The sequence below is a fragment of the Fukomys damarensis genome, unplaced genomic scaffold, assembly GCF_012274545.1.
Source record: "Fukomys damarensis isolate Sample0158 unplaced genomic scaffold, DMR_v1.0_HiC HiC_scaffold_14, whole genome shotgun sequence".
Lineage (NCBI taxonomy): Eukaryota > Metazoa > Chordata > Mammalia > Rodentia > Bathyergidae > Fukomys > Fukomys damarensis.
The window spans coordinates 32,873,920-32,936,584 of NW_022900926.1; the positions used below are offsets into that span (position 1 = coordinate 32,873,920).

The 62,665-nt window shown below is 40.5% G+C and overlaps 1 protein-coding gene and 2 pseudogenes across 2 annotated transcripts; all 3 read right to left on the reverse strand.

Moving 5' to 3' along the window:
* Positions 1-4,497: 4,497 nt before the first annotated feature.
* On the reverse strand, positions 4,498-14,271 carry LOC104854682 (annotated as a pseudogene).
* Positions 14,272-29,268: 14,997 nt separating this feature from the next.
* Positions 29,269-50,146, reverse strand: Iyd (iodotyrosine deiodinase). 2 transcript variants are annotated; one of them, XM_010613271.3, is made up of 5 exons: positions 49,876-50,146; positions 38,819-39,010; positions 36,959-37,118; positions 32,530-32,686; positions 29,269-29,704 (listed from the first exon to the last, which is right to left on the reverse strand). In XM_010613271.3, the coding sequence occupies exons 1-5, from the start codon at positions 50,039-50,041 to the stop codon at positions 29,522-29,524; spliced, it is 858 nt and encodes a 285-aa protein (XP_010611573.1). In that variant the 5' UTR covers positions 50,042-50,146; the 3' UTR covers positions 29,269-29,521. The 2 variants fall into 2 exon arrangements, with proteins under 2 accessions (XP_010611573.1, XP_019061441.1); XM_019205896.2 differs by lacking the exon at positions 49,876-50,146 and having other exon boundaries at positions 38,887-39,010.
* Positions 50,147-61,561: 11,415 nt separating this feature from the next.
* Positions 61,562-61,692, reverse strand: LOC117286101 (annotated as a pseudogene).
* Positions 61,693-62,665: the final 973 nt, after the last annotated feature.

Genomic DNA, 62,665 nt, shown 5'->3' on the forward strand with positions numbered 1-62,665 from the left:
ATTGGAAGACACAAAAATGAATCCAGATGTACTCAGCTATCATATTTTTGACAAAGGAGCTGACCATCCTCAGTGGGGGAAAGATAGCCTCTTTAATAAGTGGTGTTGGAAAAACTGGATTTCAACCTGCCACAGATTAAAACTAGACCCTTATCTTTCTGCACTAAATTAAAATCAATGGCTTACTAAACAGAAACATTAAACTTGCTGGAAGGTAAGTTAGGCAGAACTCTGGAAGACATTGGCATAGGTAAAGACTTTATGAACAAACTCTCAGTGGCACGGGAATTAGCAGATAGAATCAATAACTGGGATCTCATCTTATTAAAAAGCTTCTGTACTTCAAAAGAAACCATCAGCAGAACTAAGAGAAAATCTACAATGTGGGAAAAAATTTTTACCAGCTGTTCCTCAGACAAGGGACTGTTATCAAGAATATATAAAGAACTCAAAACAATCAGTCCCCCCCAAATATAAAGACCCGGAAAGGGGTTTTAAATGAGGGAGTCCATGGCATCCTCCTGCAGTCATTTCCACCATGGGAGAGTCATAGAGTGAGCATCACACAAGTGCCTCATTTCAGACCATCAGGGCCCTCCTCTATAGCATCCACATGGCTGTGTAACAAGTTCTGTGGTCTCAGCCACTGCCCTCCCTAAGCCTATCTGCAAGTAGGGTTATTGCAGATCTCTGTTTATGAGGTAATAGAAGATAAAGCATCAGTAATAAATGAGGATACAGAAGTGGGATGCCAGATCAAATAGCCATCATTCCAATAAGCACAGGCTGTTGTTTTCTACATGGCAATAATACTGACCTCCTCAAATTTCGTGCCTGAAATTTTGATGATCTTTAATAATTTGAGCTCTCATGTTGGACCACAGCCCCACTAAGCCCCTGGCTCGCCCTGACTTTGGCTGGCATCATCTGACCTCTCAACTATGCCCTCATCAGTACTCATACAAATTTGACCCCAGCTCTCTAACATCCTCAGTTCTGTGCAGTTCTCTGCTCAGATACCTGCATTTTCAACTAGGGGAGGGAGGGCGTTCAATGCCAACCATGTTCAAAGAGTCAGAAAAAATTCAGGGAAGAAAAATTCTCCAGGAAAGAAAGAGTTATAGTTCATCTTACAAGTTGCTTTGAAACAGTTCCCATTTCCTGTAGATCTGTACCAATGGTGGTGAACCTATGGCATTCATGTTATTTGTTTTCCTTTTAAGACAAAAGATGTTAATGTATGTGAGGGTTTTTTTTTTCTAATCTATAACCTCAGTGTTCAGGTTTAATTGCAGTGTTGGCACTTTGCCATAAATAAGTGGGTTTTAGGTTACTTGTCTCTAAAAGGTTCACCATCACTGGTGATGGTAGTACAGGAACCTTCTCTCAGTTTACTCAATAGTTAATCATTTCATTCAATTCATCCATAGATGGGTAACACTTTTATCCACAAGACTTAACCATTTTGTTTATAATTTCTAGAAAACCCCTTTGTACATTTAAATTGTGTCACTTTATAACTTTCTGAAAAGTTTGAGACCACCTGGAAAATTTGAAAATTATGCTAAGCTGCTATGGTCCCTCTCCTCTGTGCTTCTCCATATTAAGCTATCTTCAGACTTTTCCCTTTGTTATAAATTCGTAGTGCACCATCTCTGATGGGTTCCTCTAGATATTAAAGTTTCTCAATATCTTTCTACACAGGTCCCAGCAAAATGTGCTCTGCTAATGGGGAATAAAATGAGAGCAGTATCTGTGTGTAACACTGTGTTTCTTCTAATAAAATAGCCTAAGACTGCATGACTTTGGCAACTATGTAATTCATCAGAGCAAAACTGGTTGCACCAATCAGTTAAAATCACCCAAACTTTTTCCAGTGACCTGTGGTTACCTCCTGGTCTGGGAAGTATATTTTTGGACCTAATGGGACTTTTTAGTCTATGATTCCATTTTGTTAGAACCTTTTGGGCTCAACCCACCATCTGTCTCAGCCATATGGCAAGCACAAAATAGCAGTCTTTTTTATTGATCTTTGCACAGTTCTTTATTAGGAACTATATAAAAATCCTCCTATCCAGGACAGCATTTCTTCTCATATGCTGTGAGGACAGCTAAATCTGTTCACTGTCTGTCTCTCTCTTACGTGAAATCTCACCATCCTTGGTAAATACTAGCTGCTCAGTGAATGTTGAATTCAACTATCTCCCTTTCAAATGCCAGCAGAGAGCTTTGGAGCTTTGTTGCTAGGACTGCTCCTGTAACACAGGAGATGTGTCCTACTAGTTTCTTCATGATAATCCCACTGTTTGGCTATGTTAAGTAAGTCACTGATGATTCCTCCTTCATCTTCCAAGTTCTTGTGAGGCTGAGGCAGAAGGATCAAAAACAAAACATAATCACTAAAAAAAAGTTTGTATTTTTCAGATTTTTCTACACGTCAGGGTGTTTGCTAAGCATTTTACATGAATTATCCCATCTTGAAAGCAAATTTACAAAGTACAACTTATATTTCCATTATAGAGATGAGGAAATTAAGGCGCAGGGAATTTAAGTCTACCTAGTCAGAATCAGAACCTAAGGCAGTTCTGGTCTGGAGCAGGAAACCCTTTTTAAGAAATCATGACCGACTGGCACATACAGAAAGATAGGAAATACTATTTGCAACAGTGTCCGGAGGGAACATTTCCTTAGCCACATCCAAAATATGACTGATACCTTTCATTCAAACAGCGACTGGCAGAGGAGCAGTTGCCTCAGAGAAGGAGAGAATTAATTGAGACCAAGAAAGAACTAACATGGGCTGGCTGTGTTTTTTTTTTTTTTTTTTTTTTTTTTTTTTTTTTTTTTTTTTTTTTTTTTTTAGTGTAAAAAGCAAAAAGGGGAGATGCAAAATTAGAAAATGTAAATACTAATTAATTCTAGGAGCTGAATTCTCTGTGTGTTGTTACACTCCCTGCACTCGCCTGCATTTTTCCAGTTACTTAAACATTTCTGAAAGCCATCTGCAGCGGTGTGGGCTTGTTGACACGGGTGGGACCATCCTTTCTGAAAGAGAGAGCTCAGCAGGTGTTTACTTTATCATAACAAATTAACGTAGGCCAATAAAGATGCAATAAAAAAATTGCTTTTCTTCATAGTTTTTTCTAGAAGCCGATTCATTTCACAACACTCGGCGGAAGAAATATCAAGAGCCTCTTTGTGTTTGTGATTCCTCTCATTAGTGCCAGTTTCTTTTTATAAGGCCAGGCCAGGCCAGTAGGAAATGAACTGGTGATAATAAGATTTTAGTTATGCAAATTGAACACAGGTCCTGGCAACTAGCAGGAAATCAAACACAGTTGATGACTATTATTTCTAAGTTATGGGATCAAGAGGAATTTCTTTTTTTTTTTTTAATGTTTCATGCTTGTTCCACCTCCCCTTTTCTTTTACTATAACATCCTTTGTCTCCCTGTGTTTTAGTAGTCAACTAGGAATGTATGATCTTAAACACAAGTATCTGTATTCTGAAAAATCGCCTCTTCCTGGGTCCCTGTTAGTGCATCTCAGTTTCGGCCTCTCTGGTTTCCACCCAGAAAGCTGCCGCATTCACACCTCTGTTCACACCATTCCTTACATTGGCTTTTGCTTTTATTTTAATTCTAAGCATTTGTATTAATTACTTTGGAGATTCAGAGTATGGGCTTATAAAAATAAAACTCCATTACTCTTATATATTTTAAGTTTTTTCTCAATAGATCAAAAAGGTTTTCAGACAATCTCACCTTCAAAATACTCCTCCCCTTCCGTCTCACAAATCCCCTTCTATTAGGTCTTGCACATGAAGCTAAGATGTCAGGATAGTTAAGAGCTTTAGGAATATTTTAATAGAAGGGACATACTAAGTGCCCTTGCTAAGAAAAAGGATTTTATTCTGATGTCTTTCAGAGATTTTAAGTGCTCGGTTTTATCACTGAATGAGAATTATACTCAAAGCAAATATCCTCTAAGATACCAAAGCACTCACTTTATTACACTAGTATACTTTAGCATATTAAAACTAATGAAGCCTAAGACAAGCAAGCAACAAATTAAGAAAAAAAATCACAACTCAGAATTCCAATATTTCCACATGGCATCCCTTACTGTGAAATATAGAAAGACTACTAATGTTTAAGTGGAATGATCTCTTACCTGTAAATTATACTCATGTGACCAAACAAATCACACTCTTAGGAGCTTATGGAGCATGATACGTATAGAAAACTGCTCTCTGGGACCACTTCTTTAAAGCTTAAACAATTAACTGACCATCATTTGGTGGGTGGAAGATGAATATGGACTAGGAGGCCCTACTTGTAGAAAAAAATTCTAATTAAAATATTTTAAACAGACTGTGTTAGATGTTTATTTGATAGTGAAAGCTCACAAAGTGTTTCTCTTCATCACCAAAATTCCATACATTAGGTATTTACACAATCCAGGAAAAAGATCTAGACACACTATTTTGCTTGAGAACTATAAAGGCTCTCCAAAATCTTGAGTAGAAGTATCACACTCTGCAATGAAATGCTTGAGTTCTTCAACACATTGCCTGTCTATTTCACAACAATCCTGCCTCGGTACAGACTGTATAGACTTTTCTAGGGAAGGATCTTCTTTGGTCAACATTTTCACCCCCATCCCTAAAGTTTCACAGTCTTGTTGGTAAACCTGTTCAATCTCTTTGGTTTTCCATGCTCTTGCTTTAGCTCGAGAGACTGCTGAGCTAACTGTCTTCAAAGAATTCTGTGCTATCTGCTATACTGGTCTCCGGATCCTCTGGCTGCTCAATGAATAACGGTGCTGCAGGTCCCACCTAGAACTCAGAAATACCAGGCAAGTTGCTCTCGTCTGACTTCAGCTTTCAGCAGTCCACTTGCTCAAAGCCTCAGCAAATTCCTTTTCACTTAACCTTCTGGGTTTATCTAACACCACTGATTAAGGACCTGCTGAAGAACTTGAGGGTGGAGTGTCTCTTGACGTTTTCAGAGACTGGACTTGTCTCTCTTTACTTCTATGTTGAGACTGATGGAAAGAGTAGTTTTGCTTCGGTCTGGATAGTAGCGTCTACTATTGACACTGGATCCAGATCTTCTGTGTGGAGAATCCTTCCTCCTACAGATGATTCTAGGAACAAATAAGAGACCAGTGTCCTCCTAAAAGGGATTCTCCTTTGTTCCAAGGCAGGTGGCGGCACCACTGAGCTAAATCCCAGGCCTCTGGCTTTGTTTTTGACACCTTACCTTTCCTCTTTCAATTTACTGCATGCTGGGAAAATGAGTAATTATGCTTTTTAGAATTGTTTCTAAGCTAGAGTAGACAGCTTTGGGAAGGGTTTTGTGATACCTATTTGGGGCATCTCAGGTTAAAAGAAATTCACATTGGATTGGAAAGTGTGAGCGAGACTTTCACAAATCCAAACATCCATCAGATGAGTCATTTTTGCGTTTGATTAAAAACTCTGTACACATCTTATTTTCATCTTAGTGCCCATGAATAAACTGCTGCCACTGTCTTGGAAATAAAAGCCAAGACATGTGAGCCATTGTGAGGACATTCATTTTTTTCTATTTCCACTCTTTATTGAATGATTAAATTCAGCCTTCTAATAGGTTGTGTTTTCTTTGTAGTACTAGAAATGGAACCTAAGTCCAAGTAAGACTGCTACCAGGTAAGCTATATACTGATAGCCCCTGCTTTTTTTCTTTTAAAATCCAGCCATTTTTATTTGGAGCAATTCGCTCAACAGTTTGCATCCAGCAGTTAAGTCATTGGACTAGACCACATAGACCAATTTTGAAAACCACTCTGTTTTATAGATTATAGTTAATATCTTATAATTGTACTTGTTGAGTGTTTAAGATATATTTTATGTAATTGCTTATATTTTCTCCCAAGATCAAATCTATTGTGGGTTGAGGCTGCAGCTCGTTGGAAAAAGCTGTGCTTGGTTTTCGGCGATGATTGAATTATTTTGATTCCATTTCAGATCAGCTATTTACTCCACTTTTCCTTCATGACATTGTGTGATGATGCTCATTCTGTTTTATAGGAAAATATTTGTGAAATTTTTTTTCTTGGAGTAAGAATAGTTTGTATTCAGTTGCCAATATTTTGGTTCCCATTGTGATAATCACATATAACATATAAATGGTGGTTTACAGGATAACAATATAGACATTCTCATTTGATTCTTAAATGAACAGGCATGGCTGATGATATGTAAGAGGGAAAATTACAAAGATTTTCTTCTGACTTCTGGAACAAGAGGCTTTTGACTATCAGAGTGGCTGTCAACATCTGTCTCGAGATAGCTGACTTTTCTGTAATCAAAAGATTCTGGGGTGTACTGGCCTAATAGTTTGTATTTGCTTCCTAATTGTCAGGTGTAACAAAGAACCTTCACTACAAGTCTTCATTTTATTAATTAATAATTCCAAATGAGAGACAGTAAACACCACATGTCAGTTACTATAGAAAAAAGTCTGGGAGTAGGTTACATCGGTATTGACAAAAAATAGATCTTCCTTACCTGGCTGTCACGTGTTCCAGTTTACTTTATATGATCGAGCATAGAAATGTGTCATATAGAAGGGAAGGTGAGATTTTTCAATCATAGCTGTTTGTATGTAAGACTTGCAGTTGTTTTAATAACTCAATATAATTTATCGTTTTGAAGTGAGACATCTATCTCAATGGCTGTGATCTATAGCTTCTGCTAAGACCGAAATGCCACACGCTGTGTTAAAAATGTCTGGGACTGTGGTTTTATGTGATGAAGAGCTAAGGCTGAAGTACTCTTTATAAAAACCTTTCCACACTCAGCCCATTTTCAAGAGATTTTCTGTTTAGACAACTTAATGTAATGTAATGTGATTGTCTTGAATTAAGTTTGATACATTTGCACCCAGGAGCTGGAAGAAGGAGAATACCCGTGCATATCATCTTCCTGATTGCCTTTAACTCTCCTGTTTATTATGAATTTGTTCTTCAAGTATGTTTCAATTGTGTCATCTGCCTTAAATCTTTATTGAAAGTAGACATATGAGAAATAAATGAGAAGGATTCGTGCATTTAATACATACTCAAATTGAATCAAGTATGGGCTTGACCATTAAAACAAATCATTGGATATGAAGAAGTCTTAAAGAAGTAAAGGTACTATCTGTGAGCTTTATTGCTATGTTCTGTATTAGTTTTAATTAGTGGACACCCTGCCTCTTTTAAATTGTATTTTCTCTTTAGCTTTCCCCCGCCATTTTCACTTTATAGGTCATTGCCAGAGTTCATGCTGGCTCTGGTTTAGTTTCTGCCTCTAAGATAGGAAACTCTGAGATCTGATTTCAACATGGAAAAAAAAATCACACATGGATGAAAACTGGCACAAGTTAAATCATTTGTCTTCTTAGTCCTTAATTAAGAGAACTGCAGAAGTGTTAATTTACTTATATTTAAATGCCTAATTGAAAAGCAGAAGTCCACTACCTTCAGGTATACAAAAGAATTATAATAAGAGTTTCAAAGGCACCATTTAAATTTTATGAGCAGAATCCTTGATATCTTGGAGGGGGATCTTGTGTATCTGATATAGTCCTGTTTTGTTTAGCTCTTGATATATTGAGTCTAAGGACATATGCCCTGTGGAATCACTAGTCCAGTTTTTATTCATTCAGAAATTAATGCTACACTAATTTATAGTGCTAAAATAAAACATATATTATATACACACATAATCTATATAAATATATATATATTAAAATATATAATATAACCTTGAAAGGAAACAGGAAAGACTACTGAGGGAGCAGAGGAGAGCTCACTGAGAAACCAGTTTGCAGAGGCATGAGGTTTGGAGAAACTGGCTCCTCTTGCCAACCAAATGGCAAGCCACAGGCATCTGCCCCTGGGCAGGTGTACTCTGATTCACCTGGGCTCTGACCTGGTGCTGGGTGGCCATATCATGAGTGGATGGCTGGGCCCTAACTTTGCAGTTGCAACACAGGAACCCTGTTTGGTGCTGGGTGGCAGCTAAGCTTGGCGGGTGTTGAAATGTCATTTTGAAACAAAGGAGGGCCTTATTTTACCTTTCCTGTATCTTGCGTCTAGTCTAATTGAGTTCTAGCCAGATGACATTTGGCAGGATGCCGTGATGACACTTGACTCCCACTGGTGGAAACAGCGTGTTTGGTTAAAGGCTAAGAGTCGATGATATTTGATCTCTAAGTCCAAATATTGCCACAGGAGCAGGATTGCTGAAGCAGGTTTCCCATCAGGCAGAGATTTGTCTGAAAGCTGGTGAGTGCCCCAGCACCTTGTCAGCATCTCTTCTCAGGATTGGATCTCACATTGTTTGCATATGCTGTTCTCAGGCCCTCAAATATATTAACCTTGCCATAATCCTATAAGGTAGGACCCACTAATGTCTTTTCCACTTTTCTACAAAGGAAAGGAGCTGTTGAAACACTCATCCAAGCGCACATGATGAGGATAAAGCCAGATTGCCCAGATCCCAAGTCTGCTCCTGCCACCTAGCCGATGTGGGGATGGGATGAGAAGGTGACAGGTTCTACCTGTACGGAAACCAAGGACTTTATATTTACTTTTGCATGTACCTTTTTTTTAAAAAAAGTATTATTAGTAAGTTAAAGAAGAAGAAAGGAAGAAGGAGGAAAAGTGGCTCAGCCAATGAAACGCATTTGTGGGAGAAAGGGACAGAGTATTTCTCCTCCTCTCTCTGCCTCAGGGGTCTCCCTGGCTGTGGCTGGATTGCCCTGGCACCTGTCCCTACTGCAGGCCATCTAAGGTTTCAGCTTACTCCAGATGGTCCCCGATTCCTCCTACCTGTCCCTGTAGCACTGGAGGAAGAAAGGGAAGAGCTCATCACCTACAGCTTCACTGTCCCCTTTGGTTTTCCAGTATTCTCATCCCCTGTGCCACCAATTCCTGCTTTAAATTCCTCTTCTAGAAATACTTAGCATGATTTCTATCTACGTGGCTGGGTCCTATCTGATCTGTCCTATAATCTTTCTCTTTGTAACAACATGGAAGTTTTGCAAGAGTAGATTATGGGTTTAGTGATAGCCTTTCACTTCCTTTTGCAGTCTGACAATTTATAGAGATATAATGTTTAGTCAGTCCAACGTTCCAGTTTGTGACCAGAAATTAAATTATAAACGCAGAGTGCCAAAGAGTGGAGAGGTTACACTTAATTCAATCCCTTCCCATCACCCACCTCTACATACATACTCCCATCTCCCCACAATTATGTGGGCTGTGCTGCAGCTGGTTTATCTAGTTACTAAACCAGAGACTTGTGCACCCCTTTTTCAAGAGTTTTCCATCAAAAGTGCAGAAAAGCATTCAGTGAAGTCTTTGAGCCATCCAGTGATACTCTTCAAACTGCAGGGAGTCTGAAATGTTCATCCTACAAGCCCATTCGGACTGAGGACCCTACTGTGTGCCAGGCCCTATGCTAGAGGCCCAGGAGATGCAGCTGAGTGGACTTGGCCTTGCTCTCTAAGATCTGAAAGTCTAGTAAAAGGCTTTGGCCCAGGGCTCTAGGAAGCGTCACCAGGATGCCCAAAGGAGAGGGATGAACACAGCCTTGGTCTTTCCCCGCTGAAGTCTGACAGAGACTTGCTCAGCAATGAGGCAAAAGTTGGGCCTACAGGATGGGACCACAAAGTTGGGAGAAGGACATGGAAGGGTGTTCTGGGTCTGAGCAGGGAGGCAAGCAGGGGATTGATGCATAACAAATGGTGAAATTTGACTAACAGGGACCTCGAGGCAAGCAGAGTCCTGGGGTTTAATGGTCAAACTCCCTGACGCTAGTGTCCTAGGTTTGTTTTCTTTCGTACTCTCCATGGAAGTGCTGTCTCTTCTCTGTCTCTGTCTCTGTCTGTCTCTCCCTCTCCCTCTCCCTCTGCCCCTCCCGCCCTCTCTCTGTCTCTGTCTCTGTCTCTCTCTCTCTCTCCCTCTCCCCATCCCCCATCTCCATGTGTCCCACCTGGTGGAGCTCATCCTCACGGGATGAGGAGGTGTATCACAGGCCCTGTGAGCACATGTCCCCAGCTTCTCTCCGCCCAGCCCCACCCATTCTTTCCTGCTCCCCTTGCTCCAATTGCCCCTCCTTGGCCTCACTTTGGGGGTTTTATTTTTCATCCTTTGGTGGCCCTGCTGTTTGCTTGCTAAGTGATTTATACATTCCAGGCTGGATCCAAGATAATGTGGGATGAAAAGCAAATGCAAATTACTAGAAAAAGAAGCCAGGATAAACACACACAGACAGACCCCAGGCGGACAGTGTCCAAGCCTGGGCATTTATCCTGAGTTGTCCCTCTAGGGCTTATTGTCCTGGCTCAAAGCAGCTTGCAGGCTGCCATCATGAGGATGAGTGAGGAGCTGATGAGGAGACCTCTTCGTGCTTCCTTCTTTGCCTTTTAAATTAAAACTTGATGTGATCTCAAGCTTTTCTGGGGAGCCATTACTGGGCTAGAGGTGTGGTCTGTGTCCCCTGCTCTTCCTCCCTGACAGGATCCTCCTGTCACTGCAGCCCAATGCCCCAGCAGCTCTGTTCCTGTACTCTGGGTTCAGGTCGCCTCTTGCTGAAGAATCTTCCAGAACTGCAATTGTAGTCATCTCTGGGAGTGAGTGTCTGGCACACCAGCTCAGACACACTGTGGGAAGGGTGTGAACTTGTGTTTGACTTTTTTCCTGGGGACAGGACCTTTGGAACTATAACTTAGTGAATTGTTCTGACAATAACTCCTTCCTCTTAGGCAAGTTTTATGGGATCAGCAGCCTGGAATCAAATCCCACTGAGTCTCTGAGATAGTTGTGTGACCCACATCATGGCACCCTTCAGCCTCCTTTTGTTCAGCCATTCAACAGATGTTCATGTAGCTGCCACTGTTTTAGGTGGCAGGGAGATAGAAATAAACATGATTGATAAGATGTCTTAGAGTTTATATTAGTCCATTTTTCATTGCTATAATGAAATAAGTATATGTGATGGGCTACTTACAAAGAAAATAAATTTATTTAGTTCACAGTTATGAAGAGTCAAAGTTTAAGATCAGTTGGCCCCATTGGTTTGGTCTCTGGTGGGGGTAATGAATGGTGTTGCATCATGGCGGGATGTAGGAGCAAGCTGTCACACACTGAACCCGGAAGTGGAGAGACACTGAGGGACTAAGCTTCTCCCTTAACAACAGCCCTCTCTAGGTAACTTCCGAGGTGGGGCAGTGCATGGGAGTTACCTTAATAACTTCCAAGGGTACACCCTCCCTGATCTAAGGACATCCCCCTAGGCTGCCCCTCCAAAAGGTTCTACTACCTCCCAGCCACTCTGGGGCCCAAGCTCCCAACACATGGACTTTTGGGGGGACACTCAAACAACATCTAAGCCATAGCAGACTTAACAATCTGGCTATGAGAGATGCACAAGAAACAAGTCTTAAAAAATCGGAGAGAATTTTTAAAAAAAGCAAAACACCTTTGTAGAACAATTAGGCACTTATCTGGAAAAGTTGAAATATGAATGTCCTTTGACCCAGCAATGCTACTCATTGGTATGTACCCTAGAGAAATTTGTAAACATTTACACAGGATAAAGAATGAATGGAAAAGAGTTTAAATGCCAGAAGAGACTGAATCGTGCATAGCCTGTCCTACAATGGTGGGGAGCAGCACGGAGGAATGAAGTAGAGTTGCCTGTATTTATGAGGAGTGCCTCACAAACAGGACTTAAGGGAGTATCTTGCAGAAAAATATGCAAAGTTGTGATGCTATCTATGTAAAATTAAAACGTGCCAGCCAATAGTAGGTATTTAGTGGCAAAGTGTTTTTTAATGCATGGGAATGAATAACCCCAAACGAGAGTTAACATCTTTCTCTGTAGGGGGAGGGAAGAAGATAAAATTGGGGATCAGTACAAGTGGACATCAACTGCATTGAAGATGTTATGATCTTACCTTTAAGTTGTGGTTACCCAGTTATTTGTCATCACATGCTATAGACTGTGTATGTGCATTTTAAATGTTGCTTTATAAGAAAATTTTAAACTTACTAATAATACATGCTCTGAAGGGCATAAAAATCTGAAATGATAGAATGATTGGGGTTTTGGTGTGGAAGGTGCAATAGTTTGGATCTAATGTGCCCCCAAAGACCCATGTGTTGTTGAAGGCTTGGCTCTCAACAATGGCACTATGGGAAGGGGTGAAAACTTGAGGAGATGGAGCATAAATAAAGATCTGGTTGAGGACATGCCTTTAAAGGGGGCTGAGGGATCCCAACTACTTCCTCATTTCTTCCTTTCCTCCTTTGCTTCCTGGCCACAAGGTAAGTGCCTTTGCTATGCCACCCCCTGCTGCCATAGTATACTTCACCCCCACCAGAAGCCCAGAAGCAATGGCTCTGCCTAAACCTTTTCTCTCATGAAGTTGATTACCTAAGGTATTTGTTACAAGGCTGGAAAGCTGATTGGTATAGAAGGGCACTATAGATTGAGTGGTTAAAGATAGCTTCTTGGCAGAGGCAACAGTGGGGTAAAAAATGTGACTGACACAAAGGAACCAGCCATGATAATGTATAGGGAAGGAGAATTTCCAGTAGAAAGAACACCCAGTGCTACATGCATGAACTCTGAGATATTACCTGCCTTGCAGGTTAACAAGGTAGCCTGCCTGGGTATTGTGAAGGCTGGCAGAGGATGTGAGATTCCTGGGCCAAGGAAAATATTTTATTGTCCACAGCGGCAGGACTAAAGTTCCCATGCACACTGTTTTTTCATGTTCTTTCTCCAATGTACAGTGTTTGGAGATAGTAACACTTGCTTATGGGTTTGGATGTGGAGCATGAAAGAATTGTAGAAATTTAACATTTAAGATTATTTCTATACTGGGCCTTCTCCCAAAGGACTGAATTGAAGACCTAAGAAAAATGCACTACTTTGAGCATGGAAAGTTGAGATGCCAGAAAGATATCTACAGAGAGAGGCATTGAAAGCAGTCAGGTTAAGGGCAACTCAGGGCTGGAAGTAGAGCTCTGTACATAACATAACTTCCTGGCAGATGGAAGTACTACCAGTTGCGATACTGATGTATGTGCCTGCTAGAGAACGCTTACCAGGCCAACCATACTAACCTGGTCAACAAAATCATTTGGAGAACCTGTGAAAATAGATTTCCAAACCCCTTTTAGGTCTTGCATTCTAAAATTTTCACCATGTAGATAGATAATTTCTGCGTACATTCAACATTTACCCAATACTTTTGACTCCCTGTTACATTTCCAGCATTATCCTAGCTGTGATGGGTGAGGCCATAGCAGCGTCTCATGGTTATGAAAAAGGCCAAGAGAACCATTGAGGTTTTGGCTCTGATTTCACTTGGGTCTAAATATCTACCTCCAACTCATCATGAGGGAAAAATAATCCCATATTGGTTTAAGACACTACAGTTGGGTTTTTTGTTGTTGTTTTTTATTACTTTCTGCCAAAAGTATTCTTGTCTTCCTATGGTTTGAATATATACCCTTAAAAACATGTGTTGGAAACTGGATTCCCAATGCAACAGTGTTGGGAGATGGGTGCCAATGGGAAGTGTTTAGATAACGAAGTCCCCACCGTCGTGGCATTGATGCCAACTACAAAAGGGTTTGAGGCCAGGAGTTCCCTCTTTTGCTCTCTTGCCTTTGTGATGGCATCAGCTATGTGATGACACAGCAAAGAGACCTTCACCAGAGGTAGCCCCTGGGTCTCTGGGACTTTGAGCCAAGTATACTTTTGTTTATAAATTCTGTAGTTTGTGCTATTCTGCTATAGCAGTACAAAACGTATTCAAACAGACTCGATGCATGTATTTATTACTCTTTTCACTAATCTGGTACATTTAAATAAAATAAAACTAATCTAATTTAGAGAGAGAGGATTTGATCAATTATTGGTTAATTCAAGTTGAATAAGCTAAAGTCCTATACATTTCTAGTCAAATTTTCTTCTATCCTCCAATCAAAATTACAAATGTAAAATCAATTTCACATCTTAAATTGGAATCGTAACCTATTTAAATGACTCGTAAAGAATACCCACATGATTATTCCTAAATTTAACGTGAAAGTATTAATATTACAGATTTGATTTATTCCTTCATCTCCATATTTAATTCTAAATATTCCCACACTTGGAAAGTCACTTACTCAACAAGGGAACAAACTTACTCCCTACCTCAAGGGACCCAATGCTACCATGTTGGTAAGCCGCGAGCACCACACGGCAGACATCTCTGATGAGCTGAGGTTGCTTGGAAACCCAGGTCAGAAGACAAGCTCGTACTCCAGGGCTGGGGACACAGGCCCCGAGGCTCAGCTGGGGTTGCTATGGCAAGAGGAGGCTCCAGTCTGCGCCCTTCAGAGGGCTGCAAGTTTAGAAGCATCATTGCAATTCCATATCGGAGTATGAGGAAGTGGCCACTCTACCTGAGTTAGCTAACTTCCTTTCTTACTTCCCCAGATTCTGGATTCATTTGGAACTTTGCAAACATTGCTAACATAAATTTGCTAAAGATACCTTAATGGTGATGAATTTAAACCTGAACATTTGGCCCTGAGCTATGACTTTCTTGTCATGATAATAACCCATACCATTTCTCTTCCTTGTGACTTTTTAGAAAAATTCTCCCACATGGGATTATGGCGCCTCACATTCTATCAGAAACGCTGTATTTGACTTGGCAGGATCTCTGTTTCAGGCACTGCTCTCCTTCATTCCTTCCTCAGATGTTCTCTATGTTAACTGAGGACACCCAGATGGAACACTGATCTGATCTCAGCCTTGGATGCGTTGCTCATTTACTCCACTGTTTTGTTTGGTTTTGGTTTTTGGTAAGGGGAGATGGGGTATCACAGCAGCAGGCTGGAACATCCTTTGCTCTAGATCTCTCATCCTTTGTACTTAGGTGTGGACCAAAGATGTTACGTTATTACTGTTCCCATTTCACACATATTATAAGGGATCATTCTATTGATACCTGGCAAAATATGATTATATTTTCTGTGTCTCTTGAGAAAAAATATCCACTGATAACTATGTGTTTTTCATTCAGGAAGTCACTTAGGCATATGAATATTTCTAAAAGATGTTTATCAAATATTTTTTTAAAATAGCATATAAGTTTAAATACTCTTAAGCCAGGTGTGGTGGTGAACATCTGCAATTCTAGTACTTGGGAGGCTGAAGCAGGAGGGTCTGTGTGAGTTCAAGGCCAGCCTGGGCTACATAGCAAGTTAAAGACAGCCTGAACTGCCTAATGAGACCCTGTCTCAAATAAATAAATACTTTTCAGAAACCCCAATCTTTAGAGAAATCAGTTGGTGGGCCATCTTTCTCAGATGACTAATCACCCCGACTTTGTACATTTGAGGTATTCTTTTTTGGAGTTTGAACATGTGCAATAACCATTTTCCCCCTAATTTCACTCATCAAAGTCATTCTTCCTTTCGCAAGAAAGAGAAAATAAGAAGCAGGAATCAGGACTGTCCCCCAGGACTTCTCAGATGGGAAATTCAATTAAAATAATGAAAACAATATGTGTTCTGCCTTTTACAATACTGGTCCCTCTCCTGCCATGCATCTGAATATAGGCACAACCCTGCACAAGCCTTCTTCTTTGAAGTAAGTTGTAGAGATGATGCTTCATCCCTAAATACTTCAGCAGGCATCCCTCCCATCCTAAGAGACCACCCAACACCAAATCCACACTGGATCCACAAATCCAGTTGTCTTGTTCACCTATTTTCCCCGCTAAACTAAAGTGCAATCAGAGTTTCCACTTTGTTGTTGATGGTTATGTTTCTGGTTATCAGGAACAGAGCTTCTCAGTCTTTCTCATGCACGTGGAACACTTCTGGATCTTGTCAAAATGCAGGTTCTGATTGTAGAGATCAGAGGAAGGCTGAAAGCCTGACTCTTCCAAGCTCCTGGTGGTGCTGAGGAAGATGCTGGTGCAGGACCACACTCAGAAGAGCAAGGATGGAATAGCTCCCTCTGATTTTTCCCTCTTATGATGACAACTTGAAGAGTTCAGGCCTATTTCTTATAGATTGACCTATATTTTGATTACTCTCACTTTGTCAATTAACTTGTTTCTCTATCCTCTGGAAGTTAGGTGTAGAGTCTTGGTTAGTTTCTGTTTAGACCTTTTTGGCTGGAATACTGCCTAAGTTATACTGCATACTTTACTCTCTAATGTACCAAATAGAAGATGCTAGGAGAGCTATGCTAAGACTTAACACTTGGTAAAGGTGATGGCTGGATCTTTCTGTGGTAACTTTTTTAAGTGAACATTTTCAAAACCTCTAAATTAATCTTTAAGAGATGAATGCAAAGACAAATTGCATAACTGCTTATCAAATTGATAATGCTAACTGCACAGAGAAAAGGAATCATTGCAAGTTCCCAGTCTTCTAGGAGCTCACTGGCATGACAAGGTCAACTTCCTCTTGCCCTGCAGATACCACCTGGGCCATGACCAAGCTTCTCTGAAGAGGAGAGAGCCCCCTGCCCATCCTTGTTACTTCTGCTCACCTGGGTGCCAGAACAGGGCTGCCTTACAATGATGGTAGTGTCAACACCACAACCACAGTAGGCTATCTATTGTTTGTGACTGTTAACTGTTCCAAGCAGAGTTCTAAACCCTGTAAGCTAAGTGCAATGGACCAAATATCTGTGTCCTTCCCAAATGCACATATTCAAATCCTAACTCCCCAGGTGATGGTATTAGGAGGTCAGCCTTATGGGGGTGGGGGTGACTAGGAAACAGGGATGAAGCCTTCCTGAATGGGATCAGTGCCATTATAAAAGAAACCCCAGAGAGCTCACTCGCCTTCTTTCTGCCAAGTGAAGACACAATGAGAAGTCAGCAATCTGCAGCTCAGATGAGGCCCCTCCCTAGAATCTGACTCTGCTGCATGCAAATCTCAGCCTTCTAGTCTCCATAATTGTAAGTAATACATTTCTGTTATATATGAGCCTTTCAGGCTATATACTTTGTTATAACAGCCAGAGCAGAGTAAGGGCAGTAAGTACAATTATTCCCAGTTTATGCTTCAGGAGACAGCATAGTTAGGAAATGGGATCAAGGCACCACTGAAATAAGAAGTCCTTCCTTTAGAAGCACAGCAGAACAAGAACCTCAACCCAGGCTGTGGGACCCTAAAGCCCAGTGCCATCTTTGTCTTGTGGATGTGACAGGTAATGGTAATAAACACTGAGAAATTTTTACCAACTTTGCACTAGGAACTGTGAATGAGACATGAAATTCAAATGCCACAACAACCTAGGGTCCAGACCATTTGTGTCCTCAGTTGAAGATACAGAAAATGAGGCATAGAGAGGTCAGATTTTCCAAGGGGACCAGTGGGCGGTACCAGGAGAGAAACTTGAACCCAGCTCTGTCTCCTTTGCTGCCTCCATTCAGAATCACTATGTATTCCAGCTCCAAGGGAAGGCTGACCATCACCCTTTTCAAATCTGCGCCTCTGTGCTTTTGTTCAGTATCTAGGAAAAACCAGGGCCATATTTTGGGTGCAGTGATCTAAAGGTGACCACACTTCTGCAAGGGTTTGTTCAAACCCTCAACTCACACAGCAGCCTTGACTTTCTCCTTCTCTAGTGACCCTGCACTTGCTCCCCCATGTGGGAGCGAGGTTCCCTTTCTACCCCAATGTCCTACTTTCCCCATTGAGGCTGGGCAGGGCTCTACAAAGGAAGAATCTCAGCCCTCCTTACTAGGGCAGACTAAAGCATTGCCAAAGGACTTCCTGAGCTCAAATTGTTTCTAGACATAAGAAATAGAAAAAAAAAAATGTGTAAGTCCAACTTCAGTTTCCTTATGTGATGGGTGATGCCAAAGTATGTTTGTCATTTTGATTATTTAGAACTCAGACCATTTTTTAACATAAAAAGTGATATTCAATAGTTCAATTGCCATTCCAGCCCACATAAGCCTACAAAGCTACAGTATAGTTAAAACAATGCCATTTCAATAAAGTACATGGAACAAATACTTACAACAATACTCACATTTGTTTTTTTTCTTAAAGAACAGAAATAAAATGTAAGAAAGTCTGTATTTATTAAAGTGTATAACTTGGGGCCCTGACTTGGAGGGTAGCCAACTGCCATAGTGTAAACACTCCCACCAAAGGGAAGTTCAAGCTAAATAATTTAATAACTGGCTGGCCAACTCCTGATATTTAACAATTAGCTTCCAGGATCTGCTACAAGCCAGCTCCAATTCACCACTGGACAGTGCAACTTATTATAAATTTGTTCAGATGGTTGTCTATCAAACCCATACCATATAGCATGCTCTGTGGGTGGGACATTTCGCTATTTTAATGGTTACTTATTCAATCCTGGCTTCATATACATGAAGTTCAGTAAAAGAGTTTATGCATCTCAAGCCACCAGAAAACAGAAGCCAGAGAGCCATTCAACAAGCTAAAATTTAAATTCAAGAATTGTCATAAAAGCATCACTTCTTCAACTTTTGGCTATGGGCAAGCAAAGAATTGTCATAGAACTGACTTCTTGGGACTCAATTACATTTTTTTGATGGCTTAAAAAAGTTTTTGAGAGTCCAGGTAGCCACCCCTCCCCCACCAGTGCCACAGCCATCGCTCCAGCACCAGGAAGGTAACCCCATGGGTGCCCCTGAGCTCCCTCAACCTCTCCACCCTCACCCTTCCTGCTATCAGACCTCCTGATTGTGCCAGTCTTTGGATGCACTCTGCAGAGGCAGAGGTGGTCATAAAGGGTATTTTTCTGAGTTCCCAACTTTGAACATCTTTAAAGAAAGGGTGGGGAAAACCTCTAGTAGAACTGTATGGAGTTCAACCCTGCAGGAGATCGGGGAACTCAATCTGGGCCTTGCAGCCCAAGGTCAGTCGGCGTTGTGGGGTTCTGCCATCAGCTAGCTGAGATCAGGGGACTTGGTTTTGCACATGACTGTGCACGTTGCATATTATGACAGCAGAGATATAGTCTGAAAGAGGCCCTTCAAATTCATTTTTTTTTCTTTCTTTTCCTCATTCCACTCTGCAAATTCTTTCTTTTTTCTGTCCTCTATCTCCAACTCAGTCTCTTGCTCCACCATATTATCCCTCATGTCCCTTTCTGTTCCTGCTCCTGCCCTAACTCAGATTTCTTCTTTTATCATTTTTATTTTTTCTTTATGTTCTTTTCTTCTGTCATTTTACCTCATTCATGGGTCAATAGTTTCAAGGGAAAGTGAGCCCCTATTACTGTTAAGGGGATATATTCTTGTCCTTATTCTTGAACTCTGTCTATCCCTTTTAAATTTAATAGTTTCCTAAAGATTGTATGGTCATTCTATGTCCTCTGTTTTCACTTGAAACCTTCTCCAATTCTTTCACTTATCTACTCCTCTCGTCCTAACTCTTTCTAAGCCCCCATCCTAAATGGTAAAGATGCCATATTGAAAAGTGTATTCACTGCAAACATATTTTGGGCTGCTTCTTGATTTTAATTTAATTCACATGGTTTAAAGGTGATAGATTGATGACTACCACAAGTGGTCAATTTGCAAGTTGTGCTAGATCATACTGTGCTGCTGATCATATCAATTTGGATAAAGGATTGTGATTGATTTAATGAGCTGTTGTCTCTGATATTATGAAAATGAGAATGTCTATGAGTCATTAGAGACCCAAAAGGTAAAGCCCAACTATATCAGGAAGATTTAAGTAATAACCCAAAAATTAAACCAAGGACAACCCAACAACTAAAATAAAAATGAGAAAACACTTAAGCAAGACACGAAGACAGACTTCCAGTTCACCAATGGCAAAGAGTAGGGCAAATGAGGATGAAAAGTCTGATAGTGAACCACCAGAACACCCTGAATTCAAAGCACAGGAAGTAACAAAACAAAACAGATCAATCAGGCTCTAGAAAAATTCAAAACAGAAATAATTTCCCAGATAACCAATGGTGAGCACAATGAAAGCCATGTTTTCGAGACTCTAGAGCAGAAACTGACAAAAAAAAAGATGAGATCAGGACCATGATAGAAGCCATGAAGGCCCAGCATAAGAAAGAAATGGAAACAATGAATCCCCAACATAGGAAAGAAATGGAATCCATAAAACAAATTCAAACTGATATCCAGGAGATTAAACACTCCATTGAAAGTGCTCACAACAGAATAAAGGAATGCGAAGATAGAATCTCAGATATAGAAAATAGGATTGCAGTCAGTCACTGTGAAAAGAGAGGTCTTTTAAAAACAGTAGGGGATCATGAGAAATTGATCCAACAACTCCTAGATGATGCAAAGAAGAATAACATAAGACTGATAGGAATCCATGAAGTATCAGGAGAAAAAAAAAGAATCATTGAGATAATGGGATAATTAGCAACGTGAAATAGGAAGAAAAGGACCAAAGGTGTAGGGACAGTGGGAAGGATAGGGAAAGGGGAATAAGGGAAAAGGAAAAAAATATGAGAAAATGTAAAAATGAAATTAAAGTGTTTGTAGGTGGAGAGGGGAGGAGGGGGTGAAGGGAGTGTGGGAACAAGGGGAAAAAATGAGAACGAAGACCTGGCATGTAAAGGTACAAGATCCCAGTAATGAATGTAACTGTACTGTCTACCTAGAATGTACCAATAAATTCAATTTTTAAAAAAAGTAGCAGGAGAAAATACAAATTATAATGATCAAGATCCCAGAAACTCAACAGAAGAACAAAACACTACAAGCAGTAACAGAAAAGAAACAAATCACATGCAAAGGAAAGCCCATCAAAATCACAGCAGACTTTTCAACACAAACCCTTAGGTCAAGGAGAACCTGGAGTGAGATATTTCAAGTAGTAAAAGAAAACAACCTCCAACCTAGACTGACGTATCCTGCAAAATTCTCTTTCAAAATGGATGGGGAAATAAGATACTTCCATGACAAAGAACAACTGAGAAACTTCATGAATACCAAACCAGCACTACAAGGAATTCTAAACAATATCCTAGAAAAAGACAATGAAAGTAACAACACCATGAAGCCCAACAGAGCAAGTCAAATAGGCAAAGAAAGAAAATAAAAGGGGAAGGCGAAAAAAATAAAGAGTCAACAAAAGGCCAATAACATGACAATAATAAGTCAGTACGTATCAGCTATAACCATCAATGTCAATGGCCTCAATTTACCAATCAAGAGAAATAGACTGGCGGAATGGATTAAGAAGAAAAATCCAACAATATGTTGTATGCAAGAAACACACCTAGTGCAAAAAGAAGCCCATAAACTGAAAGTGAAAGGATGGAAAACAATTCTCCATGTGATGGGAGCCCAGAAAACAGCAGGGGTAGCAATCTTATTTGCAGACAAAGTAAATTTCAAACCAAAAACTGATTAAAAGAGACAAAGAAGGCCACTACATCCTTGTAAGGGGAACAATTCAAGAGGAAAAGATGACAATCATAAATATATATTCATCAAATATTAATGCCCCCAACTATATAAAAGAAATATTAAGAAACATGAAGAACAAAATAAGCACTAATACAATTGTAGTGAGGTATCTAAATACCCAACTCTCACAAATAGACAGATCATCTAGGCAAAAAATGAAGTGGGTCCTGTTTGCAGCCCCAGGTACTCTGCAATGCACACAACAAGCCGTGACAGCAAAAAAACTAACTATCTGTCCAAAATGGCAGGTTAACAAACCTCTGGGCAAGGGCTAAAAGTGTAGGGAAAGTGGGAAGGGTAGGGGAAAGGTAACAAGGGAAAAGAAAAAAAATATGAGAAAATGAAAAATGGAAATAAAGTGTTTGTAAATGGGGAGGGGAGAAGGGGGGTGAAGGGAGAGCAGGGACAAGGGGAAAAATGAGAACCAAGACCTGTCATGTAAAGGTACAAGATCCCAATAATGAATGTAACTGTACTGTATACCTAAAATATACCAATAAACTCAATTTTAAAAAGTTTTTGAAAAGTAAAAGGAAAAAAATCACCAGTGATTTTCTGGAATAGTTTAAAACCTTAAGACTGGGGCATATTCTTAGTAAATCATGAATGCATTGCCAATGGGGATAAGAAATTGAAGTGTGATGATAATGGAGTGGTGAGCAACAGAGAAAAACCCTCTTTGAAATTTGGTGTCCAGATGCTGGGATATAGGAATGTGAGGAAGAGAAGGGCTCCCTGGAAACTAGCAAGTATTTGAAATGAGAATTGAAGCCCACAGGGAGAGCAAAGAGAGAAATCTCAATGAAAAAGAAGGAGGTGACTGAGCCCTGACTGGCTGCATCTGAGGGACGGCTCAAACCTGCAGACCTATGGTGACTACTGGCAACCCCAGAGGCCTCCACAGAGAAATACACCAGTGGATGCAGTGGATGCAGTGGAGCAGTGGATACAACAGGCTGAAGTGGCTGGTGAGTTATTCGGGTTCAGATTTCCCCTAGGAGAGGGTAATTGACCTGTCACTGTTTTGGAGAGGGGCCAAGTGAGCTAAGGATTGAGAGCAGCTGTGGGTTGGCACCATCTAGTGACTCCAGTGTCAGGGTGAGGTGAAAACAAATTCAAGTCAGTAGGAGTCACACACAGTGTTGCAGGCTGAGAAAATTGGATTCCAGCCTCACAGCCAGAAACCAGATTGATCTTAAGTGGAAAAGGGGCAGATTTGCTGTGACTATCCATTATCCTACTGTAAATCTATGGCTGGCTTGCTGGGATTAGTCAACACGAATTTGGGTTCTGTCTGCTCACTCTGTCTACCGGTGACAGCAGAGATATACCCTGAAGTGGTCATTTTCTTTTTGTTTCTGGATGGTTGTTCTTATTTTTATATAAGCATGAACATTGTTTCTAGTTTGTTGTTGTTGTTTCCTATACTTATTTTTATTTCTTCCCTCTCCCTCCTGTCTTCCTCACCAGTTTTCCAAAGTTTGCATGATCTTCCTTTGTCCTCCAGCTTTGCTTCTAATCTCTTTCTCTTCTTCTATTTCTCTATTCCCCCCACCCAACTCCTTTTAAGTTTCCTCCAAAGGTAAAATTACCAGATTGAGGGTATATTTACTGTATATATTTTATAGTTTTGGATTTTGTTATGTAACCACAAATTTAGTTCACACAGTTAAAGGTGGCAAATTAATAGCTATCACAGTTTGTCATTTTCCAGGCTGTGTTTGATGCTATTGTTGTTACTGATTGTATTACTTTAGCCAAGGTGATGTAACTGCACTAATCAGTTGTTCTCCCTGTTATGACAAGACTGAAATAGCCTGAGGGTCATAAACAATACTATAGACTAGTGCCAAAGAACCAGGTGCTAGGTCAAATAGGCAACAACTTCTCATTCTCAACAAACTGAAGAGGCAGAATCTTGCAAGACTAAAAACCCAAAAGGCATCAACACCTAGAATACATCTCTGAAAAGTAGTCATTTCGTAAGTGTTCTCACTACTAGCATTAAAGCAAGCTGCCATAAGCAATTTACAAGGACTTAAACTAAAAAACAAAATAAATAAATAAAAGAAAGAAAATGAGAAGGCACAGATGCAAGCTACAATCCTCACCTTCTAGCTCACCAAAGGGAGCAAAGGCAAACCCAGAGGGCAAAGAAGTGGAACAATTAGAAAACCACCCACTTGGACTCACTGAAGTGGTAACCCCAAGAGTAACAAAGCAGATGAATGAGATTCAAGGAAAAAATAAAATCAGAAGTAATTTTTCAGATAACTACAGAGATGGTGACCACAATGAAGCATATGGTAAGTGACTCCAGAACAGATAAAGATTTTTTAAAAAGAGGAGCTTAGGAAAATTATGAAAACCATGAATGCTCAACATAGGACATTTAACAGATTCAAATATCCAGAAGATTAAAAATTCCATTGAAAGTATATGCAGCAGAATGAGTCAATGTGGGGATAGAGTATCAGATATAGAAGACAAAATTGTGGTTAGCAATCATGAAAAGATAGATTTCTTAAAAACAGCAAAGGACCACAAAAAAATCATCAAAGAAGAATAACTAAGATTGATTGTAGTCAATGAAAAAGCAGAAGATAGCATAAATGACATAAAAACCTTGTCATAGAAATAATGCAGAAAACTTTCCAGTCATGGAAAAAGAATTTGACGTATAAGTGAGGCATATAGAACTCCAATTAGCCCTAATAAAAAATATCTATGTCAAGGCATATAATAGTCAAGAGTCCAGAAATTCAAATCAAGAACAGAATATTAAAAGGTGTTAGAAAAAAGAAATATCACCTATAAATAAAGGAAACCTCATCAGAATCACAGCGGATTTCTCAACACAAACCTGGAGTGAAGTATGTTAAACCCTAAAAGAAAACAACCTCCAGTCCAGATTGATGTATCCCACAAAACTATCTTTCAAAATAAGATAACTTCCATGACAAACAACACCTGAAGAAATTCATGACCACCAAACTGGCACTCCAAAATGTTCTGAAGGATATTCTAGAAAGAGATAACAAGGACTACAACTCCATAAACCTAAACAGAATGAATCCACAAGCAAGGCAAGTAATTAAACAGAAGGGAAAAAAGGGAACCAAAGCCAAGAAAATAATATGACAAGGATAAATCAATGCATATCAGTTATAACATCAATGAAAATTATTTAATTCATCAATCAAAATAAACAGACTGGCAGAATGGATGAAGAAGCAAGATCCAAAAATATGCTGCATACAAGAAACACACTTAATTTAAAAAGAAATTCATAGGCTGAAAGTCACAGGATGGAAAACAATACTTCTTGCAACAGGAACCCAGAAAAAAGCAGGGGTAGCTATTCTATTTGCAGACAAAGTGGATTTCAAACCAAGATTGATTATGAGAGACAAAGAAGGTCACTACATCCTTGTAAAGGGAACAATCCAAGAGGAAGAGATAATAATCTTAAATATATATGCACCAAATACCAGCATACCCACATATATAAAACAAAAATATTAATGAATATGAAAAATCAAATAAACAGGGCTGGGGATTTAGTTCAGCTGTTTGGTGGCCTGCCTTGCAAGCACAAGGACCCGAGTTCGATCCCTGGTACCAAAAAAGAAAAATCAGATAAACATAAATACAATTGTCATGGGGGGCCTCAATACCCTACTGTCACAAATAAATCAATGAGGCAAAAACAAATCAATAAAGAAGTATTAGAACTGAACCAAACTTTTGAAGAAATGTTTACTTAGTAGTTGTCTACAGAGTGTCCCACCCCCACAATATCAGAATATACATTCTTATCAGCTGCAGACAGGATGCTTTCCAAAATAGACTGCATACTAACTCAGAACATGCTTAAGTAAATGCAAAGGAAGTGAAATTATCCCTTGCATATTATAAAGTATAGTGTAAAGAAAGTGGAAATCAACGGCAAAAGAAACCATAAAAACTTTATAAACACATGGCAATTAAATAATACCCTTCTGAACAACCAATGGGTCACAAATGAAATTAAGAAATTAGACAGCTTCAATAATTAAGTGATAATGCAAATACAACATACTGGAACTTATGGGGCACATTGAAAGTTGTCCTATGAGAGAAATTTATAGTGGTGAATTCCCATATTAGAAAAATAGCAAGGGGCCAGGGGATTTAGCTCAGTGGTTCGGTGGCCTGCCTTGCAAGTGTAAGGACCTAAGTTCAATCCCTGGTACCAAAAAAAAAAAAAAAAAAAAAAAAAAGAAAAAAAAAAAAAAAAAAAAAAAAAGAAAGAAAGAAAGAAAAGAAAAGAACAGCAAGCTCAAATAAACAACCTAATGTTGAACCTCAAGCTTCCCGAAAATGAAGAGCAAGCTTATTTGAGGGAGGAAATTAATGAAAATATGAGCAGAAATTAATACAATTGAGGCAAAAATAATACAAAGAATAAATAAATCAGAGTCATTTCTCTGAAAGATTAAATAAAATTGACAAACTTTTAGCCAAGATTATAAAAAAAAGAAAAAAAGAGACTCAAATCCCTGCAGTTAGGAATGAAAATGGTGAAATCACAGCAGATCTTGCAGAAATCCAGAAGATCATCAATACCTACTTCAAGAACCTGTATTCCAATAAGATGGAAAACAGAAAAAATGGACAGATTCCTAGATACATATGAATTACCAAAGCTGAACCAAAAAAAATATAAAAATTCTAAGTAAGCTAATATCAGGCAATGAAATTGAAGATATAATTAAAAACCTACTAACAAAGAAAAGCCCAGGCCCTGACAGATTCACAGCTGAATTCTATAAGAGATTTGGGGAATATTTAATGACACTAATCTTCAAACTCTAATGAAATGGAAAGGGAAGCAATGCTCCCAAATTCATTCCTGGAAGCAAATATTGCCCTGATACTGTTATGCCCAAGTCGCGAAGTCCCCAAAGACCACCAAGGAGTCAGGTCCTACGCAACTGCAAGAGGAGTTTATTGCAAGCTCAAGCTTGGACTCTCAGGTGTCACCGTCATAGCGGCTTCTGACTGAGAGCCCAGATCCATTTTTGAAGTGGGTTTATATAGGATTTTTCTGCTTATAATTGCTATTTTTAGTTCTCTCTTATCATGGGACAATCAAGGGCACCAGGAGGGCACATTGGAGCATTACGTAATGCTTACATTTGCAAAATCATCAAGGGGTACTGGGAGGGTACGTATTGGAAAGTTACCTAATGCCTACATTTGCAGAATTAATTCCTCTTTTTCATCTGATTTTGCTAGCTAAGGTATATAACTATCTATGTCAGCTATAATTAATTCCTATGTCAGCTATAACTAATTCCTATATTAATTAAATCACACAAAAATAACCTTAACATTTTAAAAAGAGGAACAGAAGCAGAGTGAAGATGCCCTAAAAGAGGAACCAAAGTGCAGAGAAACTGTCACATAGAATGGAATTTTTCAGAAAGGAACTTTTGCATTTTACTCTATTTTGGGTAAGGGGCATGGAGCCCACCTTGACCTGAAAACTTGGTCCTCACAATACCAGAACCAGAGAAAGATCCAACCAAAAAATAGAACTACAGGCCAATCTCCCTAATGAACATAGATGCAAAACCCTCAATAAGATACTGGCAAATAGAATGCAACAAATTATAAAGCAGAATATACTAGTATGATGCATCCAATGAAGCAGGTATGGATCAACATATAAAAATCAATAAATGTAGTAAACCATATTAACAGAGGCAGGGACAAAAAAACCACAGGATCAGATGCAGAATCAAATACAAAATCAACACTCAAATATCAATAACATTCCTGTACACAAATAACAAACTCACTGTGTGAGAAATTAAGGAAACAGCACCTTTCACAATAGCATCCAAAAAAATGAAATACCTATAAATCAATCTAATGAAGTAAAAACTTTACATTGAAAACTACAGTACTTTGAAAAAGGAATTCAAAGAAGCTATCAGAAAATGGAAAGATATCCTTTGTTCTTGGGTAGGAAGAACCAACATAGTGAAAAAGGCTATACTTCCAAATTGTTATACAGATTTAATGCAATCAAAATACCAATAGCATATCTCACAGAATTAGAGAAAATAATCCTAAAATTCATTAGAAATCAGAAGAGATATGAATAGCAAAAGCAACTCTGAGCAACAAAGGCAAGGCAGGGGGCATCACAATCCCTGGCTTGAAACTATACTACAAAGCTACTGTGATTAAAACAGCATAGTACTGGGTGGAGGGAAGACCCAAGGATCAATAGAACAGATTAGAAAATGCAAGGAGAACTCCAAACACATTCAGTGGAGTGTGAATGTCCACCTTATCTTTGACAAAGTAGCCAAACACCTTAGCTGGAAGGAAGACAGCCTTTTAATAAATGATACTGGAAAACCTGGCTTTGCGCATGCTGAAGATTAAAACTAGACCCATATCTTTCACTATGCACTAAGCTAAAATAGAAATAGATCAAAGATCTAAATATTAAATCATAAACACTAAGTCTGCTGTCAGATATAATAGGTGGAACTCTTGAAGACTTATAACCAAAACTCTAATTACACAGGAAATATCACAAGGAATCAACAATTGAGACCTCATTTTATTAAAAGGCTTTGTACAACAGAGGGAACCACCAACAGCATGAAGAGACAGCCCACAGTGTGAGAAAAAATTTTTGCCAGCTGTTCCTCAAACAAAGAACTAATATCTAGAATAAAGAACTAAAAAAAAAAAAAAAAAACCAACAACAAACAAAAACCAGACCCTCCCCCCAAATTTAAACACCCAATCCAAAACTGGACATTTGAAATGAATAGACACTTCTCAGATGAAGAAATAAATATATGCAAAAGTGTTCAACATCTTATTTTTTTGAGAGATGCAAGTTAAAATTACCCCGAGAATCCATCTCACTCCAGGAAGAATGGCTATTATCAAGAAGTCAACTAATAACAAATGCTGGAGGGGGTGTGGGGAAAAAAGGTACCCTTTTCCAGGTTTGGTGGGAGTACACACTGGTGCAGCCACTGTGGAAACAAGTATGGAAATTCCTCAAAAAGCTGAAACCAGAGTTTCCATTCAACCCAGCTATTCCCCTTCTTGATATCTTCCTGGAAGAATTAAAAGCATATCAGCACCTGCCTGGCAAGGGCAAGGTTCTGAGTTCAGTCCCTGGTACCAAAAACAAAAAACAAAACAAAAAAGGGGGCATCATATCACAGCAATATATGCACACGAACGATGTTTATAGTGGCACAGTCTATGATGGCTACATCTTGGAAACAGCCCAAATGCCCATCAACAGATGAATGAATAAAGAAGATGTATTTTTTATACAATGGAATACTACTCTGCTATAAAAAGAATAAGCTTGATGCACCTTGAGACTATACTCTTAAGTGAAATAAGCCAGACACACATGTTTAAATATTACACTGTTTCTCTGGTGTGAGAAACTGATAGTGTAAATAAGGACCAAAATGTACAATAGATGTTGGGAAACGGGAAGCAAACATTCAAATGGGAAGGGAAACAAGGGAGAGGGGCAGGGCAAAAGAAGAAAAAGAGCGAATATAAAGAAAAAATGGAAGCAAAGTTCTTGTAACCAAAGAGAGGAAGAGGAATTGAAAAGAGGGAAAGAGAAAGGGGAAAAAAAGGAAGAGGTATCGTGTACGGGTACAAATTCCCTAGGATGAATGTCACCATTGTGCATATCTAAAATGTACTAATAAAATAAAATTTTAAAAAAGGATCCGAACAAACTACCTAAAAAGAAAAGAAAAAGAAATTGAAGCACACGGGCTTGCCGATCCCTTGCTCCCCGCGTGCCTGAGGAGGACTCACTGCACACAAAGCTCTGGAAGGGAAGGGAAGAGAAGGCGCGCTGGTCCTCAGGTAGCCTCCGCTGTGAGTCACAGTGCAGAACAGGCTTGCACTGAGAGAGGGAAACAGCGGCCAGGACAAGCGTCTCCGGGGCAGGCTTCTGCCTACACCGTCACCATGATCTGATCCAGCGTCTTCCGTCTGAGGTCGGGCACCGTGGCCTCTTTGCTGGGGTAGCCCACCGGGAGCAGCATCAGCAGCTTTTCGCGTAGAGGGCGGCCCAGGAGCATCCGCAGCCGGGGGCCACAGTTGAGGGGAGTGGTAGTGACCGTCACCAGCCCTGCATTCTGAAATGGGAGAGGGAAGGGGTGCATTTTAAAGTTAGAGGCAAATCTCAGCTCTTCGGCCAGTGCGGGGACATGACATTCTCATCCTCAGGCACCTGCCTGCTTTTCCCACTTCCTTGAAGTGGTGCTGGTGGCTCCGGTGATGGTGTTCTAAAGCTCACCTGCACTCCTAGACCTTCCTACCCCCTGCCTTCTTTTAACAGAGAAGTTGGAAGCTTCTGGAAAAAGAAAAATGCTAGTCTTATTTTTCAATATGCTTCAGAAATAGGAATAGTTACTTTAGGAAGAGAAATTTGAGGAATCCAACTACAGCAAGGAAATAAAACAGTCGGGAGTTCCTTTTACCCAAGCAATCAGGCTCTCTCTGTGATATGATCTAAGTGATAACAGCAGGCTGCCAAAGGGTCCTAGCCCTAATCTGCTGCAGTTTTCCTACCAAATATCCTTTCCTGGACTCCAGTTATCTGACTGCAGTTTATTATCAATCTGTCATACTAGCATTTGACCCATCAATGTCTAAGGGGCTGAAGTGGCTTAATATGGCCTCTTCTAAAGTGCTCTCCTGTACATCACTACAAACTCAGGTTCATCAGTTTGTGTTGCTGGAGGGACTGTTTTCAAGGATACACACATTGGAGTAATCTCTCGATTTCCTCTTCATGAGCTTGAATGGTCTCTACTTCATTATAGGACTTCTCTTCCTTTATAAGATCTTAACATAGTACTTGAATTTAGAAGGGCTAAATCTTAAACTTTTCAATGAGAAAGTACTTAATTTGGTGTCATTTCATGTATTGGTCATCTTTTGAAACATAGCTTTTACTCCACACTGAAGTTTGTATATCTTTACAGGAGAAATTTGTGACTATATAGAACATATTAAACAAGTCAATTTGCTACTCTAGAGCTGGTTTCTTTTCTTTTCTTTTTTTTTCTTTTGGTACTGGGTATCATCAAACTTGGGTCCTTGCACTTGTGAGGCAGGCGGTGGAACTACTGAGCTAAATCCCTGGCCCTTAAAACTGGTTTCTGTTAGTATTTTATCTTTCATTTTTTCTTGATGTGAGTACTTTGGTCTTAACATAGGTCAAGTTTTATTTTTTTAAACCTCAAGTCCTCAGATCCCCCAAAGGACAAAAGATTGAACTCAGCAAGTCTGTGAAATTGAAAACATAAATACAGCGACACACACACACACACACTCACACACACATCATTCTCAATATAGACAACAAATCACAGTAGTAACAGTGTCTATGATCTGTCACTAATAAAGCTCACAGATATTTTCATATATCACTCTACAATTGCCATAGACATTAAAATATCATTATATTCCTTTACTTTAAAATTGTAGACTGACTAGTAAGTAGGTCTTGATATTTAATGTATTAAGAAAGATTTCTATATTTTATTCCAAATGACAAGAAGCACAGGGAATGTCTGTGGCTACAGAACCAATGGTGGAAGGTGTGACTCGCTCCTGGTGAGGACCCTAGTTCCAGTGATAGGGCAACAGGGGCAGAAGGGCACACTGAGTGTAGAGGAAAATACCTCACTGATCTCCAAGTGATAAATATCTAAATGGAAACAACGTGTAGCTTTCAAGCACTTCTCCAGTTGCCCCCTGCACTACCCATGCTTTCCCATTCAGATGCCACCCCCAGATGGGTGAGGAGCTGCTCCCTACATCCTGCTTGGCAGAGTTCTGGGTGTGTGTGTGGTGGGGTGTTCCTGATCTCTCTCCTCACTAACGAAGACCCATCCTCAGAATTATGCCAAAGGAACGCTAGAGGGCAGCACACTCCACAGTGCTGTATAGTGGCCGTGCCCTTGAGCTTCTGAGGCCCCCAATACCTTGAACTGAGCTACTTCCTGTGTGGTCTGAAGGCTGCATGGGGACTTCTTCATTTGTCTGCTTACAGATTCAGGAATGAAGACAAATGCTAGCTTCTTCGAGACAATTTTTGAAGTAATCTAAAAGCATTTTTCTCTTTTATGCAACAGTGACCAGATTTTTCATTGAGATAACCTAGAAGTGTGCGTGTGTGCGTGTGTGTGCACGCGCTTGTGAAATAAATTGTTCCCTGAATGTAAGATCATCCACTCTTACAATCTTGTTTGCTTTTTTATTGAGTGCATTCACCATTTCTCTGTATCTCCTACCTGGACCCCTGGCCCCACCAGAATGTACAGTTCATGAGACAACCATTGTCAGTGCCTTCCAGAAATGTCGCCTGTAAGGAGCTCAGGGAGTATTTGTGGAGTGAATGAACTGAAGGGTTTGAAAGGCAGAGCACAGTCCTGTTCCACTTGCTGTTGACATTGCCCTGGCTGCTATGTATTTGGGAAGTTTGGGAAGCCCATGGCAGTCTCTCAAATGCCGGGCAAACCCAGCTTCTCAGGAAATGTGCTCTGAGACAGAGCCCTCCTTACAGCTCTTTGGTCCTTTCATCCGCAAAAGTACAAACACCTAGGGAGTTAGTCTCTGTGACTTTCTGGTGCTGAAGTTCTGCTCACACCATCTGCCAGGCCGCGTAAACTACATGTGGTGAGACAGGTAGCTAATGCAGCAACATTTTTTCTGATCCTGAAATGAGTGACAAGTGAGTTTCTAAGAAGGTTTCCAGCTGGCTGGACCAACACTCTCACCACTCCAGGTTTCCAGGGTGGGTCTCCACATCAGAATTACCTTACTTAGGAATCCAACTTTAGACAAACATTTCCAGATGACCTGCGTGGTAAACTCGGCGAAGTTTCCTAATAGCCCACTTGAGACCCCCACATCTCCCCAGTGTCCCTCGGGCTGAGGGAAGGCAGCGTACCTGCAGGGCAGCGAGCAGGATGCCACAGGCGATGGAGACGCTGATCTCGTTGTAGTAGTGAATCTTTTTCTTGCCATTAGCAGCAAAACCATGCACTTGCTTGAAAATGAGAATCAAAACGGGGGCACTGTCCAAGTACTCTTTGATCCAATTGGTTCTGGGGACGGGTGAGATTCAGGAGGATATTTGCTCAATGTTTTTGTTTTCTTTTACTATCTTAGCTTATTTATGATAAAAATGAAAACATGTTAACTTGTCTTTTATATTTATATTGAAAAGGGGTAGTTTTTTGAGTGCGTGTGTCTTATTCATTTTTTTTTGTCCAACTTTATCAATTCAATAACATGCCTTTGTAAGTTACTGAAAGACACAAAGACACACTAACTCAGAGAGCACTAAGCCAACATTTATTTACAAAAGGAAGCCTGGTAAGTGCTTCTAAAGAAATAGAAACCCATCGTTTTGGGAACACTTGAGAATCTTAATGTTAATTTTGAAGAGTACGGGGAGAAGACCCCAGAAATGACCTCAAGCTGGGCTCTGAAGACCAGGTGGAGTAGGTGGGGGGGGCAGGCAGAGCGGAGACATGAGCTAAGGCACAGTCAGAAAGGAGGCACCGCACCACAGGAATCTCCAGCAGCCGGAAGGGCTGGACGGTGGGATGCGTGGCTGGACACGACGGGGACACCACAGGCTGACAGGACCTGGCCCCAGTGTGTATCTAAGAGACATCCCGGGCTCCGGGCAGAAGAATCACAGGAGCCGGCAGGTTTCACAAAGCGGATGGGCACATCGGTGAGACCGAGATCGTCAAGGGCAGTATTTTGAATACCAAGTACAAAGTCTTCCCAGAGAAAGGAAAACCTGTCAGGAGACCACAGCAATAGCCCAGGAAGGAGGGTGGGCAAAGAAAGGCCAAGCACAGGAGAATGGAGAGAGGTGTGGGGCTGGAGCAACAGAATCAGAGTCCAGTACAGGGGTGGGGGAGGAGGTGACAGCGACACTGACAGCGATGGCGAGGGATTTCAGTGAAACGCTGTTAGTCCAGTTACAGAAAAAAGAAAGGAATGTTTGAGGTAGCAAGAGATCCTTCATGGGCAGTGTAAATGCGGAACTGAAATACTTGTTTTCCAGTTCAAAATCTCTCTCTTGGTTCCATCCCCATGCCACATACATTTTGGTAAAACTTTCATTCTAGAACAGATATTCATAGGAGAGAAATAACTCAGTAAAGTCATGCACTCCAGTATTCTGGAATGATTCCTTAGAATATGCTGTGTCCTTAATTAGCAAGAGCTGGCAACTGTTCAGGTCATCCTTAGCCTAATTATGCTTCACTGTTTGAGACAGGGTCTCACTGTATAGTTGAGACTGACCTGGAACTCACTGTGTAGCCCAGGCTGTTCTCAAACTCACAGCAATCCTCCTTCCTCAGCCTCCCAAGTGCTGGGATTACAGGCATGCTCCACCATGCCCGGCAGTGTGTGTACTTTTTGTTGGCTCTTATTCTATTAAAGCATCTGGGTTTCACTCTCAAAGCCACTTTACCATACTCTGATGAGGTTTTGAGACTGACCTGGAACTCACTGTGTAGCCCAGGCTGTTCTCAAACTCACAGCAATCCTCCTTCCTCAGCCTCCCAAGTGCTGGGATTACAGGCATGCTCCACCATGCCCGGCAGTGTGTGTACTTTTTGTTGGCTCTTATTCTATTAAAGCATCTGGGTTTCACTCTCAAAGCCACTTTACCATACTCTGATGAGGTTGGGCCCACTTGACTGTTAACTGATTCTTTTGGTTCCACAGAGAAGCAGAATGTTAATGGCTTAGAAAATCGACTCTGGAGCTGGACTACCTTGGCCATTTGCGTAAGATACTTAACCTCTGTGGCTCAGTTTCTTCATATGGAAGACGTACTATTGTGACCCATCTCATATGGTTCTCATGAGGGTGAAATAAGTTAAAATACATAAAGTGACTTTTACTGACACAAATGTCAGGGACTGATTGATTGATGATAGTCTTGAAGGGTGAACTCAGGGCCTTTGCACTGAATTACATCTCTAACCCTTTTTCATTTTTTGAGGCAGAGTCTCACTAAGTTGATAAGTTGACCCAGTTGGTCTCACACTTGTAATCCTCCTGCCTCAACCTCCCAGAGTGCTGGGATTACAATCATGTGCTACCATGCCTGGGTACAAACTTTTAAATCATATTAATATAAAAGAAATATTAATATAAAAGAGATTATTTTAATCTGATTTTTTTTACTCACTTGATTTCTAGTGCTCTCAAATCCCTCTGAAACACACATTGATGGTACCTTTAAGGACTGAGTAGACCAGGCAGCAGCTTTCCATTTCCCTCCCAAACTTGTTGTGTCAGGTGAGTTGAATGAGGCTAAGAGAGAGCTGTGTGTGTTCTCCAAAGTGGGTTCTGTTAGAGGAACTTGAATTCTGCATTGATATTTTCATGATTTAAATTCTGATTTTTATATTAAAATAAATGTATTTATTTATTTTATTTTATTTTATTTTTTAGTACCAGGAATTGAATTCAGGACCTTGTGTTTGCCAGGCAGGTGGGCCACCATTGAGCTACATTCGTGACCCTAAAAGTAATTTCTAAAAGCATATAAAATATACAGGGAGTAAAGTAATGTAAATTTTAAAGTATCAGATGAAGATTAAGCAGTTTATCTATATTCTAAGGCAGCCGAATCATTTATAGTATCTTTGTACCACTTACTTTGCCTAAGCAAACATTGGTAGCTTTCTGATTAATTAAATTTTAGATATTCAAAATATTTGTTATAACATTGTATTAGAGCTTTTAAAAAGACAGCAGTGGGCTGGGAATTTAGCTCAGTGCACTGCATCTGCCTGGAAAGTGCAAGGTCCTGAGTTTGACGACCCCTGGTACAAAAAAAAAAGATAGCAAGCAGCACTGTTAAAAGAAGGACACCTGGCACCTTCTGGCTGGGTGAGCTCTCCTGCCAGCAAGGCAGAGGAGATAAGAGTTATAAGATAAGTTGGCTGTATGTTATGTATGGGGAATTAATAACAGCTATGGACTTCAGAATTGCCTTGAACAGGAAAACAGGCATATGCTCATTTGTCATTCAGCTTAATGTATTTGTTACCTGTTTGCATCAGACTGGTGCTAGGTGTGAGGCTTTTTAAACTCAAGTTAGATCCCTACAACAGTGTGTGTGTGTGTATGTGTGTGTGTGCGTATGTGTGCATATATATTGTTGGTTGAGAAAGTGTATGACTTACCTGGATTCTTAGAGTATAGATTTCTTAAAAATGGTCTATAATATCAAAAGAAAAGTAAAGCAATCATTAAAATGCTGTGTGGTACTGGCTATTTTGGATGTATGGAAGGTGTATGTGAGGTATTGGGTGCCGAAATAAGACAGAAATTCATCCTGCCTTGGTCAAGGGGAGTGAGAAGAGCAATAGTGTTCTGTAGGTGGTGTGCATATCCAGAGTACAGCTCTCTAAGTATGGAAACGCAACTTGATCTTTACTTATCCCATTCTTTCCCTAAAATATGCAGTCAGATTTATATTCATCATTAATATCCTATACTTGTTCCAGAGCATGAGAATAAGTTACAAATCTGTAGATGTATCTTAGGAGAAAATTGTCTTCTGGGGACATTAAATAAAACAAAAGTAGAGCTGAGAGACCAGCCTGTCCTCCTCTACCTCTAACACCTGGGCAAGAAGTCCCATTGTACCCTCAAGACTGAGACCTTGTTACCCTTTCTTTGGCTACTAACACCGTGGGATGTTGGATGGCAGGTGCCACAACTGGCCAGGGAAGGCCCACAGTAGAGACAGGGTATTAGGTGCCTTCATATTTAAATGGCCTCTCTGCTCAGTCTTCTGAGAAGTGAGAGTCAACATCATCACCCTGTGGTTACACTGATTCCACTCTGCTTCCCTTTTGGAGCCCATAGTTATTAACAATGCCCAAAAGATTTGCTGGAATTAACTGGTCCTCGAACTGCTTAGTGATCCATGTGTGTGTAGGACCTGATCACTTTAGTAAAATGTGATTTGCTTCATCAATAGTTTGAAAAGTATTTCCCAATGTTGTCATCCAGATGGATGAAAACTGAAGTGATTCTTCAGAGTTTTATTAAAGAAGTTATTAACTGGGTCAGAACTCATAAATTAAGTCAGGGGTGAGGCCTGACTTAATTTTCATAATTTCTTCCAGAAATAGAATCTAAATTTTTTGGCACTGAAAACCAGGATGAGAGCTGATTAGTGGATGTGTTGAAAAGCCCCACTGAACCACATTATTATGCACAGTGAATACGCGTTAATCGAATGTAAAATATCATTTAAAAACCCAACAAACTGCAGTTATTTCCTTTTGGGAAGTCAAACCAAACATCCCAGCCTGCCGCCTTGGTACCTCAGTCTCTTCAGGTCTGTAACCCAGCGGGGTCCCATTCTTTTCATGTAGTTTATTTTCTCTTCCTCTTCAATGATCCCTCGGATCCGATGCTTCATATCTGGGTCCTTCACGACCACAAAGGTCCATGGCTCTGTGTGGGCCCCACTTGGGGCTGTTCCTAGCACCCATTAAATTAAAATCAGACTTTAAAACTACGGGGCAGTGCGAGGCTGCTCACTCTGAGTAAACATAACACTTCACTCTTGCTCAAAATGCAGTTAGCTGATCGGGGAAGGAAAGTGCCTGCTGGTAGACCCGCTTGCAGCTGTGGTCTCCTTTGCTTTCTGTTTCACTGCAGGTGTCTCTGAACCATGGGAACTCATCCCTGCTTCTTAATTTGAGGGGGAAAAACATCCCTAAGTAATTGCACCACCACCAATAGGGAAACTCAGTGGGATGTGAAGGCTCCAATTCACCAAAATGCCATTTGTTCTGATATTCGTGAAAAAAAACATGGTCGTGGATCTTACTGGGGATGGCAAAATATCAATGGTAAAATGATTTCTAAATTATTCCTCAAAAGGCAATGAATATTATACATTATTATATATTATATATAACTTATACATTATTTAGTGCCTCTGTCGTGGCTCTGAGTCTGACATTGTCAGAGTTGGGATCTTCTTGGGAATTCAGCATAACAGAGAACATTTCTGCTCCTGTGGGCACAGGAACTTCAGCCCACAGCCGGGTCGGCTCCCCTCCCTAGGGCACCCCTTCATCGAAGGAGCGTGAATTCCCTGTGACCCTCCAGGGGGGACTGGAGCCACCCCATGGTCAAGAGATGGCCCACTGTTCCCAAGGATGGGCCACAGTGACCTGCAGTGGGATATTTCAGAAGCAATGATTTCCTCCTTCCTAGTGAGTAGTTTAGTGCAATAAGTTCTACCTGGGGAGGGAGTGAGGCTTCTGGACTCTCGGTGTGCGGTCTTAGTCGCCACCGATCACTCACAACAGCAGAAGTCATCATAGGTTGTCAAAGGAAAGTCAAAAGCTAAGCAGGAGATGGACATTTCTGCACAGCAATTTCTGTGAACTTTGTGCCCATATTTGTTCACTAAATAGTTGTATCTCTAAATATAGTAAATTAATAATTTCTCTCTGGCAAATTATACCAAATATACCATAACATCATATGTTCACACACACCTATACAGATATAAACAAAAAATTTAGTGACTGTGGCTAGTTAAAGCACTCAACAATCTAATACTGTTGTATTCTTTTTTTTTTTAGACAGGGTCTCATTATATATTCTAGGCTGGCCTTAAACTCACTATGTAGCCCAGGCTGGCCTCAAATTTGAAGCGATCCTCCTGCCTCAGCCTCTTGAATGCTGGTATTACAGGCATGCTCCACCATGCTCAGCTTGCAGTTGTATTCTTAACTGAAACAAAATGTTGTATACTTGTTTCCTTTTAAATTAGACAAAAGAGTCACAAGGAATATACAATAACTTCTACAAATGAACTTAAATATGATTTAGGTAAGAGTAAGAATGACTAGAAGGAACACTCAGGAGACTTATTCTTACAACTTTTCTCCTTTTTCTGTAGCTCTCACTCCCTTCTCCTACAGAGATATTAATTTTCATTGCAAATTAGTTGGTCTTGGCTTGGCTTACTTTGCAAATTCAGATGGGTAAACTTTGCTAGTTCCTTACCACCCTATAGCATAGTAGACTTGTAGTACAGTAGGTGTAACAGATAAATTTATCACTCTCACCTTTATTCATGTGTCTGAATTTCAATATTATTCCAATACTTTGCTCTATTAAGGCAGCTGACATTCTCAAAGACCTAACATGCAATTACTAACCTGCTGTTTTGATGACATTATCAATGACTTCCATGGGGACTCGCTCATCACTTATGAACCTGACTGACCGTCTCTTACTGAGAAGTTCATAAAAGTCCTGAGACCTCTTAACCATTTCCTTCTCAGGATACCGGGTGTGGGAGAATAGGACATGTTCAACATGTTCCTCTGCCTCCTGCCATTCATCAGCATCTGCAGATAAGAATCAGAAGAGTTGCAAATTCAGGGATCTCTTCATAGGTGGCCACTGGGAAAGGAGAGTGAGTTCTTCAAAATGTCTGTAAGGTTATGTAAGCTCAAAAGAATCAACAACAAAAAGAAAAAGATAAAGAAAGGAGGGAGGGAGGGTTGAGAAAGAGAGAGGGAGAAGACAGAAGATGAGGAAGAAGAGGAAGAGGAAGAGGAAAAAGAAAATAGAGCAGATCTACAGAATACTGATGTGACTATCCCTCAAACTCTAGACATCATAAATCAAGAAAGAAATACTTTTTTTTGCCTATGAAAAGATGAGGATTTCAAATTTCTGCTAATGGTGTATTAGGTTATTTGAAACAATCTTCTACCTGATGAAAATCACTCCGATCACCAAATAAGGTATTTTTTGAAGTTTAAAAAAAAAAATCATTGAACTGACATAATATTAAGAACTGAAGACCCAAGCTGAAGGGAAAATATAAAACTCCAGAGGGATAGACACAAAAGTTACATTTTTCCTGATTGTTTCTGCTAATCCTTATAATATGAATTTCCATTTTTGTATTTTTCAGGGATTAAGGGCAACCGAAATTAAAGTCCAGGCTTACACACAACATGAAGGCTAATAACCTGGGAGGTTCTCTCCTTGCTGAGACAATGTCCACAACACCCATAGTTAAGGGGGGAAAGGTTTATTTAGCTCACTGTTTGTAGAGGTTTCAGTCCATAATAGGCTGGCTTGAAGGCAGGGTGGTATCGCAGAGAAGAATAGTTCATGGCAGGCAGAGGGTGGCAAAGCACTAAGGGACAAGACAAGGCTCTTTCTTTCTATCCCTTACATTGTATTCAGGCTACTGAGATCAGGGTGATGCCAAACCAATCAGTGGACAGATTTAGTAATCACCCACCCTAAATCCCAGCACCCCACCATTAATTAGTCACGCATTCTAGATTCAGCCACCTCTTAAAAAAGCCCCACTTATGACTGCATGAGGCTTTGGGGGACATCTAGACACAAGCCATAACAGAGGCTCATAGTATATGCTTAGAAAAGTGAGAATTATTAAAATACCAGCCCTCATTAGCTTATATCATTCTTATATCCTGCCTCGCAATTGAATTTAAAGTAAAATGGTCCTGGCTAACAGTACCCCAATTGGCCAGCAGAAGAAAATGCCAATATACAAATAAATTCAAGTATAATTACTAGCACTGGATACAATCAGGCACATAAAGAAACAAAACATCTTGAGCAAGAAGTAGCTGAATAAATAAGAAAACATAAAGTCAGATGCCCAAAGATTCCAAATACTATCATTGTTAGGTTTGGAAGGTAAAACAATTATCTCACTATGTTCAGGGAGGAGAAAAGACAAACACAAATCTACAGAGCACAGGAAAAAAATAAAATGTGACTTAGAAAATAAGAAAAAATAGGATGTTTAGAACTGACAAGTAATTGAATTAATAATTTAATGGATAGATTTATTAGTAGGGAAACTACCTAGAAGAAAAATTAGAGAACTGAGAGATAAGCCAGAAGAAAATATCAAGAATGAGAAAAAAGGTGAAACAGCAAAAAGAGGGGAAAAGGAACATAGTATGTCTAATATAGTTTTTTCATATCCATAAGATAAAAAGGAGAATGTGACAGGAGCAATATCTGAAATCACAATGGACACCACCAAAATCCAGAAGATCATTAATAACTGCTATGAAAAAATTGTACTCCAAAATATTGGACAACCTTGAAGAAGTGGACAGATTCCCAAACACATATAAATTACCAAAAATGAACCAATAAGACAAAAATCTGAACAATAGAATAACAGACAAGAAAGCTGAGGGAAGAAAAAAAATCCTTACCAATTAAGAAAAGCCCAGGACCCAGTGGATTCACTGCCAAATTCTATAAGACCTTCAGGGACAGTGTAACTCCAGTACTCCTTAAACTCTTCAATGAAATTGAAAGGGAAGGAATACTTCCAAATTCACCCACAGAAGCTAGCATTACTGTAATTTCAAACTCAGACAAGGACCCAACTAAAAAAGAAAACTATAGTATAATCTCTTTAATGAACATAAGCACAAAAATCCTTAACAAGATACTGACAAATGAAATGCAACAAACTGTCAAAAAGGTAACACATCTTGACCAAGGATGAAAGGATAGTTCCACATTTACAAATCAATAAATGTAATGCATCATTTAAAGAGAAGCAAGGATGCAAATCACATGATCATATCAATAGATGCATAAAAAGCTTTTGACAAAATCCAGCATCCATTCATGATAAAAACACTGAAGAAAACAGGCATAGAAGGACCTTACTTCAATCCAATAAAAGCCATTTATGACAAACTAATGGCTAATATCATATTAAATAAGGAAAGGCCAAAACCTTTTCCTCTAAAATCAAGATAAAGACAAGGATGTCCACCATCACCACTCCTGTTCAATATGGTACTCAAAACATTAATTACGGCTGGGGATTTAGCTCAGTGGTTTGGTGGCCTGCCTTGCAAGCCCAAAGACCGAGTTCAATCCCTGGTACCAAAACAAACAAACAAACAAAAAACATTAATTAGAGTAATCAGGCAAGAAAAAGAAATAAAATGCTATAGAAAAGAAAGGAATATGTCAATTATCATTATTTGTAGATGCCATGATTTTTTACATAAAAGGTCCAAAAATTTCCATCAGAAAACTCTTAGAACTAATAATCAAATTCAGTAATATAGCAGAATACAAAAGCAACACACAAAAATCAACAGCATTTCTGTACACCAATAAAGAAACCACTGAAAAAGAAGTTGAGAAAATAATACCATTTACAGTAGCATCAAGAGAGTTAAGTACTTAGAAATTAACCTACCCAAGGAAGTGAAAGATGTCTACAATGAAAGCTACAGTATTCATAAAAGAGATCAAAGAAGGCATTAGAAAATGAAAGGACATTCTCTGGTCACGAATAGGCAGAACCAACATTGTCAATACGGCCATACTTCTCAAACTGACATATAGATTTAATGCAATCCCAACAACATTCTTCATAAAACTAGAGAAAATAATCCAAAAGCTCATATGGAACCAGAAGAGACCCAAAATGGTAACAGCAATCTTGGGCAACAAGAGCAAAACAGGAGGCATTACAATCTTGGACTTCAAGTTATAATACAAAACTACCATAAGAAATAGTATGGTACTGGCACAAAAACAGACGTGTGTATTAGTGGAACAGAATAGAGGACACAGAAACAGCCCCAGACTCAGATTCAGCTATCGAAAGTTTGACAAAGGAGCTAAAAACATGTGCTGGAAAAAAGATAGCCTCTTTAGCAAATGGTGCTAGGAAAACTGGCTATCACACGCAGAAGCTAGACCCATGTTTTTCACCATACACTAAACTAAAATTGAAATGACTCAAAGATCTAAATGTTAAAACAGAAATATTTAACCAGCTTGAAGATAAAATAAGTAAAACAGGCTTAGGAAAGGACTTTCTGAACAGAACTCCAATTGTGCAAGAAATAACATCAAGAATCAACAAATGGGTTTATATCAAATTTTAAAACTTTTGCACAGCAAAGAGAACAACCAACAGAGTAAAGAGACAACCTACATGATGGGGGAAAGTTTTTGCTAGCTACACTCTGGACAGGATTAATAAGAATATATAAACAACAAAAAATTAGATCCCCCCCCAAAAGACCCAATAAAAAAATAAGCCATTGAAATAAAGACACTTTTCAGAAGAAACACAAATGGCCAAGAAATGCATGAAAAAATGTTCAACAGTAGAGAAATGCAAATTAAAATAATACCAAGATTCTACCTTACTACAGAAAGAATGGCTATCATCAAGAGATCAAATAATAGCAAGTGCTAGTGAGGCTGCACGGGAAAATGACTGCTTCTACTTTGTGAGTGGGAAAGTGAACTAGTACTGGATTTCAGTGTGGTGAGTACTCAAAAAACTAAAATTCCATTCAACCCAGCTATTCCCCTACTAGGTATCTTTCCAAAAAACTTAGAGATATCAATTACAGTGATTAACATATGAACACCTCTGTTCATAGAAGCACAATTCACAGTAACTAAAGCTTGGAAGCAGCCTATAGGTCCATCAAGAGATGAATGAATAAAGAAAATGCGATGTTTAAACACAATGGAGGGACAGGGATCTAGCTCAATGGCACCGCTTGCCTTCCAAGCACAAGGTCCTGAGTTCGAACCCCAGCACGCCCCAATAAATAAATAAATAAATACACACAATGGAATACAGTACAACTTTGCTGTAAGGAAGTGTAAGTTTGAGTAATTTGTAGGAAAATGGATGTACCTTGAATCCATAATGTTAACTGAACTAAATCAGACACACAAGCTTAAATATTGTGTGGTTTCTTTTATGAGAACCTCAAAGCATAAATAAATTAAAGCACAAAATAAAAAAAAATAATAAACAGGGAGATACCTCTTCTGAAAATGGGAAGGGGACCAACAGATGGAGCAATGAGGAGGAAGGAAGGTGGTGGAAGAGGGAAGGGGACATAAAAAGAATTGACATGATACGGCACCTATATGCACCAACTACCCATATGAACAATGTATATGAATAATGAATGTATTCATTATATACTGTACAGATAGACTAAGAAAAAATAAAAAAGGAAAAGATAGTGTCAGGGATTTTCTAATTTTAAAAACTTTTAGGAAAGATTATAGGAGAATATCTGTATGACCTTGGAATGGAGAAGGATACCTTAAACATGACATACTAACATTAATCATAAGAAAAAAATTGTTAACTACACTGAAGCCACCATCACACTATCCTGACTCTGTCATTATTTCCACTTTTCCCTTATTTTCCATTCAGAGTATTCCTAGAAGCTCTTAGCAGTACCTCAGGATCTTAGATGCAATCTAAGATTTAATAGTTGAAGCTACAAATGGTTAAAATGAGGAGGAAGAAAGTAAAATCACAGACATGGCAGAAGATAAAAAGGAACCACATCTGGCACACTCACCAAGGATAGACTCTTTTTTTTTTTTAGACAGTGTCTTGCTATGTAGTTCAGGCTGGCCTCAAACATACTATGTTCCCAGGCTGGCCTTGAACTCATGGCATCCTTCTGCCTCAGCTTCCCAAGTGCTGGGATTATAGGTGTGTGTCACCACACCCAGCTTTTGATTATCTTACATTAGGAGATATTCCAACAAATAACATTGTGAACTTCTTGGGAGGCTTTACAAACAAGAATATCTTACTATTAAGTCCCCAGATGTCTCTTTCCAATATTCTCAGAATTGTTGGCTTTGTATCCAAACTTGTACAACTCTTCCTCTGACAATGTTTCCTCATGTTTTTCAAGTTCATGGATAGACACACTTTTGGTCTGCACTACAACAATTTCAACAGAAATGAATTCCAAGATTCTTCCTTCAGTCTATTAAAATTATTGAAAAGATAAATATTTGGATGAAGTAACACACATACACACACATGCACACACCTTGCTTGTCTTAGTCTGATCTTGGGCTTCTGTTTGTTGTTAAACTTTATCAACTCCTAGAATCTATAAGGTAAAACATACCAAAAAGAGAGCTTTGCAAAGAACAGACCTTAAATCAGAATGAATTGATATGAGTTGGATTGTTTTTTCCAGAGAACTTTGTATAAGATAAATCTTCATTGAGAAGGCTGCCCAGGAGGTATAGACTGAAAATATCTTCAGGATCCAGTGAGTAGATGGTCATTTTACATAGCTCAGCTCTACCAAATCTACCTTAGAGCTTTTTTCAGCCTGACAGAAATTGGTATGAAGGACCATGTTGCCTTTGGAAGCAATTCTGTTAATGTAAGAGCAGATCATCACAATCTATTGGGATAATGTTGCTGAAAATGCTCAGCACTCACCATCCTAAAGAAACAAACAGGGAATTTTGAAACCATTTCAATTTGTGTATGTGAGTGGATATGTATTAGCAGAATTATTATACTATATGAACTGTGTCTTTGGAAAACTGCACACAGTGTTGTATTATACGTTCCTTATTGACAACTTCCCCCAAACCCAATATATACCTGCCTGGTATGATATATGTGTCTCCCACACCCTCATCTGTGTGATACATGACAATTGTTTGCCACTTTCTTCTTTGACTAGATTTAATTTACTCTGATCTCATTGATTAGCTGATGTGGTTGTGGTTGTGTTATCTGCTGAAAGATTTCCACTTTTGGAAATGGTTAATTAGGGAATTTGTAGTAACCCTCCCAGCTGAAGAAATTAAAATTCTTGGGAATATATTTTACAACATCTTCTTCTATACATTGAAGAGCTAATCTGGGACTGAGGGAAAAGTAACATTTAAATCTAGGTGAAGGTTAACACTCACAGAAATAGATAAGCGCTCAAGTGTCCACAGAACATTGTATAATTACCAGGAAACAACAGTGAAGCTGAACTGATATAAAGGATGGTGACAAAAGTCTTATCGTCAATTCACCCCATCTGGGAGTCTGATACTTCCCACACTATAAACTGGGACCCTGAAGGTGTACATTTCCATAGTAACAGGTAATTTTGAGTAAAGCAGCCCTGGTAGATACTTGCAGCCCAAGGCAGTATCTGCTGAGTGATCTAGGAACCACAGGCCTTAACCTTAGGTTAGTCATTACAGAGTGTTAGTGTAAACAACTGACAGCACAAAAGTGATTTCCCTGGAAATAAACAACAATATTCTTGTCACCTGTGGGTAGGATTGTCTTGCGTGGTTCCCCAGTACCTACACTGTAGGGCCACCATTCCTGCAGCCTCTCACAGAGCAGGTATCCCTGTGCCTGAGGAATGGAGGAGCACAGAGATCAGGTGGCATGGATGCCAGGCTGGAAGCCTAGTGAGCTCCTGCAATGAGACAGGACCAGGGGAACTGAAGGAAACAGAGAAACAGCAGGGTGTTCAGCAAAGTCAAAGGGTAGCACTTCTAGCAGCTCTTAAACTCCTAACTGCTCCCCAGATTGTAGCCCAGGAGTGGAAAGAACAGTTTTGTGAACTCCTGATTTCCAGTCTCCACCCTAGAGCAGTCAGAGCTTCAGTGAAGGATTCACTCAAGCTCTAAGACTTTCAGGTTCCAAAGTAACCGGGTGCCACTATGACCTACTTTTCAGTGGAAATCCTTTGCTGCCACACTTGGAGTTTGTTATTGCTGCCAACAGCAACTCGCCTTGTACCATTGCTTTAATACCAAGGAGCCTCTAAACTGCTTTCTGACTAGAGCTGTCTGGCTGAGAAATTCTAGGTCACTTCCACCCTTTCAGTTAACATGGAGGTGTTTTCCCTGCTGCATCTCTAAATAAATTGCTTTTGTGGCTTTACAAATCTGCAAAGAGACCAAATATTTTCTAATAATGAAATCAAGGTAGTTTGGGTCACATCACCCATGTTTCCTCCCTGTAATTTTCTGGGAGACTTAAGGAGCAGTGATATTGAAGATGGAAGCATTGTGGCTTTACTCTATAGCCAAAGGTAGTAGGGAGCAATCTCAGGGTTCACAGGCCTTTAAAAGGGTCTCTTTGCCAGGTGCCTCAACACAGTCCTGCTTCTGACTTCACCTCTTGACATTTGGCCCCTAGTTGGGTAGTGACTGATAATTTCACTAACAACACTAAGGTGAGTCAGTCTGGGGAAGCTGGGGTTGCCCAAATGTTCAGATCGTGAATAGAGCAAAGCTATTCCAAAGCTGGTGGAGTTGTCTTTGGCATGATGGAGAACAGCAGGAGCAGGAAGAGCTCTCTGACTTTCCTACTCCCCTTCTTCCCTGGAGCAGGCCATAAATCCTACAGAGAACCTTCTGATCTTCCCCCAATTGTCCAAGGGATGGCTCCTGATGCCCAGAAAAGAAGAACACCCTAATCTCTACAGAGAATGGGTCACACAGAAGAGTCTCAACAATCAGGCCTTGCAATACCTCCCTGGTTTGTTACACTAGATCACACTCTCATTTTTCCATCATGTGTCCCTATAGCTGTCCACTCTTTGACCAATCTAGCAGAAAAACATTCAGGTGTAACCATTTCTTTGGGTGTTCACTGACATAAAAGCTCCTGCGCCTTGTAACATTGATATTAAATAAATGTGTGCATTTTTTCTATTAATCTACCTTTGTTAGAGGGCCTCAGCCACAAACCTGGGATGGGTAGAGAAAAAGATATTGATCCGCCCCTCCAAACAAAGATGTGAAGCTTACAGAGCTCGTTCCCAAGCTCCTTCCACTCTCTGTGCTCATCTTCAGTCTCCCCTCCCAGGACCGGTGCAGGCTTAATCTCAAGGACAATGTCTTCTTTCAAGTCCTTTCTCTTTCTTAATCTCTCGGCTATGTTTACTTTATCCTGAAGCCTGAAGGTCTTTGGGGAGTCTTGGCTAACCAACCTTCTAAATCAGCCAAATGTACAAATGTGAGGATTCATGAGAGAAGGGGAAACACCAAGGCAGAACTGAGTGTATTGCTCCTGATAATAAAGAACTGTGCTGGTCAAGTTCAGTGTCTCTGAGCACAGTAGAACTTGACTTTGAATCAAATTTTTGGCAGTGGTGGGCTGGTAAATCAATTCTTTGGGGATCGAGGGTGTGAGAGGAAGAGCATTTGCTAATATCCATGATGTAAATATTCATTCCCATCATGGCCTAACTTCAAGCTACTGAAGATCTAACAAATGGCTCAATAATTCCTGAATATTTAATGAGTTTTTCTGCTGGCCCTTGGAGTCTAGCTTTCATACACCATTTTGTTCAGAACCCTGAAGCTCAGGGGGCGGGGTATATGTGATTAACACCATGGTTAGGAGCAATGTCACTTGGTTGAGACAGTTGTACATTGGGTGGCACTCAGAGAAGCAAGTATTGGAGTGAGTCCATCCCTGGTTGGCTGATTTCCAGAAGAAAGAGGCTGACATTGATAGTTTTTTTAAGCTCCCACTGAGGTGACTTGTCAATAATCCAGCAGATAGACTTGAAACTAGTTTTGACAGCTATTTATTAGCAGGGTATATTTACGAAAATTTCTCCTTTCCCATGTTTTCAGGAACATTTTTATTCTCAGGTGTTATGCTGGACAAAAAGTTTTAACACAGGCCTTCTTAGCAAAGAATGAACAGTATAGGATACTTACTCAGAATTTCAGTTAGAATCATACTGTTCAAATGGCCGATGAAAAAAATCTCCCACCAACATTAAAATGAATACATCTTGATGAGCTATGTTTTCCATATTTTTTAAGTGTGTAGGATTTTCAGTTCATTTTACAGAGATAATCTAAGGTTTTCCTCTGAGATAAACATCAGTTACTTCTTAGATCTCTGTGCCAGGTAAACAGGGAACTGACAGTCTTAATAAAACATTTTGCTTGCCTTATCACCAAAGGAAGTCCCTGTCTTTTATCTTACAAGCTTGGCTACAACATACTCTGCTACTTCTCCCAACATTTGATTTGTTTCTAACCGCTCCTATTCTTTGACTTCTCTCTGATTCACCCAATCCCTGCTTTCCCACTACCACCTCTATCCAGCGGCCCCTCCCCAGGACAAACCACAGAGCTTCTGAAAAGATGTCCTTCTGCTGAGGGCTGTGCTTCCCAGCTGGCACTGTCTCCGACTTTCCATCATTCCATTCAATGAGATATTCACCATTTTATTATAAAATAAGCTCTGTATTGGATTCTCAGTCCCATATAGACTAATGGAAGTGTTCTCAGTGTGTTTAAAGTAGGCTGGCTGAACGATGGTGTTTGGTAGGGTAGGAATACGAAATGTATTTTCAACCTACCAAGGGCTTGTCAGGACAAATGCCATTGTAAGTCAAAAAGCATCTGTATGAGATGAGAGGCGGCCATGCTAAGAGGCAGCCTGGACTTGACTCCTGGGCAGTAGGTTCAGCATCCTGTTGACTCCCCATAGGAGGGCCACCTCCCAGTCCTGAGATTAGGACCACTGCACACACACTTCCAAACAACCTCTGCTTGGGGCGGGGAGCTCACTGAGAATTACACAATGTCTTCCATATCAAATCCCCCCACACCCAGTTCACACAGTTTCTCAAACACAGATTCCAACTTCTACTAGAATCCCTCCCTCCCTCCTTCCTGCCTGCCTCCTTTATTGCCTCCCTTTTCCTTTCTCACCCCTCCCAGCTCAGACTCAGACTTTCTTCCAGCCATTCCATTCCTGGCCTGGGATCTCTCTGATCCTCCTGGTCCACACACCCCTTCCTGCTGGGCAGCCTCCAGGCCTGCTTTGACCTTTCCCACCTGCCCATCCTGCCCCCAGTCTGCTTTAAGCACCTGATAACAGTTTCACCAAGCTTTCTGTTTGTTTGTGTCACCTTGTCCTGTGAATCAGACCCTCAGTTTGTGGAGGAAAGTGGGCCACTCTTATCTCTACTCTTACTCTTATCTCTAGCCTTGGAACAATAAAAAGTAGCAAACCCCCAGGGTGATGCCACTTGGTCCATTTCAAAGTTCTTGACCAGAACCTAATTGCTTACCTGTGCTCACTTCCAGCCTGTGATGAGGCCCCTCAGAAAGACTGTAACAGGCAGAACAGGACTGGAGCCTGGGGAAACTTCTGCCCCTCTGCAGCTTTTGATTAGTAGGAACAAAGGGAGGAGAGGTGCAAGCAGCTGACAACCTGATCACCTGAGAGATGATCCCATCTTTGTCACACTGAATTGTTGGCATACTAGAGGTCGGTGATAAAACTGACCTGCCTGTGTGTGTCTGTACCCATAAACCCAGCCATCGGGCTCACACTCAGCACAGAAACACCTTGTGGTAAAGTCAGGGGCCACTGCAGTGTCTTTACCTTCTTCTGCTTGGTGGAGGTCAGTGCTGTCTTTTAAGTCTTCATCCACCCAGGGCCAAGCTTGGAGCTCCCCTTTCTTTTTCTCTGGGCTTCTATCAGCAGCTTTAAAGATCCACACGATCAAAATGCAGACAACTGCTACCAGGACTGGAGTCAGGAAAAACATGGTTGGGAGGGAGTTGGCTCTTACTCAGAGGAATCCCACTTCCCACGCTGGCATTTAAACAGAGACAGAAGCGGGGAACTCTGGGAGTGGAAGAACAGGGAGGTGTACAGCAAAGGAGCAAAGTCCAGAGCTCTCAAAGGAGCAAAGATCACAGTCACGTGCAGGCATGATGTGTGTCGGGGGAGGGGATTGGTCATGCACCAGCACACTCATTTTTTAAAATTGTGTACTCAATCAAAAATTCTTAGGCAGTAATCCTTGGGCTATGTGAGGGGCTAGCTCTCGCTGGCAATGGTAAAAGATATTTCATCTTCTCTATAACTTTTCTCTGGGAGTGTCTTCAACTTAGGAATTGTCTGAAGAAGGTGATTTTACAAGAAAAAGGGGATAGTGTTTGGGAACCAACTCAGATGTTGTGAAAGAAAATTTCCAGGCAATCTGCATTTTAAATGGTACATGTGAGAGGCATTGTTCTTGAAGCTGTGATTTTTAAAACAATGCCCTTGCCAATATATGGAGCAAGGAAGCATCATGTTTTACATTAGAGAAAAACTTGGACCCAGAAAAATGATAACTCTTAATTATATAACTTTAAGTTCTTTTTGTTTTGTTTCTGATTTGCTTTATTGTATTAACAAGTATCTTAGTTTGGGCCATGATAACCAAATTGCTATAGACTGGGTCAGTTCAGTAACAAAGCTGTGTTCCTCTCAGTTGTGGAGGCTGAGAAATTCATAATCAAGGTGCCGGATGAATCAGTTCTTCCTGGCTTGCATATACTGCCTTCTCCCTGTGTCCTTACATGGGTGCTAATTCGTGCCTCACACTAACCCCGTGCAGTCGATTCTATTATTATCCCCATTTTTCATGTGAAGAAGGTGAGGTACAAGTAGGTGAAATAATGTGCCTAAAGTCAGCATTAGATAAATGGGCCGGAAGTAGCCCCTTTGTATCTGCCCAAAGAGTCCTTGTTGTTTCCTCCTGCAGAGCAAACAAGAGCCCTTACCCCACAGCCAATGAGAAGATGGAAATTGGGCTCATGCATAGATCTAGAAGGTCCTGGATCCGGCCTCCCAGGGCTCCTGCCCCATTTAGGGGGGTGTATGGAAAAGAGGTTTAAAAATACACACAACACAGAGGAGAAGGACTTGGCAGCCTTCACCAGTGAGACACTGATGGAGCAAAAAGCGCAGAGGAGCCTAAGCGGTTAACAGCGACTGCCCCAGGGAGAGATCCCTGCTCCTTCTGTCCCAGAGCCCCTGCAGGCCTCAGTGAAGAGAAGTCTTCCTGGGCACTAGTTCTTGGGTTTCCTTAGGACGATCCCCCTTTTTCTGTGGACTCCTGCAGCACATACCTGAGCAAGGCCTGGTGAGTGTGTTCACACCTCCACACCCCACACCACCGTCGCAGCCAGGCGTCTCACTGTGATCACATCAGGATAGCAAGATGCTTCACAGTGCTCCCTGAGAGTTGCAGTAAAGGGTTCTGATGCTGCCATGAGGTCAGCTCTGTTTTACTTGAGACCCAGAGCTCGTGTGCGGGGCCCAGGAGCTTGCTGACCTATGGAAGGCCCAAACGTGCCTCTGCACTCGGAGGAGTTCTGAGGCAACGTGGCCTACTTGTTTTCCCAATGCTTCTTCCTCACGAAGTTAGAAAAAGGAAATGAGTACCGAGGGCAGGTGAGCAGAGATGGTATGAGACAGCCTTGTACCATGCATCATCCCTACTTCGCATTGCTCGCTTCAGATTGATTTCATTTTAATCATTTTGGGACTGGATGCCAGCCTGCAGACCACATGAGCAGCACCGATGTAGAAGACACATTCCTTCTAACACGGGCAGTTTTAACGTTCAGTGCTGATGTTAGATCCGATAATCTCAGTCCATTTTCTTTCTAGCTTCCTCACGTCTTGATGTGGATTGGCAGGAGAAGCAAAGCAGTTTGAAAGAGGATTTCCTAGGAGAGACTTGTTGGGGCATCTCGTGAGCTGACTCAATTCTAATGGGTTTACACAGCATTTACCATGCTTGTTTGTTATGGATTTGTACCAAAGGCTCATTAGCAAGTGCTATGCCAAGTCTTCAGGGGAAAGACTTGAAATAGGCCTGTGTTGTACTCTGAGATATTGGTTGAGTTGTGAAGTTGGAAAATCACAAGGAATTTATACATGCTTTTAAATTTAACTGGCTTCAGCTATACTCAACTCACATTTCCTAACATCAAGCCTCTGAAAGGTCTTTACTGTCTGCCTACCTACCCAGGGGATTATGTGTTACCACATTTGTCACATGTCACTGGGTGCTAGCCCTGAGTCAATGCTTTCTCTACCATTATCCCACTGAGTCCACAGGATGAGGCACTTTACAAAACCCCATTCTCCTGGAGGAAAAAGAAAATAAAGAGCTATGCACTGTGGCAGCCTGAGCGACTGAGTCAGAGCAGGGCTCTACCAAGCATCGTCCTGGGCCTGCATCATCAGCATTTCTTGGGGCTTCTTAGAGATCCTTAACCCAGGACTACAGCACTAGCCACCCCAGGGCAGGCCCAGCAATGGGCTTCACCATTCTGCTGCCAGCTAAAATTTGACAAGCTTTGTGCTATAGGAAAGACATTTTCCTCACATTCCCTACTTCACCCCAAATTCAGATTCTCTACATCTGAACCCCTGTACTATCCAGAGGGGCAAAGTATTCTAAACATCAAATTTCTATTGAAATATTTTCCTACATGTTGTCTCAATAATACATAGTACCTAGAAAGTAATAAACTCCCATTAAGTATGAGTTCAAATTTTAAGACTGGAAATGATGTTTAAGATTTTGTTAAAAATTAATCTGGCTACCATCAGGTGCTAAAAAAAGCTGTGATTGGAAAATGAGTCCAGGATTGCTTATGGCAGTTTAGGTGAGAACTAATAGGGGTCTTATCTTGGAAGAAAGTTGTAGAACTGGGCAGAGGGGTTGTTTGCATACAGTGGGTGGTGAAAGTAATACATTCGGCCATAGCGGATTACAAAGTGGGAATCAAGTTTATACCCCTCTAGTGCCTTTAGAAACAAAGCAACTCAGTCACTTCCCTGTATTTAGCTGTAAATAGCACCCTATAACTTTTCCATTATCCTAAGAGAGAAAAAAATAACATAACAAAGCCTTAGAGAATCTGGAGTCGTAGGTGAGAGATTCAAAGGGAGGCACGTAACACCAGAAGTGTTTGGCTTTTTCATGGTAAAAGCCTGAGTTAAGGGACTCTTTTCCCCTTTTCCCTTTTTCCTGTTCTGCCACTACTTTTCAATAAACATGTAACTAGCTACTACTGGGTGTACTCATGGCGGCAATTCTTTCCTTGTCATACACAAGTGGCCCACTCAATTGTAGCACCCCTTTCTCCAGGCAACTCACATATTCCAAGCCTTACTCCCTGGGGAAAGAGTTTGGGATTTTCAGTACAGTGTGTTATTTAACCCAGTGAGCATCTGAGTGGAGTCAGTTACGGGCTCCTCCACTAAAAAGAGCTTTCAAAGCAAAAGCTCAGAAAAAACACAGGCCTCAGAAAGTTGGGGATTATGCAAGGTGTGTGACTCATCAAGTGAGGCTGTCTTTGCTCCTAACAAAACAACTCCGAACTAGAGGCTCCATTTGACCCAGCTATCCCTCTGCTGGGTATCTTTCCAAAAGAATTAAAAGAATCATACCACAGTGATATATGCGCACCTATGTTTATAGCGGCACAGTTTGTAATAGTTAAAACTTGGAAACAGCCCATTTGTCCATCAGTTGGAAACTGGCTAAAGAAGATGTGGTTTTTCTATAAAATGGAATACTACTCAGCCATAAAGAATGAGAAATTAGATTTATTCATAGGAAAATGGATACATATTGAGGATATACTCCTAAGTGAAATAAATAAGTCACACATACCGAATAGTTTCTTTGGTGTGAAAAGCTGTAATAGTACATAAGATCCTAATGAGATAATTGACAATGTGAAATAGGAAGAAAAGGGCTAAAAGTATAGGGAAAATGGGAAGGGCAGCGGAAAGGTAATAAGGGAAAAGAAAAAAGTATGAGAAAATGAAAAAATGGAAATAAAGTGTTTGTAAATAGGGAGGGGAAGAGGGGTAAAGGGAGGTCAGGGACAGGGGGTAAAATGAGAACCAAGACCTGTCATGTAAAGGTACAAGATCCCAATGATGAATGTATAGTGCTAAAATCGGAATAACTCCATTCTAAGACAGAAAGCCATCTCATGTAAGATGTGACTCCTAGGTAAACTGTGGGAATTCGCTTAGCAAAAGAGAAAGGCAAGGCCAGATGGCTGGAAAAGGGGGCCATAAAACTGCGGGAATTCGAATTCTCTTAGAAAAGAGTTTGGTACTGAGGACCCTATGATAGGGAAAACCTTAATAAGCGAAAATTTAGGAAATGTCACAATATAAGATAACTTCTGCCCCTCACCCTGCTTAGTTCAGAATTAACAGGTACTGGGAGAGACCTAGTCTCCTCACAAAAGTTTGTAAGTGAAAAGAACCATTGTTAGCTTTGTTAATCAAACAAGCTCCCTTCCCCCTGGCTAGAGCAGGCAATTGAATGAATCTAAAAGGTAACTTCCCTAACAAAAAACCAGCCCCAAACCCACCCCAAGATAAGTTTTCTTCCTGCTCTTGCAAGTGCCCCAGCAACACCCAATAGAAATAAAAAAATAGAAAATAACACCAATGAAAAAGAGAGGATTTCAAGCCTCCCAAACCCTATAAATTTATGCTTTAGAAGGGGGTCTAGACTCTCGATATGGAACCACTGCACCGGTGAGGTACAAGAGTCCAGGCTTGAGCTTGCAATAAACTCCTCATGTGCATTTACATCGGACTCGACTCCTTGGTGGTCTTTGGGGACTTCGTATTCTGGGCACAACAAATGTAACTGTACTGTGTACCTAAAATGTACCAATAAACTCAATGAGAGGAAAAAGAAAAAAAAAAACAACTCCGAGATGGAAGACCTCCCCGGGTGTTTTTCCTCCCCGCCCCCTCAACATCCCAATAGTCATCCTGTAATCTCTGAGATAAATGAAAGCACTCAGCCACAAACAAAACTGATATGGGTGTGTGTGACTGTTCCCTCTAAGGGGCAGACCATTCCCGGGGGGCGGGGGTGCACAGGCCAGGTATGGGTGCAGAAAGAGATGAGGTAGCACTCTTCCGAGCTAAGTATGTACTTTGAACATGGGGGAAGAAGGCCCTGCTGCTGATGTCTACCTATAATTGAAAAGAAACAAGGGGAAGGAAGGTATCCCTGTCTATCCCTCTTGCTCTATGCCCAGTCTAGAGGCGCCCCTTAGACTTCACTCTGTCTAGTGCCAGTGGCAGCCAACTGGAGGGGCAAGGATGTAGCCAGAGCCAGGTTAGCTGCTCTTACTGTGTACCTGGGCCCCCTTCCTCATGATTCTGTTATTATACACAGCTAAATTGGGTACAAATATAGGTAATCAGGCAGGGCTGGGCCCTCAAGGGAGTCAGTGCAGAAGGTGAGAACACATTACAACTGTGGCTAGAGGTGCATCTGTTGAAGGCCAGGCCTCAAGATAAAGATGGAATGAGCGGGAACACATATGTCCCCAAGGGATAAGGAATGTACTATAATTGAAATCACCAGTGAGTCTAGATAGACATCAGTCATCCAGGTGGGTGACAAGGATCCATCCCTTCTTAAAAAGGTCCTTGTTCTTTCATGTCCACTTGATATGTGACCTGCTTCTCCATTGGACCAATATTACCAAAGGAGCTCTACTTGTAATTTTATTGGTTGATCATAGTTTTGACGCATCTTGTATTCATCTTGTAGTTTTGTACCCATTTTGTGATTTTGCTCTAGAAAATTTCCTTTGCGAAGTGGGGTCTGTGGCAATCCATTTTGGGTCCCTTCCATTCTCTCACTAGCTCTCTCTCTTAATAAAGTATTTCTAATCTCTCTCTCTTTTTTAAGTTTTCCCTACTCTTAACTTCTGTTGTTCCCTAGAATTAATTCTTCAGTTTAGGGGAACATGAACTCAGTGTATCTGACATCTAGCAGATGGGGGCAGTATATTTATTCCTCCTGTATCACTGTGACCCTTGGACCATATTTAGCTACAGGCTTTCCTTTTTCAGAACCTCAGTTAGTGTATTCCTGAGAATAGCAGCGAGTCAGGTAAGATGTTCTGGGGAGAAATCATAAGAGGGGCAGTCCTCTGGGAAGTGGCACAGTGCCTGTCTTTTAATACTATTGGAGCCAGTGGGCTAAAGGGGTCAGGGGAGGTTCCCAAAGAAAAGAACATGCCCGGAGCAGATATCACAAAAAGGAGGAACTAACTTTTTTTTTTTTCATTGAGTTTATTGGTATTTTTTAGGTATGCAGCACAGTAATAGTCATCATTGGGAACTTGTGCCTTTCCATGATGTATCTTGGTTCGCATTTTTCCCCATCCCCCTGCCCTCCCTTCACCCCCTCTATCCTCCCCTATTTACAATGACTTTGTTTCCATTTTTTCCTTTTCTTGTATTATTTCTTTTCCCTTCTTTCCTTTCCCATACCCTTCCCACTTCCCCTACTCCTTTAACCCTTTTCTTCCTATTTCACATTGTCAGTTATACAGCTTGGATCTTATAGGAACCAACTTTAATTTCCAGCATCAAGGCAGCATCAGAGCATGAGAGTTGGAGCTGCAGCTCTAGACTCAAGAGCTGTGTGTCTTAGGTTTTCTGAGACTCAGTTAGACAAAATAGCTGCATGATCTTACAAAGCCATGTGGTACATGCATGGTCATCCATACTGATTTACTATTATGATTTGTATTATTATAAAAAATTTTGGCATGCACCTGCATTAAATGATAGAGGTGCCTCCTCAAGTACCCTCTGACATCCTCAGACTCCCAGGCTTTGACACATCTCACAGAAGCCTCTTACAAATACCTGTTTCTGTTTAAAACTGTTATTAAACTCAGAAGATTCATTAGGAGTGTTTTGTTCTATGAGTGAACTTACCTGTTCTATAAAAACCAGTCAGCATCCTTTGTGAGGGGAGAGGGGAATGAAAGGAGTTCATCTCCAGTTCTGCCCAAGGACTGAAAGGTAGACAAATTTGGACTAAAACTTTGACATTTATTCTTTGAGAGTTTGAAAATTAAATCTAGACCAGTTTTTTGAATAGGGACCAGAGACAAGTGAAGGTCACCTTCACTCTGGAAGGGTTCCAGGGAGGAGAAACTCACCATGATGGAAACTTGGTTCTAAAATCCAGCATAATCAGAAGAGAAAGAATTGTCTTGGATGAAACACTGTTGAAAACTGTTATTTCTCAGGGGCAGGGAAGTGGAGAAGGGCCAGAAGAGTGACTCTTTAAGTATGGCACAAGAGCTAAACCCTAATCAGAAAGAACTAAATCCTAAGCAGAAAGACAATTAAGATCAAGAGCTCTTCCAGGGTGAGTCTCTAATCCTTAGCAAAACATGCCTCCAGAACAAGCTATGACTGGCTTCAACTGCATTGCCAAGTAGAAAATTAAACCAATAGTTAAAGAACCTGAATGGCTGCTTTTAAACCTTTTGAAAGAGAGCAAGAGAGAGAGAGAGAGAGAGAGAGAGAAAATGAAAGGACTGATTGGAAGTGCCCCAACTCTATTGTTTAAGGCTAACTTTCTAATAAATGACCATGAATCAAAAGTTCTAAAATCCCAGAGTGCAAAAGAGACCTATCATCTCAGCAACAGATAGAGACAAGTAATAGTCCATATTTGGGTCTATCTAGTCACCTATGCAATTTCCCTCTTTAGCAGTACTGACTAGGCTCTACTTAAACCCACTCTGAAAATATGTAACTCCTAGTATCTATAATGCCCCTGGGAAGTGTGTCCTAGAAGGGCAGTTGCTGGATCATAGGTAGGCAAATGCTCAGGTTTACAAAATAACACCAAGCAGGCTTGCAAAGTGTTGATCACTCTGTATTCCTATGAGCAGTCTATAGAATGTTAAAGAAAAAATTTGTTTTAACACTTGTTGAAGGTGAAAAAAAGATCTTATTCAAGGGACCATGCTGATCAGGGTATCACTGTAGTGGAGAGAGACGGGGCTCAACTCCAAATACAACAGGAACAAGGGGATTTGTACCCAAGGAGGATGGTGAGGATTGGATGGAAAGTTAGTAAGAGGAAACATCAAAGGGAGAGGGACATCCTTTCTTGACCTACTTAACAGGATGCTTGCACAAGGCAGGTCAAGGTGACAAGATAGCAAGAGTGGGGGGTGAGGAATTTGATCGGGTATGGAGAGTGGGGATTTTCACTAAACTTAGCAAGATTCTTGCTAAAACTAGACTAAGCCAGCCAAGGACAGAGTCTAAGGCACAGACCTAGTCACAAAGGGGCTCAGAGAAGCCCAATTCAAGTTTGGTCAAGGAGAGTTCTTATCAATAAGAGATTGCGTTAGAACTGCTTCAGACAGTGGCAAGAACAATGATCCAAGTGTGCACCGAGTGATAGGGGAGGATCCCAAGGGGGATGAGTGACAATATGACTTTCACTTAATAATTTTTTGTTTTTTTTTTAAATCAGGGATCGAACTCAGGTCCTTGTGCTTGCAAGGCAGGTGGCGGAATCACTGAGCTAAATCCCTGGCCCTACTTAATAATTTTTTAATGAAAAAGAAAAGATTTTCTGTTAATGCACATCATCATGTGGCATTGTCCTCATGAGGCAGCCTGTACTTGTCTGGAGGAGCGAGTTTCCTGTGGGTCAAGTAGAACCCTCAGAAGGCAGCTGGGCTGGAACCACCTTGCCAATATCCTGATCACGAAGGTTGCTCAGTAGGGGATTGAAACCCAGCAACAAGGGCCATTGAGTGTACCCTGAGGGCTGTGCCTGAAGGAGCTGGGAGAGGCAAGGCTACCACTTCACCGCCATGGTGGGGCCAACTTCTCCCCAGATCTCCAGGCCAAGGTGTACTTGACATACAAGAGCGACAGAGCAGGAACATTTGGCACAACTGGTCACATAGTAGTTAGAAGATCTACGTATCAAAAAGCATATGTTAAATTTAAAGAATCAAATTACAACAGTTATAGTAAATGACAAAGAGAAAATATATTTCATGTATTACGAGTTTGTACAATGTAAGAAAACCATCAAGAACTAAATAACCCAATAGATAGAAGGGTAGCAAAAGAATATTAGCATAATACGCTGTAATACTGTATAAACTACTAATACTCTATAAACTCTGTAATACTCTACAAACAACTACTCTATAAACAATTAATATGTTTAAACTCTATATTTTTATACTCTATAAACTCTATAATACTCTATAAACAACTAAACCATGTTAAAACCCAATAGGAAATATGAATAAACAAGAAAGCATCATATTTAATTTCTCAAATCAGTACACCATTCCAGCTAGGTCCCCTTCCTCACAGTGAATCATGTCATTATTATAGTAGTTGTGTTTGGTAAGAATAAAATAAAATAGCCCTTTTTACTTTATGCATATTTAAAATACATTAAGCAACAGTTATTATGAAAAAATTTCCAATATTCACTAAGCATCTTTTGAAGTGCAATTTTAAACCAAATATCTCTCTCCTAGGAATAAACCTTAAATACAAAATGAACTTTTTTTGTACAAAAATGGTCATTTCAGCACTATGTATAATAGTAGAAAGTTGAAGATCATAAGCACCAATAACAAAGAACTGAGTAAGTTGTGATAAACTACTAAAAAGAAAATTTAAATATGTCCTGGGAATATTTAACAATGTGGGGGAAATAGAGAATTTATAGGAAAATATTAAGTGGAAAACTTTATTGAAAACTTCTACATACAACCTATAGTACAATATAAAAATTTAAAGCATGCTTATTTATAATACATTAGAAATATGCATAGAAAGTGCAGGATGGGTGTGAAAATATTAACACTGGTGAACTCTGAGTGCTGATTGGTTTCTAAACATCCCAATTTATATTTAAAAAATATTTTCCATATTTCTACAGTCAGTATGTAATATTTCTTTTTTTTTCCATTAAGTTTATTGGTACTTTTTAGGTATACAGTACAGTTACATTCATCATTGGGATCGTGTACCTTTACATGAAAGATCTTAGTTCTGATTTTTTTCCCATCCCCATGCCCTGCCTTTACCCTCCCCTGTTTACAAAGACTTTGTTTCCATTTTTTTCCTTTTCTTGTACTTTTTCTTTTCCCTTCTTTCCTTTCCCATACCCTTCCCATTTCCCCTACTCCTTTAGTCCTCTCCTTCCTATTTCACATTATCATTTATACAATTTGAACCTTATTTATGCTTTTAGTTTTTCATACCAGAGAAATTATTCAGTATTTACACCTGTGTGTCCTACTCATTTCACTTGAGTATGGCCTTGATGTGCATCTGTTTAGCTACAAAATGAAAAGTCTTCATCTGACATAGCTAATCCACTTACCTTGTTCTTTGCCCTTAGGAAATAAAAGCAGACACTATTAACCCTTCTGGTTTCTCATGGTGGCGGGTGGAGACATCATGTGCCCAATGATGCTAACAAATAAAGTGACGGAGGATTTTTCCCTTTTTCCGTCTCTGAACTGTGAATGGAAACTGTTAGAGCTGTGAGTTTTGAAAGGGAAACCTCCACATAAGCAGAGCTGTGAATGCTGAAGCCAGGAAACCAGCCCTGCAGGTATGTGGGAAAACAGGGCACAGGCAGCAAAGCAGCCCCTGAAATCAAGAGAAGGCTGCAATCACTTATTCTCTGGGAGTCAGTCAAATGCTACCAATGGGTGGCCAGGAGCAAGAGGTGAGGGGATACAGCTGTCAGGCTTCTTTCAGCAGGACCCCAGGAAGGACAATTGCTTATGCTTTAAAGCATCAGTGCTGAGGTCTTTTCTTTTTTTTTTTTAATGACTTTCTTTTCAGTACCTGGTAGTGTATTCATCCTGGGGAACTGGTACATATACATGTGACATCTTAATCGTCTTCACTTCTCTTTCCTGTCCCCAGCCTCCCATCTTTCCCCATTCTCAGAACTCCTTCCCATCTCCACAAAGCCTACTGTTTCCTGTCGTCTGTCTTTTATTTTTCTCTTTAAATTAGTCATATTTTTGGATTTGCTTATGTTTTCAATTGAATAAGAGCTTTTTGATAGATCCTACCCAAAATAAGGAACCACTTAAAATTACTTTTAGTTAATGGTAGTGCTTGGATGTATGTATCATCGGCAAAGAATTAAAATGCTTATAGAAAGTAGAAGCTGGGAAAGTAGCTGTTAAAGAATCTCATTTGAAAAGCACAAGCCTAACACATTTGAGAGCCATCACGGGATTGGCAGGAAAGCTGGAAAACTTGTTAGTGTCCTCCACATCTTGGGTTACACAGATGCCTTGGGAGAAAAACAGACCCTTGTGGTGGTTGTTGTTGCAAATGGTGGTCATGCTTGGGTGAAAGCCATTGGCCGAAAGCCTGAGGAACTGCATAACATCTCTGTGGGCAGGGGCCACTATGGTGACAAAAGCATCACTGAGCAGTCACCAACAACCAGTACAGTATTGCAACCCCCATATCAATTAGCAATAATCGCGCCTTGGATAAACCTCATTGGCTACGATACTGCCACTGCGCAAAGCTACAACCCCCATATCATCTCTGCATTTTACAACAGTGTTTCCAGTGCCATGGCAGAGAAGCTGAAAGAAATGAGTATATGTCTGCGAGAGGAGACATCGTGGCAGTGAACCCTCCGCTAAATCACCCTGAAGAGCTGCAGCTGAGTGACAGCCAATCAGATGAGGAGGGCCTGGAACTTTTGCAAGTATGGAATAGTTCTACAAAGCTTGAAGACTGAAAATACATTCCTGATAAGAATTCTTTTCGTGGTAAATGAGGGCCTAGAATTCATTGTGAAAAGAGACTGTGCCCTGTAATAGTAAGACACACCCCAGGCCACAGGTTTCTGTCTTTGATTTGCTACTTTTCAGAGGTGTGACCTTGAGCAAGTTCGTTAACCTCTTTGTGCCTCCGTTTCCTCCTCTGTAAAACAGGGGCAATAATGGCACCCAGACGAGAGTTGCCATGAGGAATACGTGGATTGACCTATGGAAAGCATAGAGCCCTAGGAAAACGAGAGCTCTCGGGGTCACAGAAGAAGAAGAAGCTTGCCTCAGCTGAACTGCACACTCCTTGAAAGCAAGGCTCGTTTCTCTTTGTACTTTCACATTTTTATTACCTTCTACCTCCACTCGTCCTCCACAAAAACCCCGCTCCACAATAGGCTGAGCCAGTAATGACGTTCTTTGCCTGTGCAGTAAGTGGCTAGTCACTTTCTATTAATCCTTTTATATAACTATTCCAGCCTGCAAAAACATATGCATCAGTGGCCTCAGAATCATCATATGATCATAACAAATCAGTATGATTATTAAGTGTCATGGACAATGAGATGTTAATGAATCCCAAAGAGGCCACTTGGCTCTGTGTTTTTTTGGCCCTGATAGCAACCATGAAACCTGCTGGTAACACAAGGAACTGGGTAGTCCAGGGCCTCTCCTGGCTGTTGGAATGGAGAAAGGATATTTGGGTTTGGGTGCAAAGCAGAAACTTC

Bases quoted from the DNA above. Each gene is read 5' to 3' on its own strand.
- Iyd (XM_010613271.3), bottom strand. From the start codon at position 50,041: ATGTTTTTCCTGACTCCAGTCCTGGTAGCAGTTGTCTGCATTTTGATC. The intron at 37,119-38,818 runs GTTAGTAATTGC...AATGGGTGCTAG, and splicing joins TAATGTCATCAAAACAGCAG to GAACAGCCCCAAGTGGGGCC. The intron at 29,705-32,529 runs GTACGCTGCCTT...CTCCCATTTCAG, and splicing joins TCCTGCTCGCTGCCCTGCAG to AATGCAGGGCTGGTGACGGT.